Source organism: Molothrus ater, chromosome 8 (assembly GCF_012460135.2).
Source record: "Molothrus ater isolate BHLD 08-10-18 breed brown headed cowbird chromosome 8, BPBGC_Mater_1.1, whole genome shotgun sequence".
Taxonomy (NCBI): domain Eukaryota; kingdom Metazoa; phylum Chordata; class Aves; order Passeriformes; family Icteridae; genus Molothrus; species Molothrus ater.
This window is the reverse complement of record NC_050485.2, coordinates 19,438,224-19,510,312: the sequence shown is the minus strand read 5'-3', so window position 1 is coordinate 19,510,312 and position 72,089 is coordinate 19,438,224. Positions and strand designations below refer to the sequence as shown.

At 39.0% G+C, this 72,089-nt stretch overlaps 1 protein-coding gene across 2 annotated transcripts; it reads right to left on the bottom strand.

Moving 5' to 3' along the window:
• Positions 1-14,159: 14,159 nt before the first annotated feature.
• On the bottom strand, positions 14,160-47,432 carry HECTD2 (HECT domain E3 ubiquitin protein ligase 2). Of its 2 annotated transcripts, XM_036385482.2 has the most exons (21): positions 46,873-47,301; positions 42,581-42,710; positions 38,990-39,128; positions 37,447-37,549; positions 36,503-36,592; positions 35,890-35,954; positions 34,576-34,621; positions 33,394-33,503; positions 31,834-31,982; positions 30,323-30,446; positions 29,494-29,590; positions 28,512-28,619; positions 26,548-26,680; positions 23,595-23,683; positions 22,416-22,574; positions 22,054-22,128; positions 21,141-21,228; positions 20,783-20,889; positions 19,482-19,597; positions 18,719-18,862; positions 14,160-16,690 (listed from the first exon to the last, which is right to left on the bottom strand). In XM_036385482.2, exons 1-21 carry the CDS (start codon positions 47,134-47,136, stop codon positions 16,570-16,572), a joined length of 2,457 nt encoding a protein of 818 aa, XP_036241375.1. In that variant the 5' UTR covers positions 47,137-47,301; the 3' UTR covers positions 14,160-16,569. The 2 variants fall into 2 exon arrangements, with proteins under 2 accessions (XP_036241375.1, XP_036241376.1); XM_036385483.2 differs by lacking the exon at positions 14,160-16,690 and having other exon boundaries at positions 18,754-18,862; positions 20,783-20,852; positions 46,873-47,432.
• Between the last annotated feature and the right edge of the window lie 24,657 nt (positions 47,433-72,089).

The following is a 72,089-nucleotide window of genomic DNA, read 5'->3' as shown; positions in this document are numbered from 1 at the left end:
GCATCACTGGAGCTTTGGAAAGAGCTGTGGAGAGTGAGTGGAACATTGCTGTGGTTGAGCTGAGTTCCTGGGAAAGGGACAGAGCTAAAGGACCCCCATGCTCTACTGAAGCTGGGTGGGTGCTGCTGTGTGCAGGCTGCAGGTGGTGGAGGAGGTGACACCTGTGACACCTGCCCCAGGAGTTTGGGTCTGCTCACCAGGCAAACAGGGGCTGGGCAGGCCTGTGGGATGCTGGTGACTCTGCCTAAACCTGGGTGAGCATCAGCTGGGGTCACACCAGGAACAGCTTGGTGCTCCCAGGCTTGACCAGGACTGCTCCTGCACCTCCTGGCTGGCAGGGAGGGATAGTGTGGAGCCAGCAGCTCTGCCCAGAGCCAGGCTCCATGGCCAATGTGCCTTGTCTGCTCCCCATGCCCAGCTGCACCTGGGTGCCAGTTTCTGCCTGCCCTGGATCACACAAAAGCTCTGATACAGAGCCAGGTGTCCTGCACAGAAGCCCCTTCTAGATCTCTGGAGCTTCAGGCCAGTTCCTTCATCACAAAACCCCCTTAATTTTCCATCAAATCACTTGCACTTACTCTCCAAGGTGTATGACTGACTATGAGAAGAAAAAAGAACAGGAAAAATATCAAAAGAAACCTAAAAATTGTAATTACTTCATGGAAAAATCTCACAGAATACAAAAATGAAGCCTGAATTTTAGAGAAAGAGTCCCACAGAAATTATAATGTGAAGTCTAAAGAATTTTATCAAGAATTATTACTTGTTATTTTCATCTAAACCTTTATTCAGGCTAGAGATTTCTGTAGCAAGCCTTAAAAGTCCACTTATAAAGCAATGCATTATCATTTGGACTTTACATAATGATTTTCAGAGAAATCATTCCTTCTGCAAATCAGAAATTTCATATTTGAATGAGAGTTCACCTTGAACATTCATTATTGTTGTTTAACTGAACAGTTTTACAAAACATTCTTTTGTCACCTTGCAAATGCACTTCAGTGAAGTGCAAGATAGGAAAGATAATTACCTTTGGATCTTTATATGGCTGCCCATTAAAGACACTTGGAATGGGAATGAACATCGTCATCTAATTTCCCACAAACATATTTATACCTCATAGCAGGAAATGAGTTACATTCAGAACTAGATTTGTATCTTTATTCATAAAATGCCAGCTGTGATGAAAGTATTAGGGACATTAGTAACCAACTGCCAGTCCCAATATACCAGTGGATGTAACAGCCTACTATTCCTGGGTGGGAATTTAATGGCCACCATTTAATGTAGAGTGTCTGGAAAGAAGGACTTTGGTACCTCAGTGGTTCACAGGAGACTCATCTCTCAGAGAAGGTAGACACACAAAATGTATCAGAGCCTGAGCTTAAAATATGATATAATTTTGTAAATTGTATTATCCAGACTTACCATGCATGTATCAGCTTTGAGTTTAATCTTGGCATTAGCTGACGATTCCCCAGAGACGTACCTTGCCAAGAAGATGTACTTTCATTACCTTCCTATTTGATTTTTATAATACTAATCCTGAGGCAAGCTTGAAAAAGCAGAACAGTGATTAAATCCCCATCTGGCTTTGCAAAAAGTTTGTGGAGGTTGGAAAAGAGCTTAGGAAAGGATAATTTACAACAGATCAAATCAGATTTAGCAACATGACCAGCCTTAGGGAAACAGGACAGGCCTTGCTACTGAAATCCTTGCAGATTTGTTGCTGTATTCATGACCTTACAACTGGCATGAGATACTGCCTCTTGCCATCAGCTGCTCAAGATGCTGATGCTCTGCCCATAGCAGTAAACTGGCACCAGAGGGGTGAGCAGACTCCTCTCATGTGCTGTGGCTCATGTGGCAGATGAACCATTTCCATTTGGTAGTTTTGGTGGGGCTTTTTGTTTGTTTGTTTGGTTTGTTTTCTTGTGGTTTTTTTTGTTTGCTTGGCTTTGTTTTGTTTCCTGGCACCAGAGAGTGAGTTGGCTTTTGAAATCTTCTGCATCCTGTGATCACTCGCTGTCTTACTGAACTGGTAATAACCCAGGATTTGGGAATGCGTGGGGGAAGAAAGGGGTACTTTACCTTGTCTGCCATTTCCCTTTTCATCTGCCTGCTCATGTTCAGAAGTCTGACTACAGCAGAAAGAAGTGTGTGAGGAGTGGGCTCAGCCAAATACACTTTGCTCATGGAGGCTCAGAGGCAGTTGCTGTCACAGAAAAGGCCTAGTGCAAACTAAATTCACAAAATCAGGAATTTTAGGTAAAAAGAACATAAACTCTAGTTTCTTTTGCTTCATTCCCCATCTCTTTGCAAGCTGCTGTGCTCACCTTTAAGAGAAGTGTCTGCAATGAGACATGACAGTGAGAGTATTGGAAAGGTGCTCAAGAATAGTTTGAAATAGCATTTTTGCTTGCCTGAAGCATGCCTGTGATTGCCAAGTCATGCTAACACACTACTTCCAACAAAGCCCTTGTTACTGAGAGGGCAGGCTGATAGCCTTGGCACAAGAAGCTGTTCCTTCAGCTGCAAATCCAGTCCAGCTCACAAACAGGCTTTGGCTTCATCCTGGAGAAGCAATGTTGGGTTCCTCCTGTGTGGACTGTTACCAGAAGACTTGAAAGAGCATAAACAACGGAAATTATCTCCTTCTCAAAATCAGCAATTTCACCCTTGAAGAAGAGAGAGCTCATCTTTAACAAAGCTAAATTAAATAAAGGTAAATTAAACTACAGTTCCATTTGAACAGTTTTGTGACACTGTAGGACTGGGACTGAAGGCAGAGCCCTCTGCCAGGAGAAAGCTCTGGCTGATGAACCAGACCACTGGTGGGGCCAGAGCCCTCAAACCAGTAGAGAGAGCAAGTGCCAGACACCAGGTTACTCTGAGTAGTCTGATGTCCACAATGCACAAATCCCATGTGCAAATCCCAGCATTAAGTGAAAGCTCTACTGTGCTTCAAGAATGCATTATTATTTTTAAAAGGTAGAGGTAATTAGGTGGTGAATTGGAATTAAAAAAAGAAAACATTTAACAATGGTTAAAAAATTATAACACAAGACTGTGTATGTCCCTGCAGAGAAAATACTTTCAGCGTTTTTAAGAACATATTTTTTTTTAATTTTTTTTTTACATCCCAAAGTCTGAAGTGTCAGCACTCTTTTGGGCAAACACTCCATCACACTGAAGTGAGGATTTATGTGGAGATTAAACCTTAGGGGCATGTTCCTGCCTAGTGTGCTCTTGCACCTTTAGGATGGAGGATGGCTGTGCTTGTTTGAGTAGATGTCTTTCTGCTAATACTCTGAATCACAGCTCTTGGTGCTGACAATACACATGACTCCAGCAAGCTCTCCACATGAACTCTGTGCCAACCTATCAACAGTATTTCTTGCCTTGGACTGACTCAAAGTTCTTCAACAACTTTAGAGGACAACTGGCAAACACCTCATCTCCTGTTGAAACAGAGGGAAAAACAGCAACAGATCAAGTGAGTAGGGGACAAACACCCAACTATTTCAGAATAAATAAAAAAACCAGTTAGACTTGAAGAGTAGTCTTTTTTTGTTGTTGTCTTGGAAGTATTTCCAAAATGTGATTCCGATGAAGTTAAAGGTGATGAGTTACACAAACCCATGTTGAGACACCAACACAAACACCTACCTGCAGAAACTGCAAAGATTAAACATTCTGGACAATGATTTACTTTATTCATTCACCCTCATCATTCCAAACTAAACATTCAAAAATGGTCAACAGTTTTGCAAGAGAGTGTTTGTAAGGAAGGCACTGCGTGCAGATCAGTGCCAGGTCTGTACCCCCTGCAGCAGCCACATCCTCAGGGCAACTGCACCCAGTGAGGCAGAGTCCTGGAAGGGAATGGATGGTCAAACTCATCTCAGGCACAATTTCATCTAGACCAGGGGAGTTATACTGGAATGTGAGTAGGCACAGTTAAGCCCAAACACAGAATTTGAGCAGCTAATTTATGATACTATTAATTCTCAAATGAACAGGATACATGTAAAAATGTTTAAATGTATGCTGCATAAATACCCATGGGAAACAGACACAAAAATGCTCATGCTGTTTTTCTTTTTTCTTCATAGTCTATTCAGAACCAGAGTGTTCTTGCAGCTGACTATGGTCTCTCCCACAGATTGGAGAGTTATAAGCTCATTTCAATCTACTTTCCTCGTCTTGACAAAAATCTGTTCACTAAAGAATGAGAGGTGCCTTGAGAAATAGGCATAATATTCAGTGCAACAGTACTTCAAGGCAGAGGGGAAAACCTACAGGAATGCTATTTACCTGAAAACAAACACCACCTCGTCAATTAAAACTGAAAGTATTTGTGTTTCAAGGATTTATAAGAGGTAACTTAATAACAAGGTAATTTGGGAATATACAGAGGGGATAACAGCTTTCTGTGGTTTTGGTGTGCTCTGTGTTTTATATAAACACTTGCAAAACATGCAAGTTTGAGAAAGGGGAGAAGTATTAGAAAATAAAGATTGAAATATGCCTTTTCATTGTGTAGATTGCAATTCTATGCACAAAGTTATGATTTCCATAAATAAGGAAAGAATCATGAAGTTGTTAAGTTTGGGGAACATATTTTGTAAACCACTGAGTATATAAATAGTTGTATTAAAGTCTTTGCCAATCAAGTTGTCAAACTGAAATTCCTACAGTCAAAACTTGAGTTCTGTAATGACAGCATTTTTACAAGTTGGCAAGTATGGGATTCATCCAAAGCTTTCTGAAATCAGTGAACATTTTCATGGGCTTGAATAAGTACTTTAACAGGATATGCACCATAATGCAAATGACACAGCATTCTCAACACCTCTCTCTGCAGAACTGCTCAAAGCTTTATAATAAAAATGGATTATTTTCAGCTTAGAATGTTTCAGCATATTAAAAATTCAAAGTCTTATTGAGGCTCCAAATACATATTTTTCAAGATAGTATTTTTCAAAGCTTTCTGTATTTCATTTACCCAGATGAAAAAGGCCCCAGTTAATGAGTAGAACAGAGAACCAAAAGTCATTAAATCCAGGTTGGGTTCAAATCTAAACATGATTTTGTGCAAAACAGTCAAAACAGCTCAGTGATGGAGTTACAAAATGCCATAGTCATGCTCTCCTCCAGAACTTGAAATGCAAAGATTTTTCTACTAACAAAATCTGCAAAAAACAATTAAACTTATTTTTTCAATTATCTGCAACTCAATGGAGAGTTTTGCAGAAGAAAGGGCCTAGAAAGCAGTCATAAATTTTCACTAACTGGTATGGCTCTTGCAAATACCCACTAAAAATCATATATACAAATCCCCCCCATATGTTATCGAAGTGGAAATTTTAGGATGCCTTAAATCTTGCTTGTTCACACAGAATTACTATGCAGTGTGGGATGTGGACTTGAATATTAAAAAGTAACAGTAAGAACTGGTGATAAGGCCTCTTTCTCTCACACAAGAAAGCAAACTGGCATGAGGAAATAAATCCCACACCTGATGTGAAGGGCGAATGAGTGTGGGATGCAGAGGTTCCCTGCCTGCTCCACTTAGTGGCTATTGAGCTCCCAGCCTGATCCCACACCAGAGCTCCCCAGAGAGAAGGCAGTTACTCCAGAGAAAAGAACCCTTTCAGTGCTTCAGAATCCAGGCTTGGTCAGAGGTTTATGAAGGCTTGAAGGCTAAATGCAGCCTGGAGACTGTAATGCTGATACAAGGATAAAAACATGCAATTTTCAGAAAAAAAGAAGTTAGTTCTATGTAATAACTGGATAATTTTCCAGCATGGCTTTCACAGTATTCTCTGTATTTTCAGCCAATAAAGTATTTCTGGCTTGTTATTTTTGCACATTGCTCAGGCAACTTGCACACTGAGACACGAAGAATGGTAATTTAGTTTTTAGATGTACCAGACTTCTTAGAATACTTTCCCATTCTCAGCCCCTTTTGTCCATGGTTCACACCTGGCTTGTGAGTAGGAGGGAGGGTTTCAGGCATGACTGCTGAGCATGATTAATATTTGGTTCAGCTAACAAATCATAAGATTTACACAAAACAAAGATTATTATCAAATCACACAATCATAGAATGGCTTTGGTTGAAAAGGACCTTAAAAGTCATCTTGTTCCAAACTCATTGACATGAGCAGGGACACCTTCCACTAGACCAGGTTACTCATAGCCCCATTTAGCCCAGTCTTGGACATTTCCAGGGATGGGGAGCCCACAACTTCTCTGGGCATCCCATTCCAGTGTCTCACCACCTTCACAGTATCTAATCTAACCTTCCCTCCCTCAGCTTAAGGCCAATTCCTCTTGTCCTATCACCTCATACCTTTCTCAAAGGTCCCTCTCCAGCTGTCCTGTAGCCCCTCAGCCTGTCTTCAAAGGAAAGATGCTCCAGACCTGAGATCAACCTAGTGGCCCTTCTCTGGACTGGCTCCAACAGGTCAATGTCCTTCTTGTGTTGGGACCCTCATACCTCGACAAAGTACAGGTGGAGTCCCAAGATAAATCAAAATAAAAGTGCAGTGGGGGTTATTTTATTTTTCTGAGGTGAGGAAGTAGAAGGCCATGATTCCCACTGAAGCAGAAATGAAGCTCTTATTCCACTTGGAGATGTTTAACAAGAGCAACTGCTGAAGTTAAAAGCTCATGTAGCACTCATGATGGTGGGAGAACCCTGTTCTCTGTGAGTGACTCAGTATGCTCACCTGGAGGAGGAGAGGACCAGCCTCCTTCTGCTGATTCAAACCACAGATTTAGGATCTCAAGGGTTACCAACAACAAAAATTCAATTCCTGCCTTCAGAATGCCAATTCCCCCACTCACTGGTAAATGCTCTGACCACCTGAATGTTGAATGGGACAGATGGAAAAGCATGACACCTTCCTCACTTTTTAAATCAAATATTTCTCCCCACAAAACTCATCAGTTGAAATTAGCCATTAAATTTTATCAGCATTCCTGGATAAAATGAAAACCTCCAGTAGGGTCTGAATGCGTAAGAGATAATTACTACAGGTTTGAATAGCTGCAAGTATAAAAAAGCCTGTAGTTGTACTTTATGGATGGTCTATTTATAAAATGTAATTTCTGACGTACATTTTATATATATATATATATATATATGTATTTATCTTACTGCAAAAATCAGACACCTTTGCTAGAAAACTAAGTCGCTGGTGAAAAAAGCACTTACACTACTGGCCAGATGTAATTGGGAGGTCAGGAGCTCTTACAAAGTAGAACATTGCCCTAGAGTTACCCCGGTGTTATATTTCCTTCAGCCAAAGCCAGCCTTGCCCTGCTTATGGGCAGTCTGGGAACCCCACCAATTAATCCACTGAAACAAAATCCAAAAAGCTCCCCTTACATACATAAAAATGAACAAATCTTTTTCATTATATATAAGTTGCCAACATGTGGTTTGGTATTTTCTGTGTTCTGTCTTCACATTCTGCCTATGCTAAAATAGTGAGGGAGATGGGAAAGGCTGTTACCCAGTTTTACAAGTTATAATGGACATATAATGCCCAGCATGTTAAGATAATATGAGGCTACTTTATTTAACTGCTTTGTTCTGGTAATATTCAGTAGTTTTGATGAAACTCTGATCTTAACAATAAATTTCTACAATCTTTTTATATCACTGCTTTTAGGTTTGATAAGCTATCTGAAAAATTCTTTGCTATTACCAATAAAAAGCTCTAAGATGGTGTTTGGTGCAGATGTTTTGTCTTTTAATCTGCAATAATTGAGACAAATGAAGCAATGATATCAATGTTGGACATTTCCAGAACTGCCTTGATTTAAAAAACTCAAGAAAAGTCACCAACCAGATGGTTGACAACTTGGTAGTAGTACCTGATTCATCCAAAATACAAGCATCTCCTGCTTCCTGGTTTTCTCCTTTGACCCTTGACTTGAAAAGAAACTGGGGTTCAAACTGAATGAAGTAATAACAGTGATTCCTGTATGCATCTAATTAGGGAAGAATGATAATGGCAGAATTTTAGCACTCCAGGGTTTTGCATTTAGGGTATTTTACAGGACAGCTCTGTGGTCACATACTCCAATGCACGAGCAAATGAAACCTAAAAAAGGCAGATAGATGGTGGGTTTTTTTTAATAATTATTTTCTTCAAAATAAATGGCTAGTATTTGACCTACTAATCCTATCAATTTAGTAACAAGCCTACATTTCAAATTTATTTGCTCACCTCCACTTATCAATTTCTAGCAAAACCTGTTTGAAAAAGATTGAGAAATCATCAATGGAATGAAGAGCCAAGATACCCAGTGATCTAGCCTTCCTTGACTGAGTGACACAAACAAGTGGCAATGACTTCAAAGTGAAAAACTGTGAAGCATTCAGAGCTGAAGGGAAGGGCTGAAGCTGGCTTGCTGCGCTGCCAAACCCTGCTGCAGCCTCTCTGCTGGCTCAGCAAACAAGGTCTCCCACCAGCATTGATCAGGCTGGCTTAAAAACGGGTCCCTCTAGACAGACTTGAGACAGATACTGGTAAACTCTTCAGCTTTCTACATTTTGTTGAAAAGGCTGGGACGTCATATGGTCCAAGACAAGCCTTGGCTTCTTTCTCACCTCCTAAGTGGGGCTCATTTGCTCGATTTCTCCTGCTTTGAATGTCAGAAATGACATTCAAAGCAGGAGAAACCCACTACTAATAGAAATTAGGTAAGCATGGGCTATGACAAGGCCAGAAGATAAAAAAGCAAACATCGCCAAGGTAATTCAAATAATAAGCTAGTGGCAACAAAAAGGAAGAGCAGATTGAGTTATAATGACTGATCTGAAGCTTGCAGTGTTATCCCTCAGGGATTTTTGTTCCAGGATATCTTCAGTATGTAGTGTCTGTCTAGCTCCTCAAAAATGAGAGAACAGCACAGCAACTCTCTCCACTTCCCTCTGCCACCACTTTGAACCCATTGTTTTTAATCTGCCTTTCTTTTTCTTAAGAGGCAGAGACACATTTACAAGTTGCACCCTAGAGACAAAAGTCATTATCCTTTTGCAGCAGCTTTATCTATGTGTTCTTCCTCAATATTAGAATCACTTTGATTTATGAAGATGTGCTGCAAAGAGAGGATTGACATCACATCTAGTTAGGATAAGGACAGACAAGCCGAATAACTCATAAGCACAAGTGACAACTCTGTCCTAAAATGCCTGTTAAATTCCCCTAAGTTACCCAGTGTTTTGAGAAAATACAAAATAAAATCCAATACCTAGTGAAGAAAAAACCAAAACCTAGAAAAAATGTTCACAAATAGCCAGTGGGATGATTTTCTAATCTAGGAAAATTCAAAGTGAAAGCCTCTATTTCTTTATCATTCTACAATTACATATCTACTGTATCATGAATGACAGCAGATCTTGAACATGGTGAAAGGCAGCAGAACTATACAAAGAATGCAGATTGTTGCTATAAGTAATGACAGGAGAAATTAATCAAGGATTGGTTGTGCTGCATGAAAGTAGCAATTTCATCTTCCCAATACACCTACAAGTATGAAAATGCTAACTGAATGTATGATTAAGCATAGCAGCTGTGCTTATGTCACATAGAATTAATAAGCCCTACTAATAAAGCCAGCAACAAATAAATTGAGAAGAAATTCAAGGGCAAAAGATAAAGTGAGACTACCTTTGCACCATAAAGTAGAAAAGCCTTGATGTGTCACGGTGCACTGAAGAGGGAAGAGAAACACAGAAAGATAATTTTTTTTTGAACAATTATGTGAAAAATGATGCAAGCAATTAGACCTTCAGATCCCCATCTGTAGTGTACCCACTGCTAACAGTTACAGATGAAAACCATACCCAACTACAGCTACCACGAGAGGATGTAAGCAAAGAGATAAAAAAAATTCCAGTTCTATCACTTTCACGTAAAAACTTGAATTCACCAGAAGACAACCAAAACCAAGGTCCAATCTCCCATGTTTTTGTTACATGCCTACAGCAGTTTACAAAAAAACAACCAGGGAATGAAGAACAGAAGACACAGCTGTTGATGTTGCTTCAACACCTTTGATTATAAGATGGTGTTTGATGTTTAAAATCTGGTATAGGAAAATAAAACAGTTTCTAAACTAATTTAGTTGAGATTTTAGTTCTGTACCTAAGAGTTCTTGGCCAACATTATAGACTGCTGAAGAAACTGACTTCCATTTCTGAAATGAAGAATGAATGGGTATTTAATTGTCAGTATAAGAAATACATTAAAACACCCATTCAAACACCCTGGTTTGAAACCCATCACCAGCAGAAACCAGGCCAGCATGCTCTGGGAGATGATCAATAGAAGAAAGCAAACATTCCCGTGGTAATTCAAACACAGCTTGGTTGTAACATCCCAGGAAATTTCAGCCCCTATCTGGCAACTAACAAAGCAATTAACTTTTAACAAAAAACCATTATTAACTTGGAATCCTTTTCACATATTTGCCGTAACTTCCAGTAGCACAACCTTCCAGAATGTGCCATATGATGTACTTCAACCAATGTGCAGAAATATGGTATTGAATAGATTCTGGATCCTAAAGCAAAACCACCCAAACCAAAATGCAATGAGCTTGTTTATATGCAACAGGAACAAATGTCTGTTATTACTTCAAAACTTTCAGTTTGAATGAATACTGACTGCTTTCAATGTTTGGGAAAGCTTTTCTTTCACGATAAAAATTGCCAGAAATGTTGGAATTTCAAAAGAAAAATTATGAACACTTCATTAATATCAGTACAATCAGACAATGCAATAAGCAATACAGAGAGGTACATGTAGGAAAATGTGTACTTTATTCAAATTTTAGCTTTATCTAACACAGTTACTGAATTAAAGAAAATATTTTCAGCTCTTAAGCTCTCTAAGATATTCCACCCTAGAAAAATTTAACCTTACCAGCTAAGGAAATAAAATTAGATTTCTCCAACTAAAAAGCAATTCCATCAAAATCCTAAGGAAGTAAATTTCTTCTATTCTGCTACTGTGCTTATCTCTATTTTACACAGGCCACATTTATCTGCTACGGTTAAATAAATTTTCTATTAATAAAGGATAAAGAATTAATATGCATTTAATATACAAAACATGTCTTGTCAGAGTGTTCACGTATCTGAGCAAGGTACCTTCCATCTTGGAATCCAGAAAGAGCTGGGAAAAGATCCCTCTTTAAAGCAGTTGAGCAAGATGACAAAATTAAGTGCCTTCTCTGCTCAGTCTGGCACATTACCACTAATCAAGGCCAACTATTAAAATCCCAGGCAGTATAAAGTCTTTGGAAACCAAGAATGTGAGGTTCATAAATTCACCAGAAAACAACCAAAATCAAGATCCACGTGTTTGAGTTTAAATCCCGTGGCTTTCAAAAATGACTGTACTTTAGCGACTTTATATCCAGCTGGATTGATTTTTCCAGAGGACAAAACACAGCTCTTGACTTTCACAGTATTGCTACTGACACGAAACAAATAGCAAAAGAAATTCATGTTCTAGCTCTCTGCTAGAGCAGAGATTGAATGTACACTGAGTAAACTCACCCCTGGACAAGATGCTTGAATTACATAATGTAGCTACAAATAGTTCTGCTCTGGTAATGCCAGTGGAGGCTGGATTGTTATTATCTATTAGTATGGCAACAGCCAGAGATCCTGGTGAGAAGATAACTAGTGACTCTCTGAGAACAGATTCATCTCTCCTGGTTAATAGAAATCATGTTATAGAGTTAAAGCAGCAAATAAACAAGAAGCCCTTAAATTAAACCTGAACATCATGTATCTACAGAATCTAGAATGACTCTCATGGGAAGAAAATACTGCATCAAAAATTAAAAGTCTCACTCACTACAAGTACCAAATCATTAAACTGATGCCAAAAGGAAAAATAGTAAATGAAGCCTTCCTGTAGTAGAACACAAAACAGACAAGACATTCATTGATACATCCTTTCATTATGCATATAGGTATTACATAACTATTATTAACTCTAGTATTGCAGAAAAGTCCAGAACTGAACTTAGTTTGCCCAACTTATCTGAACTTCTCCCACCTTTCCAGAGTCTAATGAGCAAGTGCTTCACCAGATCATCAGAAAAAAATCTCTCCATCTTCCTTGACCTGTTGTGTTTTACATAAAGGTATTGGGGTTCAAAGAATTCAGTAAGAATTTAATTAACAATTTGAAAGGTGCAGATCACTGGGGGCCATTTTTGCTCATTAATTTAACAACAAAACCTATTTCACTATTAATTAGAACATTTCTAACACAAGAGAAACAGCTTTGGCAGTACAGGCCATCTCATTATTTTCTTATACACATGAATATTTTAAAGTGTGAGGAACTTCAACAACACATAGCCCAGTACAGACCCTCAAAAAACCCAACCAATCAACCAAAAAAAAACAACCACCAAACCCCAAAAAAACAAACCAAACAAAAAAACCATCAAAAAACCCCCCAAAACAACCACAAAAACCAAACCAAAAAACCCCAAAAACCAAACCAAACCAAAACCCCCAAAAAATCCCCCCACAAAAGACTCGAAAATTACTTGACCCAAATAAATTCATTGGAAGAAAATCAGGGGCTCTAGAAGAGAAAAAATATTATTATCTGACAGTCAGGACATGAAACAAGAGGCTTTGAGGGACCTTTCAGATATTTTCATTTTTTCACGAAGGAGCTCTGAAAGAATATTAAATACCAAAGCTATGAAGATTAACAATGGGTGTAACATTTGCTTCTGGAGCAAGTCAACCAGTACCGGCACCAACTACTACTACAGAGAAGGAATCTCACCACTTTTGGCCAAAAAATCAAAAAGAAATACAGCATTTCAATTTTAAGCCCCAGTGGCAGCCTTCTGATCCCTAGCTGAAACAGGACAAGGCAAGCCAGGCTTTCCAACATCTTTCCAAATATCAGTCTTGAGGCTATTGACTGGTCAGAGATCAGGTATAACCAATCTCCTGTCTGAGGTTTTGGCAGAGTCTTTCATTGGTCCCAAAACCACATTAGGAACTCTTACTGAAAAGAGAGGACACTCAAAATCCAGCCCTAGATACAAGAAGCTGCTTCTCCTTTCTCCATATTTGTTCGCTATAAGTCAATTTATATTCGTTGAGTTTGCCAATTTGCAATTAATTGTGGTATAATTTTTTTAAACATTACTTTTTTCTTCATTATGTGCATTTATAATATCTACTGTTAGCTAAGAGGGAAGTCTGACCTCTAATTAAATTGTTTCAATCTTCATCTTTGCTGCCATCTGTAGGTAACTGGAGTGGTACAAAGGTAACAGTTCTGTGACCAGGGCCTGCGTCCGTGAGAAAGCACCATGTTCTTGTTACCTGTCCGTCCTGACCTGTGTTCAAATTAGGCAGAAAAACATACAACAGCTTGTGAATTTGCACCTCCAAGTAATCTTGCAACTGAGGTAGTTTATAAAAAAGGAAAATTAAGTTAGAATCACAGAATCATAGAATGCTTTGGGTAGGAGGGGGCCTTAGAGATGACATAGTTCCAACCCTCCCAGCCATTCACCAGATCAGGTTCCGCAGGGCTCCATTCAGCCTGGCCTTGAATACTTCCAGAGATGGGGCATCCACAACATCTCTGGACAACCTGCTCCACTGCCTCACCATCCTCTGAATAAAGAACTTCATTCTAACATCTCAACCTGCCCTCTTTCAGTTTACAACCATTTCTCCTTGTCCTGCTGCTATCTCCCCATATAATAAGTCCCTCTCTCTCATTTTCATGAGCCCCCTTCAGGTACTGGAAGGCTGCAACTGCATGTTCCCAAAGCCTTCTCTTCTCCACATGGAACAACCCCAGTTGTTGGATCCATTATGAGATCCATGCTGTTTTACAGCATTATTACACCATGCTCCAGAACACCTGTAATTTTGACTGTAAATACAAAATTTAAGTCTTGATGTATGTCTGGTTGTTTTAATTTAGCTTCTTCTCAGTGAGCTATGCAATATTTTAGGAGAACTGTCATGATAAAGAAAACTTCTCAAGAGAAAAATAAACCAAAACCAGAGAGGTTGATCATAATTTTATACCCATTATGACCAATTTTGGAAATCTGAAATTATACAAGTGAGGTCAGCATTTGAAATATTTGATTTAATGACTGGACAATTTTGATACATAAAAATAGATACTTAGTAGTGAACAAGTTTATACAAACAAGATTTCTTTTGTACAGTACAAAACAATGATGGAGATAAAAAAAGATTTGCTGGGTTACAGGGCAAGACACAAGAACAACAAAACACCGTTGAATAATTTTTTTAAAATTATCAGAGGCTTATTTCATAAATACAGTGTAATGCTTTCATTTAACAAATACAAAATTTACTATTTAATTTATCAACATCAGGAAATATATAAAATGTCTTCGAATGACAATCTGATTTAAAAACTGATGCAAATACAATAGCATTTTTAGAATTCTGAGGTAATATTACACATTATCTCAAAAAAAGCTTCAATAAATAAAACTGAACAGAAGGCAAAGTGCAATTCAGTGAAAACGAGAAAAGATAAAGCTCTTATTTTAACAATAGTAGAGAAATAGTTATTAAAAGCAGGTTTAAGCATTAAAAAAATATTTTGGCTAATTTGCCATGTTTTCAGATAATCTGTATAGCTATTTATTCATAAGCCAACCTTTGATGAATCCAATTCCATAAAGAGAGGAAAGGTTGTAGGTCTTTGTTTCCAGGTTTCCTACTTACATCCACATTCAGGTGTTAGAAATTTAACATTGCTTGCAGCTATCTAGTTCATTCAGTGCAACAGTGAAAGCTTAATTTATTTCTCAACATCTGAAGTCCTTCAAGTTAAAATTAATTTTAAATTCTCCACTTGGGAGATACAATGAAAAAATGCAGAATTTTTCAGTGCTGCTTTTAGCATGCTTTGTGCTAACCTAGCACAGTTCCAGGCAAAAGCCAATGGAAATTTTATTACTGGTTTCAATGACAGCACTATGGATACAGTGTCAAATATTCTAAAATATCCTAATATTTATCTCTGTCTTAATAAAACAGTAAAATCACCAGTAACTCTTTAGAAGAAATAAAAAAATAAAATGTACACTTAGCTATTGAAGAATATCCAGAACAGCTTTGAAAGCATGAATTAGACAGATTAATTTGTTAATCTTTCATAAATCTGTTGATTTTATGTAAATAATACAGAGAAAGAAAGAAGACTAATATAGTATTTGAGTACAGACACTACAAGATAGATATGCATCCATGCCCCAGCAGAAGTCAATGGGGAAAGCTGACAAATTAGATGCCAAAGTGTCTCAAATGATCTGGGCCTTATTCAGCTGAAAGAAAAATCTACAGAACACACAGTAGCTGTTCAAATTTAAAACTATACTGCATGCTGACAAAGTGTTTCAATTTAATGAATAAAACCCAGATTTACATTTATTTCAGTATTTTAGAACCATTTCTTCCCCAGCTGCTAATTTACTAATTCAGAGCAGACATACCAAGAATTCTTTTCACAAAGTTTGTGCAGTGAAAAACACAAAACATTTTTAAATGCTGGTCTCCAAGTTAATGAAAGTTTCAACATTCTTCAGAAATGTTATTGTGTTCACTTTTGTCACAGCTTATTTAAACTTTCAACAAAGTTGCTGCAAAAAAAATGATACCATAATACACTATATCAGTTTTCCACCAGTTGTGGATATAATTCTCTTCCTAAAGCATTTCACCAGATGTGGTATTTATTTTAAATATCTAGTTTTATTTACTATAATGCTACAGTAGATCTGGCTAGTTTGCTGTTAAGAATGGACATACAAATTCCTTAATACTTGTAGCTTGAACTTGAATCCCCTCAAGCTGAAAAAATACCTTTTAACACTCTTGTACAGTCAAGTGTAAAAGCTGAATATACAACATCTAAAACCTCTTATTCATAAAAATAATTTTTTAGCAGTAAATGGCACTATCAAAACCCTATTTCTTCACAGGCAGTTATTTACATACTTCTTAGACAGCTGGTTTCCCCAAGCAGGAAAACCAGAATAATAAAACTACATACATTTTATAAAGACTAAAATTCCTATTTGCCTTTGTGGGAAAAAAAAAAGGCTACATGCTGATGTTATATTTTTTCTGTCACCGGGATTAACCAATAGAGAAATATTCTGTATATTTTCTCCCAGTAGGATACCTTGATGTAAAGGAATTATGATTAATCATAAAGTGCTATTAAGAAAAACTTAACATTTGGGAATTGTCTTAGTTGGGTTTTGTTTATCAAACAGATGAGCTTTTTGTACAAAGAAAGCTACTTCTGAGACAAAGCAAGCAGCAAATCTATTGCCATTCAGGAAAAAAACATACACTTCATATTTAATTTAAAAAAATTATCTAAATGTGATAAAACTGGCACAGTATCAAGAGACATAACAATGAAAAGCTTAAAGGCACAATCAGAAGAGAGTGAATGCTACATAAAAATGCTGTTCTTGGAGTATTTTATCTTATTCCAGACCAAACCCCTCTGCATTTGAAATTCCAATTATTAACTTTTGCCTCAGTTCCTTCTTGTTCTTGTAAGGAGGGAGACAAAGCTGGTTGAAGCAGGTATGTGCCACAGGTAACCTAAAATAATTTAAAAAACACCCAGCAAAACACATTTAAGAATAATGCCATAGAACCAGAACACTGCCTCTACACTTTCAGTTAAACATTTCTTAAATAAGAAATCCTATAAAAGGAACATTTATCCCAATGTTGGTTCAAGTTTTGTTGAATGCAAGTAACACCACTGCTGGTCAAAAGTACTTCAGATGAGTTTGTTTGCCTGCAACTCCCTCCTCCCTCTTTATTTATTTTTTTTCAAGTTGGAAACATCTCCTTCCACACTCTGGAAACTCCAGGTACCGCACGACTTTCTAAACACAAAATCTGGGTACAGTAAGAATCCACACCATGGAAAAGGAAGGTGGGTCCTGCAGTAGGTACAGTAGCACAGTTCTGTGTCTGTAAGGATACAGAACTCAGGGTTCAGCCTGGTAAAACAGGTCCTTACAGACTTCAGTGGGGAGCTCTAAAGAACTGACTGAAATGCTGGAAAAACAACAGTTCACAAATTCTGGTCTCAGCTATACCAACACTTCCAAGTTACTTCTGAGAGAGAGCTTGAATATATGTATTGCAGATATGGCTAAGGAATGCCTGACTGAAACACTGGAAACTTTGTTTCTCACTAGAATGGATTAACTCGATGAGCCACCGGTAATAAAAAGCTACAGGAACTTCTTGCCATTTAAATTGTCAAGTGACATGGAGGACACCTGAGGATATATACTTGTCCTACAGCTGATAACTTGGGGGGGAGACAGGAGAGAAAGGCAATGAGCTGAAACTCAACCTGCCATTTGGAAAACACACTGAAAAATGTGTTACAGCTGGACACACATATTTTATTATGTGACTCAAAAGCCCTCTAGGTCTCTCTTAATGTCGTCCCTCAGTCTTTTGAATGGCACCAACTTGGCCTTTTATCATTGGCAAACATGCTCAAAAGGGGATGGAACCCCCAGATCTGGAAATCCAAGTTACTTTTCCCTTCCCTGCCCTTTAAATGATCACTGAAGATCTGTTAATTGGACTGGAGTTATGGCTTCAGAATTTGGAAAGTTGAAAAGCTTTTATTAAAATTGCCAATTTATATTGCTATTACATTCTTTGATATGATTGTGTGAGCAATATGATGATGGTGTCTACATTTATCCCTGTGCAGGCAGTCTGACAGTAACAATTATCTTGCAAAACATGGACCTACAGCAGTTTAAAATGCACACTTATTTCAAAACACATTTTCTCATTTTTAAGAAAGAAAACAATTTAAAGAAGGTACATAAAGAGTGATTCAATGTTGACTGATTTATCTTCATTTGTCATCTGATCTTCATGTTCCTTTACATGTTGCTGGAACCAGTTATTACCTCATTGAGAAAAGCATTAGAAATATCACAATAATGAGATAAATTAAATTTAAAACAACCTCAAAATTTATTATGTTTATGCCTTTAGATCAGCTCTTCACAGAAAACCCAGCAAAACTCAGACTTTGAAAAATATAGTTCCATTTAAATATTTTGATTACTCTAAGTGTTTGAGAAATCTAGGTAAAGCCAGTAATTACTGCTTTGCAGAGAGCTTCAGAGCAGCAAGTTTTTCTATACAGCTTTAAAATTATTTAAACTGACTTTCCCCAGTCTTAAAAACTAAAAAAAATACTAACTGGCTTGCTATAAATAATGCCATCAAACTCAAAAAATTCAGAAAAATTCATGGTAGTTCAGGGTGTATTTTCACTAGATCAGCTGTCATGTTAGGAATGATAAAAATAAATAATTTATTTGAATTTAAAACATGTAAATAATCCCTATAAATAATTACCAGTCTCAAATGTAAACACCAACTGGAAAAAAAAATTCCTTCTTTTTAAAATTCATGCAATCAATAAATGGGTATAACATTCTGAAGGCAAATTAAAGGAGTTCATGCAGTTTCTTCCTTGCACAATCATTTGCTCTTCTGTAAAAAGACATTCAAGAGCAATAAGGGCTCTTGGGAAAAAAATTAATGAAAAAAGTTTTAAAAATCCAAAACATTACTTACCAATTAGTGGATGTTTCACTCCTTGAAATCTTGAAATTCAGATCAGCCATTCCTCCCACAGGTACTCTATCACTTCCTGTAGCAAAATGTAGCAGCTTCTTTTGAAGATCCAGAGAAAATCCAAGTACTACATCCCAGAAGTATCTATGCTCGGGGCAGAGGGAGAAGAAAAAGTTGCAAGATGCAATATCATAAAAAAGTAGTATGAAGATGATAATAAAACTGCAAGTACTACATGGTGAATATCACTTACTGAGAGTTTAACTAATATAATCTATAGGACATCAGCAGTACTCCAATATACAAGGTTAAATTCGCAAGGAATTGACAAGTACAATATTCTATTAATTTTGGAATGATGTCTTGCCAAATGATACCCCAACCCACTTATCTATACAAATAAAAATGCCTTCTACTCACTAATATACATGTCCTTGGTATCAAAGAGAATTGAGTAAAAAAAGAACTTTTGGAAGACTGGATAATAAAAATACTGACATTTCATATGCAGGATTTGGAGCTTTTCTTTTCAAAGTATTCCACTTCAATGTGGTCCTAATCTTTTAAGGACATTCAGTAAACACATACTATTAGGGTTCTAATTCTTCCTACTTATGACAATTTAGTAGTGTCTTTGTCTTATTGAGAAATAGGTTTCTAAAACTTCAGTCATTCTCAGGTTATCCTTGAAGAGATTACTGCTGGAAGACTCACATTCCATGACATTTTAAACTCAGTAATTAGAATAAAAACCCAGGCCTACCGTATAGTCAGATCAGTTTTTTGGTAGCCCTCATATTGGGTACTTCTCTGTAAAGCAGACATGTCCAGTTCAGGACTGCCACAGACAAGAATTTCAACCTCCTCTGGACGAAGTAGCTGCCAAAAATCAAAGACAAAATATTTAATTTTTTAAAGAAGATGAGAAATTATGCTACTAGATTAATTTTTTATTTTGTCATTACAGAAAAATTAACAGAATATCATTCAATGTAAGTCTCTAACTTGGATACATGATGATTATAGAAAAATTAATTGCTCAGCACTTTGAAGAATCTCTTACTGCCAGACATAGTAGAAAGGTAATTACAGGATAACACAATATTTCAGCATATTATGTTCTTCATTTCTTCATCATTCTTACACTTATTACACTGACTTGCCTATGATGTGATCAGACTACAAATGAGTCAGGAAGTTTGTACATATGGAAATCTGAGGGAGGGTCTTAATGTCAATTTTGATTTCAACTTCCATTTCATTTGCACTGCCAGTCCCAGCATGGGTAGCTGAGCAGCAGAGGCTGACAGAACTCGACTCTCAGTTGTACACACTGTTGTGCAAAGCAAATACTTCTAACAATAAGCCATGTTTCATATCCACTAAACTTACACCTACAGAACCCAGTTATTCATTGCCTACAACATCATCAAGTTGCGTGGACGTATGCCATGGCATTTCAATGGATTCTCATTGTCCTTCCAGAACCTTCCCTGTGGTTGGGCACACCTCACTTTGCTGCAAGGTGTCACAGCTCACCAATTTCACTGGAATTTAGAAAATCCCTGACAAATTGAAACTTTCTCTTCTTTCTCAGTGCAGAAGGGATACTGTAAATTTAAAAAGTCATTCCAACAGCCAAACAGGACGGAAAATAGAAGAATGTTTAATCTCAACCTCACTGAGTGCTCTTCCTGCAAAAAGCAATATATGTTTTCAGAGGAGTCACTCAGGAGCACTCAGACACAGTTGTTCTGCAGTTCCTAAATGTGGGGAATACATAGAAACCTTGTAAACATTCACTGGAGAGCCTGTGATGTGTCTGTGAATACACAGTGATAAATCTGTCTTCTGGAGCTTTATTTATGGCTTTTCAATGAAACACTACAGAGAATAGTTGATTAATTTCTGATTAATTTATTCTACTTATGTTGGATTAATCAAGTCTATCAATCAGTCAAGATTCTTTCCAAATCTTAAAATCATCCAGTACAATTTAATTTAGATAACTCATTGTCAAATACTTGAAATAGAAGTGAAGAGTTATGTTTCACTTATTCTTACCAGTAATGCATATGAAGCACAGACACTATGAAATCCATAATAGAAAGCTGCAAATTGTTTGTAGATCGATCTATTGAGAAGAAAATCAACATAGAGCTGCACATATTCTAAAAAAAAAAAATTGTTTTGTTACATTATAATAATTTTAATCAGTAACTTGTTCTGCCCTCTAAAATTGTAGTGAATATGAAAAATGAAAGCATTTAGTTTTAGATACCATTAAATTGGTAGGCATACCAGAAAGAACTACAGCCATTTCATTTTCACAATCTGTTTATAAAAGCATAGGTTTATAGAAAGGAGAAAAAGGACAAACTTAAATCTACAAAGTATGTGTGGTTAATACATGTCAAATTACCTTTCCTATTCCTATTTGTGACTGGAATTTTATCTCCATTTGGCTTTAAGTTGTAAGATTTTATGACACCAAATTCTTCCTGAAAAACCTACAGAAAAAGAGGAGTCAAGGTGAGCACTGGAAAATAAATTAATATACTTACAAATGCAAGATTATGTCATGTATTCCCTTCCTTTCTTCAGCACATGCTATAATTCTGAGGGTTGTGAGGCTTTTACAAGTTAAATATTACAGTTTTCAACAAATTGCTCAGAAAATTAGTATTCCAAGAACAAAATTTGACCCTGTTACATAGTGGCATGTCAAACCGAGCTGCAGGCTCTGAAGCCATAGAGCTTTTCTACAAAAGAATAGCACAGGAGCAGCAAATGCAATTAAGAAGGTATTCGCTCTGCTGTAGCTCACCTAGGAACTAAGTACCACCAATATGAAATTTCATTAACTCATATGTGTGTTCTGAAACAATGAGTAATTGAAAAAGACTTTCCTGACTGAAATAGCAGTTACAACACACAGGTCAGGCAAAACTGTAAAAACCTGAACAGGCTATTGCTAAAGAGAGATTTCTTGGACAAAGTGAATAAAAAAAACCAAGTGAACTTTGACTATCTTCTGGGTTAGACAGAAAAGCAAAGAGCTGGAAATGTACCAGCAGCTGGCCAAGTGACCCTGGTGGTGAGCACTGGGCTCACCTACACTGTCAGGAGCAACAGCCTGGAGCGTCACCACGGAGCCAACTGCGGAACATGCAGCAGTGCCGGGCAGCGCGGCTCCTGGAGCCAGCTCTGATCCCGTGCAGTTATATTCCAAACAATTAGCAGTCACACTGCAATAAGCCACTCCATTGCCATTCTAGCACTGGGAAAAATCACTGAACGAGTTGAGAACCACTTAGAATTGTGCATTTAATGACCTGAAAGGTTGAGTAGAAATCCTCTTCAACATTGCCTTCATAGGATAGAAGTTCACTTAGTCCATGAGCCAATTCCTACAATATGAGTGAAAAACTATTTAGTAAATCTACAAAATTAAGTGATGCACTTTGCAAGGATACGCCAGAAGCATTGTTTTACACAGAAAGCATCTTGGAAAAAGCTGTATTTTTAAAATGCATGCTATGCTAGAAAACACAGAGCTTTTCTGTTTCCATCAGAAGACGTTATCAGCCTGTGCTGAAAAAAAGCTGTTTTCAAACAGTTCATAACTCTAGCATTAAATATGAATAAATCAGGTTTTATATCAGTAATTTTGCCTCTTAGAAAATGTAATACTTACAGGCATAATCTGAAACAGATCATCTAATGTGACACCACAGATGCCTACAAGTGCGTTATGATCACAGGGAACAATGGGAGGACTCAATAATTTCTTGTAACAGCAAGGTGGGAAACGAATATCCAAGGTGATACTGTTATATACAGCAAGTCCCATAAGCTATATATGTCAAAAGTTAAGGGCAAATCTGACACATCCATATTATAGATAGTATCTTTGTAGCTTGGAAAAAATATTTTAAGATTCATGCTCAACAAACAGAAGGAATGTGAATTATTTCATTGTTTCTGGACTGACAATTTTAAATACAGTTTTTCATTACAATTAAGCAGTGGTTAGCATGATCAAATGATGCACATTGACAGAATGCTTGAGAATCTTCTCTATAATATTCTATACAAGCATTTCTACAATAAATTTTCCAAAGTATTGTTAGGAAAAATAGAAAGATAAATATGTATTTTCTAGTGAGAGATCAATAAAGCAATGTTTCTTTTAAATAAATCTAAAAGCATTAAGACATACCTGCACTGGTACTACAGCTCATCCATTAGCATATTTAAGTGCATCCCATGAAACAAATTGAAACGATCCCAATTCAGCTTCTCACAAGAATAAAACAGATCTGTTAGAAAAGACCTACAACCACCATCTGATCCAACTGCAATCAGTTAATGGACACTATTACATCATCTCAGTGGAGTTATGAGCATATACTATCATAAATTGTTTGTCTGAGGTCTTCATTTATAACCACAACAGAAAACCTAGAAAATAAACTAGGGCTCAAAATAGCATGTGGCTTCCATTGTGTAATAAAAAAGGCAAAAAGCCACATAGTGCTCAATGGGGACTTGAATGAACTATTAATGAACACAGACACATTGATGTTTACTGAAAGAAACTCCAAGGTTTAAAGTTACAACTTATAAACAAAAAAGTTGCATGTTTAATATTGACTTAGCATTTTCTGGCTGTAAAATGTACCACATACCCACACACCACCATTTTCTTCCTATTTTTAGTTCACTTGCTTGAACAATATTGAAAAAAAATACACTTAAAATGGAACATAGATGTATACACAATCTTTGAAGGAGCTTGAGCCAGTGCCTTATTTCATCCCCACACCATTCCCAGAATGTCATTTGGAACATTCTAGTAGACATAAAAGGATACAGCTCCAACCAGTCGGAATTCTGAGTAGTTGTCACATTTAAAGCTGCTGAACCAATGGCACTGTGAGTCCTTGTGGTAGGTGAACATGCCTGCAGAATGGCAATGTGATACTTAAAAAGGCACTGAGCTTTTTAAGAACTCGTACAAAGCCTCCTCTTTCTTACCCATGCACCCCTGGAATGCTCCTGGGGTGCCCACATCCCATGCTTGTTCTCAGGACCCTGTTCCCACCCATGGCAGGAGCCTGCAGGCTGGTGCTTGGGAAGGAGCACCAAGGGCAGTGCCAAGCCTGAAGCAGGCTCAAGCCCACTAGCCCTGTTTGGTGCTGGTGCAACAGGTCCTTCAGGGCGTCCAGTTGTGGATATTCCACATTTTCCCTATGCAATCTGTTTCTTCATTGCACTCCAGCATCGGTACTGCCATAAGTATTAACTGTCTAACTAAAAATTTTCTTACTGCAATGTAAACTCACTTCCTCCTCTCTTTCTAGGTCAATAGCAGATGACAATCCCAAAAAATGCTGGCATGAATCCCATGATACAAATACCATAAGTTTACCTTCTTAGAATAGAAAACCGTAAATGGTTTATGTTATACACACACTACCAGCAAAGGGATATGTTTCATATTTTCTGTCAAAAAATTATACCAGAAAAGTTAAAAAAGCCCCAAACCACACGTACCCTAAAAAAGCCACTCATGGGTCTAAATGACAAGGTAGATCCTGCTGAAATCATGAGTATAGATGCGTTTGACTGCTATTTGAGTCAGATACAGAACATTCTGTTTTAAAGAGAGACAGAAAGTAAAAACCTACATAATGAAAGCAGATTGTTATCTGTTAGCTCTCAAATGCCTAGGAAGTATTGCTCAGAGAAGTAAGACACACTCGCATAAAGGTGCTCTAATGCAGAAGTAAACTGGACAAAATGTGATGGCCCTTTTGAATTTGTTGGAATTGAATGGGCCAAGCTTATTATTGTTGCCAAGGTCTGTACAAACCAAAGCACTGACTAGTTCTAAGCATATCTCGTATGCAATAGCTCACTGTATCTTTCTTTGAAAATAAATTTGGTGAAAAATAATATTTAATTAAAAAAAAAAAACAAACCAAAGTCCTTTTCATTAAAAAAAAAAAGAAAATCCAACTTTTCTCAGGGACATCCAGTTCTTATGATAAATTACAGGCAAAAAGCTGCCTTCACATTTTTTCCCCCACTCTCCTGCACAATTTATCTTTTGAAGCCCTTTTTGAACTTATCACAAAAGATGACAGACACTGCCATTAGACATTGCCAGAAGCAACAGAACAGCTGCATGTAAGGCAGAGCAGAGCTCACATGCTAAAAGATGATAAGGATGTTGGAACAAAATAGGTTTCGAATCCCATTTGTTAATTGTCCACACCAAGATAAAGAAAGCATTGCAAAACACACAGCTGACTTAATTAAGAGTTTTTAAATTCCAGGAGTTAAACCTGAAGAATCAGTTTACCTGGAAAGGGTAATAACAGTGATATTTTCCCTTCCAAGCTTCTGACGTGTTATTTGCATCTTAAACATTACAGACAGTAGAGGATACAGTCCCTTTCCAAGGGACAAGTATATTTCTGAACTCCTCCCACACTTGGCTGATAGTCGTAACAATGAAAGAATTTGCACTTTAACGTAAGGAAGTCTGCCAGAAATAGTGAAAAAATAAATTACTCTGACTGTTTCCAAACTCATCAGTTACCAAGCTCTGCTGACAGCTTTTTTACTAATGGAACTGTCAAACTTACAGAATGCTTTCTGCAGGATAAATTGTTTCCTATTAAGGTTGCTATCACCAATGTCATGTCTTCACACAGACCCGTTTTAGTGGAAAAAGGGCTACAGGCAAATTATCTCAGCAGATATGACGACATGTTAATGACTTAAAATTCTGTACCTTTAGAAGTAGTCCTAATAACAATAAAGGACCATGATTTTAAGGGACATGAACACTTCCAGGCAAAGACAGGCAAGCTCAATATCAGGTGTTATGCTCAAGTCCCTGGAAATCAATTTAAAAGCCATCCTGTCAACACTTTGCACTACTGATGCACTAAGTCATCAGTAATGTATCCATGCACAGAGGAAAGCTCATTAGAGTGGTGAATAAAACACACCCAGATCCATCTACATCACTATAAAGTAAGAGGATAGAACTGCTTGTTTATGACCGCTCACTCACGTCTTACAATGTCCTGTTTAATCAAAAAGCCTTACTTTTTTGTCCCCTTGGGCATGAAATGCCCTTACAGGCTCACAAGTCCTGGTAACAGCAGAGTCAGGCTTTTTCATTCAGGCTCACAACTGCTATACTGTCTCTGCTCCTGACTGAAGGACCTTTCTTTTCTGAGATTACCCCAGACCCCTTTAAGAATACTGACTACACAGATATCACAAACAGAACGTACGACAACAAAGGTTCAAGTAAAAACTAACCTCTACCTATCCTAGTCACAGAAACAGTACTAGAATGCGCAGGCACTCTAAATGCAACTACCAGCACCAAAAAAATCCCCATTGATACATGGGAGACCAAGGCTGGCAGTTTGCCAGAACTGAGCATAGTAACAGCACCCAACTATAGTCGCTGACAAAACCCAGCAAAGCTCCCTCCCTAAACTAGCAAAAAGAAGACAACTGAGGGCAGAAAGAGAAAATGCAGCATGTGAAGAAATAGGGAAGGATGTTAAATGATAAACCAATGGCCTTATCTCCACTGGAATATTTGCTAAACCACTGAGCTGTTTTAGGCTGAGATAATTTCCTTCATAACTAATAGCTAAGTTATTAAAAAGTTTATGCTTTGGATTTGTGCTAAAAAAAGTGTTTATAATACAAAGACTTTTCCATTATTGCTGAGTAGTGCTTACACAGAATCTGAACAAATTCTCACAATCTACTTAAAAATTATGAGGACTCACCATAATCTGGGTGAAAAATCTGCCGAATCAAAAGCAGAAACCATTCCTTTGTCAGGCCACCCATATCAAGACCAGCTTCTCCTACAAATGTGACTTTCAACTTCTTTTTCAGATCTGCCTTCTTCCTTGCTAGCTATTGTGAAATAGGTAAGGCAGAAGAAAAAGGACATTTAACATATTATCACTACCACTAGCCATAGAGAACACATCTCAGCCTCTGCTCTACTGCTCTCTCTTCGATGAAACCATTAATTTGCATAATTTTCTACTAATAGGTCAAAACTATATTAAAACAATGACTGAATTGCAGAAGCAAGACAATTATGACTACTTGACATCATCAACTTTGCACATGGTGTCACTCTCTGGGCTTGAAAAGAAGTTAGGTGGTGTACAAACAGGCTTAAAAAGCAATTAGATATAATGAATTGAGTTTGTCTGGAATATTTCAGACCTACATAATTTTTTACCTTTTACTGTGCTACCAGAAGGAAATGACAAATTATAAAAATACTTTGACGTAATTTGGAAATATTTAGAAACAGGGAAGTAAGCTAACACTTTCAATATTTGGACACCATTTGGTTCTGTGTAAGATGCCTGCCAGCAAGTATCACTGCTTTTTAGAACTGTTTCTTAGACAATGGTAACAAGCACTTTTCATTGCGTTGCTCTAAGAGATAGCTTTTCATGCAGGTACACAAAAAATCTGCAAAGAACTATTTTACAGCCTTTTACAATTAACAGTGATCTTTCAGACTGAGTCTCTAGGCATGCTTCCTTTAAACCATTAATTACTGTCCAGCTCCAGAGAAAGTGTTTAAACCAGCCAAGAATATGCATGTGCTAAAATAATCTCCATGTTGTTAGTTGCTCAAGTAAATTCATATTACATAGATTTTATAACTATAAGTATTTGTGTTATTTGAAACAAGTTATTTATTAGCTGAAGTGATTCTCCTTTGCAAATTTTTTAAACTTGAAATACAAGTAAGACATCTTCACTCTCCACCTGCTGTTCCCCATAAATTTGAAAATATGAATATAATGCATTTATACTCATCTCTGAGATGGGTAGAAGAAAACACTGGAAATAAACAGGAGAATATTTCAACTATAAAAACTTTTGAATTTGCTCTTGGTTATTTTAGTGTGGTTAATAAAATGACAATGCCTGAGGGAAAGCAATATTACCAATTATATTTCTTTTGTCTTAGGAGAAAAGGCCAAAAATAGACAGGTTTTAAGATAGAAAAATACAGTTTAAACTTACATTTTATGACATGAGTAATCAGAATTTGTTTGATGCTGTTTTCACTACCTGGACTTATTTTTCAGTATCATCAGGCTCAATGTTGAGAAATCTCAAAGTTGAGAAAGAGAGGGAACTAAATTTCACTAAATAATGTTAATTAGCAAGTGGATACTGAAGAATTGTCTACTTTACTGGACACATCTGTTTCATTTCTAAAAAAGGAAAACTTACATTGAAGAATGTGAAGAATTAGTTAAAAGAATTTAAGACTAGAAAGCCCAAAATTATTCTTATAGGACAGAGAAGGAAAATAATAAAAATATTCAAAGAATTAGAACAGAACAACCTCATTAGTGATTAGTCACATACTATTCATGCTGCTATCATGGAATCAAGTCCTATAGAAATCGATAATTGTGCACGCTATTTTTAACAGAAAAAATACAAATACAGACCATGTGCAAGCATGTATGTTTGTTATGGGTTTAGCTACAGAGCACTATGAGCACAGGAAATGAATTTCAAAATGTCTAACCCAATCTGTTCTGTGGGACTACAATTTTGACAGTAATTAAATTATCTTTATTTAGCATTATGTAGTTATATTCCCAATCTCTTAGTGCAAAAGATTTAAATATGACTTATCAAATTGAAATCTAACAATAGCTACTCTACAGCAACACACAATTTAATTTTATGTTTTTGTTACCTCATCAAGTGAATCACTAACAAGGTGTGTCCTCCTCACTTTGACATTTAGGAATAACATATTCATGTCAGGCTTCTGTCTGCGAGAGACTTTATCCACAAGGCTTTGCTATTTGAATGAAAAAGAAACATCACACATGCAGTATCTTCATTTGAAAAAAGGTGTCACACTTGTTAACTGTAAAAAGGTCTCAGTATCGTGTATTGAAGACATTTCCCTGACACTGTAACTGCTTCAAGTCTCTTCCAGGAGATGAAGAGAAATTTCTTTTCTACTGCAGATACCTTCTACACTACATTTGAATTAATGTCTTGAGAGGTTTAACAAGAAGGTGGCACTTCCCAAATTGTTAGAAATAAACCCATAAGATTCTGGAAACTGGCTTATGCTTTAATTAGTTATTCACAAGGTATATCCTGCAAGACAGGAGTGGATAGGTGGTGGTGCTGCCACACAGGGCACTGAGGAGAAGAGTATCACTTATCACCTGTACAAAACTACTACTGAAGGAGGCAGACAATGCCTTTTTCCACCCAGAAGAGGCTGCTCAGAAGCTGTACCTCTTCCACGACCTGAAAGGATACAGTTGAATCTTGGTCTTCCATGACAACACACCTCCATAGAATAAAATACAGAACAGTTCAAGATTCTCATAGAATTTTTCTTCCTTAATCATTGTGTTAATTTAACATGCTAGCATGTTATGCTGGTTTCTCAAAAGAGGAAGAAAAGTAAGTCAATACTAGAAGCTATTCTCTAAAACACTGCCCTCTATAAGGATCCTGAAAATAAGTATACAAAAAAAAATACTCAGAGAGCCCAGCATGGACATCTGTAGACTATTCATAGTAAAATGGTTTAAGTTCTTTTGCAGGGTAGTCAGAAATACTAGAAGTTGTAACAACAGGTGTAATATCAGTCCAACAAATACTCATAAAGTACCAATGGATGAGACATAAACATTCATCATTGAGGGACTTACCCGTGCAATACTTATCATTTGTTGTTCTGAGTCCCTTTGAATAATAACTTTTTTTGCTGTTATAGAAATAATAAATGGGTATTGACAGAAAGAAAACCTAACAAGAGAAAAGAAGATTAAATATTTTCTTTCTAGAATACTATTTTCATTTTAAGAATATGGAAGCGAATTATCATTCAGTAAGTAATTCCTCCACAATAATTTGCAAATAGCTGCTGTTTTTTCACTTTGTAAATAGTGATACTTGACTCACTAGAACAAACTGTTATTTGAAAATACTGCTAGAAACTGAATTTAGTAATACTTATCTTTTTAAATTTGGGTTTTTTTGTGGTTTGTTTTGTTTAGTTGTTTTTTTCCCTTCTCAAGTAGAATATCAGGTATCAGACAGAAGAGCAGCCTGAAATACCTGATTCAGTGGAGCAAATTATGGTCTCCAAGTTTTCCCCAACTACTGCTGAAGGCAAGGAAAATGCCTATGAATGTACTGGAGGCTAAAATATGTCTGTAGTAAGACACAGTCAGAAGTCTATGCCAATAATTAATAAAATTACTTTATTATCATCCATATTTTACATATTTACTCTAGTTTGCAAAGGCAGAACGAGATTTATTTCAGACAATCTCACATCCATGCAGTAGCAAGTAGTAGCTATAATATATTTTTAAATAAAATAATACAGTATTTAACGTGGATCTGTACAGACATAAATGGTGTGCATATCATATACAGACCCTACACATCCACTACATTTAATATAGATTTACATAGCATAGACACAATGCTTTGAAGTACTACTCAACAAGAAACAACCAGTAATTCTCTTACCTGTGAGAATTGCCATAGCATTGCCAGTTATGATATTCTTCCATAAGATCAATATGATCAAGTGTAGAATTATAGAAATCCGTATATGAAATAATAGGAGGGCTAATCAGACTATTTGCAGCATCTGCAAAGAAAACACAAAAGTCTTTTAATATAATGCCTAGGTTCAGCACATCTCATTTCTTGGCATCATGAGCACCAATGATCTCAAAAACTTTAGGCCAAGTCTAAAATAATACAAAAAAATTATAACTTTATTACAGAACTTAGCTCAGTCTTAGCTACAGAACTATAACTACAACATAACACTATACAACATCACATTAATTGCTGTAGAAAACAGTAAATCCCTAGTCCAGCCCATTTATGATAAGGGAACCTCAGTTTGACTCTGGTTTCCTTAGTGACACACACTAAATTAAGGTTTAATGGATAAAGGGTACTATGTTCTGCTGAAATTGATGAAAAAGCAGTTTGATAAACGAAAGTGTTTAAGAAATCCATGTAATTTCAAGCAGCTATGGCTAGAAAATCTACTTTTTTTTCCATTATACCACCTAGACCTGCACAAAAATTAAGTACTTGACAAAAGGAAGAAAGCTTAAATGTGAATTCTATCTCATTATATAATGGTATTCATAAAGTGTCAAACAGTTAGTAAGTTTTCTCCATTTAGCATAATATAATTTTGGACAGTCAGACACAAAGTAGTGTCTTCTGATTGACCAAATAGCTCTTTTCCTAGAATTAAAGAACAAGCAACTCTTTCATAGATGACTATAAACACATCTTGGGTTTAGATACAGGTGTGCTAACGTGCCTGACTCTGGACAGGCAGGACTGTGCAGAAGAGTTTTAAGTAGAAGTTTTAGGTTAACAGTGAAAATATCTTAATCCCAATTTTAATTTTTATTTGGTGGTTTAGTCTTCTCCTAAAACAGAGGAAGTAAATACTCTAATCACCACTTGGCAGCAGTTAAGAAGGTTTACATTTGCAGTAGTCAAATTTGCTGTGCTCTATGTTGAACTGAGCAGGAATTCATTTTTTAAGCTGTAGTTTTGGATGTAAGAGGCACATGCATTGCCTAACGTCCTTTAGAAGCTAAATATTCTGTGGGGGTAGGTGAGTTGCAGAAGAAATTCTGGCAGCTACAAGTTTAAGACAGTTTATTTTATAAATCTAAGGGAAACCTTAACCATTGGTTACTTCTGTGAATTTCTGTTTGAACAATCTTCAGTTGTTGTCACAGGAAAACTCTGTATAACAATTATCCTCTACTGGAAAGCAAGTAGGAGACTTACCAACAGAGGACTCTTGCTTACTACATTTTAGCATTTTATTGTAGTTTGTACTGCGCCACCATCATTATCAGTCTTCCCCAGAAGAGGAGCAGTAAAAACTATCCTCACCCAATATGTGTGTGCATGTGTGCAAAACAAACCCCATATACACACACAAATATACATATAAAAACATATACATGCCCACACAGCTCAAGAAAAATACCTACTAAATAAAGCCAGGACTTTTGTTGCTGATGGAATCCACCAGGTACATTTCACCATAGGTGGAAACTCTTCAGGTTTTGCAGGAAACAGCCGTAAAGAAATAAATTGCAGTAACCTGTCCACCACCTGCTTGAACCTCTTCTGTGAAATCCTAAAACAAACATGCTGCACTTACTCTCACGTGATCACTGTCTACACTAGAGTTTGTTATCAAATTTCAATGCTTTTAAAGAAACTCCCTCATTAAAATTTTTAAATTCAATTTGAATTGTTTAAATTATTTTTTTAAATATTTTTGTCCTGTACATAAAAACAAAATTCTACATGTAAAGTTTGAAAAAGAATGCTTTTAAATATTGACACATGGTAATTCTCTTCAGTGTGTCCCTAACTATGCTCTTTAAGTCTGTGGGAAAACAAAACCAAGAGCAATAGAATAATTATCTGTTCTTGACTTTTAGTGAACAAAACAAAAATCCTTATCAATTTCACTCCACACTCTGAATACTGAGGAATTCTGATTAATTTTAAAATACATGGTCCTTTTAAATAAAAAGTGGTATACGCTTCACATAGTGCCATGTGCATATTTTAAATTACGTGTTACACCACTTCAATAATAGCACAACAATACACATACATGTGTAGACATGTTAAAATAGCCTTTTCTAAACAAGAACTCTCCTATTTTAATGGTTTCCATTTCTAATACATGCTTTAAAGACTAAAAACATTGATATGTTTATTGCATCCTTAACTAAAAGTGGAAACCTCATTTGTAAATGCAGTTCCAATGAAGTAATATTTTACCACAATTTTAAGCAAATCTGGACATAGGGAGGGGAGGGAAATTGAATTACCATCCTTGCAGAGAAGAAAATCCTTAATTAGATTTCCTAGGAGATTGGAAATTGCAAATGTGGCCAAACTTTGTTTTTACCTCAAACAGAATTTTTGCTTAGTCAGTACATGGAAGGCAATCTGCATACAAACTTAGGAGCTGCTCTTTGGGCAGTTACCCCCATATGACTTTTTTTGTGAGGTGCTCTTAGAGTTCTTTCAATTAATTACAAATCTAATGCCCTAACCACACTCTCTCACCACCTCTATTGCACTAGGAAGCCAGGCCACTAGTTTGGCTGTGGTTTCTGTATACTACAGCAACATTACAATATCTTTTGCAATTTACGTGAGATTAAACTTTATTTAAACAAAGATCATAAAGATGTTTATTTTAATAGTACCGTTTAAATATATAAATAAAAATTTACACACAAGTTATTTTGCATATGTTATCAAAAATAACTCTGATAAGTTATTTGATTAAAGCTTCTCTGCAGAAGTATAATAATTTTTATACATTATGTACATTTTGCATCTATAAATCAGTATCACTCAGTGGACTATGTCCACATGTATTTGAAAGTAACAAAACCAATCTCTTTAGTCAATTAAATTAATTTTCATATAATTTATAAAACAGTCAACATCAATGGAAATACAGAACAATTGTAATCCTAGAAATGGAATTTGTAATGTGGGGTTTTGGTTTTTTGTTTTACTTTTTAGACCAGTGCACTAGGAAATGATGGTCAGCTTCTGTTAAGGCTGCTATCTGTCTTAGCAAGTGAGCATAGATGACATAAGTAGAAGTGTTACTAAATTGAGGATTCTGAAAAAGATTAAAAAAAGTGTTAGGTTAATAAATTGCATAAAGGGAAAAAAGTCATTAGGATTTTTTTCTTATGTTTGTTGTTGCCAGTACAATTACACAAGAAAGTAGTTCACCAAACAGCTGTGACAGAGGTAAATCTATGGGAAAAAACAACTCACAACTTCTGTATTGTAAAAATATGATTTTTTTTTCCCCTAAAAGAAAGCCCACAGGTAGCCCAAAACCAGTACTCAAAATTCTGGATCATTCTTTACATTGTAACACAAACTACACTCCTCTAAGTGATGTGGTTTTCATATCAGTAATACAAATTCTTATAGCTCCTGTCTATCCCATATCAATCCAAACTAATTTTCCCTCTATTCCATGTGTTCACATATTCCCTTATTTTAGCAGGAGACATTATTTTTAATTCACAGCTAGTATATACCACCCCAGAGAAGAAAAGGATTGTCTCAATAAATTAAATTGCCATTTGATATTTTCAAATAGCAGCAGAAACTGCTCTTTGTGTGCAGAGGTGTTAGGTACACTAGCAAAATACAAAGGGGAAATCTGCTATAAATGCAAGCCAACTATAGCAGCAAAGGCAAGAGGTGACCACAGACAGAAATCAGACATTGTAACCAGTCAGATAGACTGGAAAAAGTCAGCCAGACAGAATGGATAAAATGCAACACTGGAAAAAGTCACAGCAATATCAGAAAGTGCATATACTGAAACTTTCAGAGTTACAGCACCCTAATACAGCAAGTCTGGGAATAAGGACAATATAAGAACAAATAAAAAGGTAAAATATTTATTCTTCCAACCCAGAAAAGAAAAGCAAACAATTACTTGTCTATCAGTGCATTGTTTTAGTCCATTCAACCTTTCCCCATCAACTGTCTTCCATTAAGCTCCCACTCCCATCATGCATTACACTTTTTTACATATTTTAACGCATTCTTACAACAGGAAATTGGATGTGAAGTATCTCAGCTATATAAACTATCTTGCTTACACAGTATACTGGTTTATAGATTGTAAGTTGACACATACTTACATAAAAATACTGTATTTTCCTTACCTGTAAAAGTATACAATATGCTCTAAGATCATCCTTTGTTCGTGGCCTATGAAGGAATGAAATTATAAACAGAACCATATGGATCCAAAATTTACAGACATTAAGAGTCATGAAATCATGAATGATTTTGTTTTGCTTTGCTAATATGTATAAAATACCATATTAAAGAATCTTCACTGCTCTCAAAAAACTGAAAAGGTCATTTAGAGATTCTGACAATTCTCTGAAAGTAGCAGGCCGTTTATCATCTGTCTTTTTAAAATGTGACAGAAGGCAAAAAAGGGTCAGAATTGAAGAGTTAGAGGTGTTCTAAAGAGGGAATTCAGCATTATTGTCTATTTCAAGTGACACCCTAAAGGAGTTTATTTGCTCCTCTTTGATATTTCCTGCAAGAATTCTCCATACACTTCTACCACTGCAGCCTCTGTACTCCTTCATTTTATCAAGGCTTTTACATAACCGCAATTAAATAAACACAATTAAAGTCTTAAAACTATCTACCCTAATAACTGCATGAACCAAAATCCCATCCTTAAACGCAATACTGCTCCTAACCCTGCTTTCCCTTGCAGGCCTCCCTCCTCTGACAGGATTCTTGCCCAAATGACTCATCATTCAAGAACTAACTAAACAAGACATAGCCCCAGCAGCTACACTTATCTCCCTCCTCTCCCTACTAAGCCTATTCTTCTATCTTTGACAAATACACGCAGCAACAGCACAAAAAGCAGTGTGAGATGGAGAAAGGGGTTGCCAAGACCTGGGTCATGTGAGCTACAACAAGCCACTGTCTCTTGCTATACCTGTTTATAAATTACACTATGCATTCTAACTTCTATTACTTCATGCTAAGATGCTGTCAACTCCAAAAACCCTCCTGCTTGTTGGCTATCCCCTTCTGCATCTTGTACTGCTCTTTCTCTGGTGCTACCTCACACAAACAGTATTGTGAAGCAAACTGTGGATCAAGGAATTGTCCTGGTTGCTGTTGGGGGACAGACAATGAGAACAAGTTTTAACCTCGTTGAATTCTTAAATTCATCTCACAATTAAGAAGTCCAAAGAAATGCCCTGGCAACAAGCAGCTGAGATTTGGTGACAGAATGCATGGCTGTGTATGGATCTGTCTCTCAGAGGTTCAAGGCCAGCTTACAGAGTTCAAGACTATTTCAGCAGACTTGCAAAAAGAATTAAGTTCTTATGTATCAAATTAGTTGCATCACATTTTCTTTCTTTGCCTAAAACAATAAATATAAAACATATAGCAGATTTAAGTGCTGGTGCAGCACTGATGCAAATATTTATTATAATTACCCTGTCCATTCTTGCAGTAGACCATTAATTATTCCTTTTAGGACTGACTTCTGCACATCTTGAGGCTATGAAGAAAGGAGAGGAAAAATAATATCTGAAGTAATTACACATATTCAATACAAGGCATTGTACAAACAAGCAACTTTGCTATGCTTATATTTCAAGACAGCTAAGAAATCTTTTGTGTTATGATGCTGATCTCCTAAATATCTTCCTCACAGATGTACTAGGTGAATGTGGGGTTGGGCCAATGGTGCCTTTCAACACTTATACCCTGTAAATATAATTTCTAAACCACTCCTGTCCTTTGTATACTAGGCCTACATTTTACTATTCCCATCCTCACATTTTTTTAATTTCTCACCATGCAGTCCCATCACTACCATGTAATATCTCTAAGATATGCAGTCTTTAAGAACTACCACAATATAAACTATGCTTTACTAGAAGGAAAATTTTCCTCCTCTTTTACTGGAGCAGCTGTCAGGATTCTATAACAATTCTCATGGGATCATCTGAAGTATGTTTTGAGAGATTCTTCAGAAATCATGCCTATCTGGGAAAAACTTTGGTATAAAATGGTATAAAACATGAATTCTTTTTCTCTACTTACAGTATTTAATAAGGCATCATAGACAACATTCACAAATTTTGCATCGATTCCAGAGTCCTCAATGGTATTAAATGGAGAATTGGTATCTTTCTGTAAGTTAGATAATACATGAAGCATTTTGAATATTTTATAGCTATCTTTAATATGTAAGTTTAACAGCAAGCTTAGGAAAACATGTTCAGATATAAGTATTTCCTTAATCAAGATATAAGAATATAAGTTTCCTTAATTAGTATGCTAAAGATAGAACAAAACAATAGTAATCCTACACATATTTATGTTGGCATTCTATTTTCAAAATGTAAGAGGGTTTCAAATAATGAATTACATTGAACTTTCATCATCTTTGTTGTTGATCCATTATCAGACAAAGGCAAGAAAATTTTAAGCATTCAATATTTATTAAATAACTAAAGGTCACAGGTTATTTTATCCAGGCTAAGATCCTACCATCCATTTTAAATATCATAAGCATATTTTGCTCTATAATAGGCAGGAAATAATAATTTAGCATGAATTCAGAAAGACAAATATAACAGCTCCCAGGAAAACCAAGTATGCCATCATAACACATGAACAGCTACAATAGAGCCCATATCACATCTTTTTTTTAGGGGTAGGGAATTTCTGTTTCCAGATTTGCCTGGGCCTCTGCATTAGCATGGATGTTTTAAAACTGTGTAGAAAGTACCTACACAGTCACAGTGTCACAAACAAACTACATACTGGAATTTTAAAGGTCCACAAACTTGAAATAAAATTGCTTAACTGGAATCAATAAATCAATGCAATAACAGATTGTCTACAAAAGGCAGGTGAGATCATGACAAAATTATCTGAGTGGCCTTGAATACCTGGCTGAAAGCCTTTAACAGGTATTTTTGAAACATTTTGAAGATAAAAAGCACTGTAATTACTAAATAGTATTAGGAATTATCTTCTACCTTAAATGCAGCATTTATCTCCAAGAAAGAATCAAAAGTTGTAGAATAAAAATTATGTACAGCTTTCCAATCTCCCGATGCCTTCGACTTTTCCATATCATCCCTAGAGAAAATATATTCAAATACTGGTAATGGTTTGATCTTGCCAGCCACTTAGACCTTAAAATGCACTGTAACTTTAAGCTTTTCTCACTAAGCACACTTACAAGACAGACGAGTATAATATCTGTATCTTTCTAACCTCTTCCTTGTCATTTAAAGATCATGGTATTATAAGAGAACAAAAGCATAGTTTGTGTTTGATACACCTGAGCAATGTCTTTTATTCAAAATGTTAATTCACAATGTCATAGTTCAGCGTGTTAGGACAAATAATTAGCAGAACAGAATTAAGCTGCAGCTACACTGACATGATAAAGTCTCTCAGAGTAAGTATGATGGCTCTTAAACTACTCAAATTCACTAGAATTTCTCAAAGTTTCCTGTCTTCTAAATTTTTTCAAATAGAACTTAATCTTAGGCACAGGTGGTCAATCTAAGGTGGTTAATCTTAGACAAGGTGGTCAATGGTGACAGTCAACGTGGTTTCACTAAGGGCAAATTGTGCCTGACAAATTTGGTGGCCTTCTACAGTAGGGTTACAGTGCTGGTGGATGATGGAAGAATGATGTCATCTACCTGGACCTGTGCAAGGCCTTCCTCTGGAAGCTGCTTTCCCCGACTCTGCTGCAGGCTGTGCAAGAAATCCTCAGCATAAGGAAATCCAAACCCAGCTCAGTGCTGGGAGCAGCTGCCAGAACCAACTAAGAAGGACCTAGCCCTGCCTGGATGATGGCAACCATGGGAGAAGGGAAATGGAGAGGTGGTGGGAGCTCACAGCTGGGAATTCAAATGGACAGGACAAGGGCTAATGGCTTTAACCTGCAGGAGGACTGATTTAGATCAGATGTAAGGAAGAAGCCTTTTACAAACACTGCCACAGGTTGTCTAGAGGCAATAGTCAATAGATACAAAAATCTAAATGTGGAAAAAAATTCAGCTCTTTGGATCACCTGAATACCAGGAAAGGATCACCTCTTTGCAAATTTTCATTACAGCTCTTTTTCTTTCCAACCAAATACACACCAAATTATCAAAAAGGGTCCCTTTTCCTCCCTGGAAGCACAAAATTTCAAACATGGAAGAGAGAAATAATTGCCAGTATAACCAAAACACTTAAGACTGCACGGACTTTGCCAGCCTACAATAAACCATACATATTCTTTTCCAAAACTAAACACTCCCTGCATTTCTAATTCTGAAGTGTATGTTTTGCCATTTTCTGTGTGGTACAACACTTCAACCTAGAAAAAATATTTTGATGGTTTTCACAGCAACAGAGCTATCAATCCCACCACCACAACCAGACTAATTCCTTGCCAGTCTTACTGAAACTGTTTCCTCATCTGAGATTAACAAAATCAAATGTATGAATTAGGTCAAAATGAAAAGAATTCCAAAGAAAGGAGGAAAGCACATTTCTAGGAACAGCAGTATAACTTACTGAAAATCTTTCACAGTTTTGGTTCGAATTGGAAGGGAAGGTTCAGGAGGAATTGGTGCTTTCAGTTCCTGGGGTAATGTATCCATTGACATGCGCTTCTTTTGCCGTACATCCAGGCAAAGAGCTGGTAGGTCCCGCCCTTAAAAGAAAGGTAAAGAAGAGCAAATACAATGCATCTAACACAAATAAACTGGTGCTAGGAAAAAAATAAAACTCCAAGTGTTTGATTCTAACTCTTTAAAAAAGTATTTTTCTTACTATGTGCATATGCAGACACGATGGAAAATTTGGCTAACTAACAAAAACAGCAGTGATGCCAATTACTGTATTTCCAATATAGATTGTAAATTTTCAATATACAAACTGCAACACTGGTGCTCCTTACAGCTAAAAAAAATCTCATGCACAACCACACCAAAGTCCAACTATCATATAAGGACAAGACTTCGGTCCATTTTTCAACACTGTGATATAGAATTTTAGCTACAGATGACTGTGAAACATCTACAGCTTCCATAGAGAATCTCTCCAGAAAACTAAATGGAAAAGGCAAATTTTTTTGTCTTACACAGAATTAGTGCTGAAACAGAAGCATCTTTGAACACTTCTTTTTAATACATTTGGCTACCTATTCTAGTACAATTGGCCGTGTTTTGCCAAGGCCTTTCTATTCTACTCCTTCCTTTCTATTTGATCTGAGAATAGTTGATCAGATTAGCATGGCAAGACTTGGCAACAGCTACAGTGAGAGGAGAGACGAGGCTGCCTGTATGTCCAACACAGTTCCAAAACACACCCACCACAGGCCAAAGCTGAGCCCAGCAGTGACAATGGCATAGGACCCCTGTGACAATATATTTAGGAAAGCATAAAAAAAAACTGCACAGCAGCTGAGAGAGAGGAAGGATTTAAAAAAAAAAGGAAGAAAAAAAAGAAACTACCCTACAGACACCCACATGAGTGGAAAAGAAGGAGAAGGAGGAGGTGAGTCAGGGTCTAGAGCAGAGAATCCCTTGCTGCCAGTGGAGAGCCAATGCCTGATCAGGCTGCTGGCAGAATTGGAGAGAAGTTGAGAACAAGGGAAGGTGTGGTAAGCAGGGAAGGGGAAGGTGTTTTGAGTTTTGTTTCTGTTTAGTTTAAATGGCAATAAATTAATACCCTCAAGTCTGTTCCGCCTATGATGAAAATGGGAAAGTGTACTCCCAGCCTTTATCTCAATCCATGAGCTTTTTCATCTTATTTTTCCCCCATGTCCTGTTGAGGAGGGGAAGCCACAGAGCAGCTTGGTGGATGTCTGGCAGTCAGCCAAGGTAAGCCCACCCAAAACATGAAAAAATATTTCCACTGCATTTCCAACACTCATTTTGACAGTGTCTTCACAAACATCCTCAAACACTCTTACAGTCTGATTTATGCTGCTCATTTTTAAAAGCATTTACATGAATTGTGACATATGTTTGGGATAAAAGACACTATATAAAATAAAAGTGTCCTCAAAAGTCATACATATTTAATGAAAATCCTCTATGAATTGTATAAGACCCCTCTAAGCCTTTTTAAAGATTTGGGTTTTTTTAATTAACTAAACATCAAAGTAGTATCACTACACTGCTGCCTACTCCATTTATCACAGCAGGGAAACAGATGCTATAAAAGTCCCATGAATCCAAAAGAAGATTATTTTCTCTCAGGCTCATGACAGGGTGATTGTCCTCTCATGCTCATGACAGAGTCATGAGTGTGACTTAACTCAGCCACCATTCATGAGAAAACAGATCAGAGCTGCCCTCAATCACCTGAGGATGCATCAGTTACTGATATGGAACCTTGTCCATTCTCACAGATGGAATTTTAACCATTTTAAGAAAAGAGTAGTAATTGAAAAAAACAGAGCAGACATATAGATAATAAATTAATCCAAGCCAAGGTGCCAAACCATCCAACCATGCATATGTTCTGCTATTGAACACCATTCTCTGAAAGCAGGATGGACTGATTTTAAAGAATCTAAGAATTTGTCTTATTTTTATACTCTGAGAATAACAAGTTTTTTGATTTAACTTTCATTCTGTCTTCTCAATTTTAAATGGATTAAACATTGAGTTATAACCAGCTGAACACGCTGAATGAGGAAAAGATTCCTTCTACATCTGTAGAAGAGACATCTGCTGGCAGACACTGCTTCTCAATTCAGTAAATTGAGGCTGCAGGTGCTAAGCTGGTAACTTGTACCCTGTCAGCAATGTCATCTTCTTGGAAATACATGCAGTTTAATTTACATATACTAAAATTGATTTTTAATAGTATCTTTAACACATATGGTCAACTTCAGTATGTTTTGTCATCATTCAAGTTTATTTGTACATAGATTTATTTGCTCTTCTGCCAGCAAAGAATACTAATTAAGATCCATCACTGGAGTTTCATTGAGCAGAAATGGGAAATTTTATGTATTGAGTTGATAAACAGCAATAACACAATATTACAAGACAAGAAAAAACAGTAATTTCTGGCTTCTTGCCCAGTTACATCAAGTAAAGATTCAGCTGTGCATGAGAAATGAAATCTCTGCTTAAGAAATGATCAAAAACTTTGGTGAAGAAAATCTCCTTGATACAAAGCGGAAAGTTTTGCAGTATAGCTAATAGGACTAATAAAATATTATTTTAGTAAGAATCTAATGCTGCAAGTTATAAACCACCTTTTTCTGTACAACTTTGAAACTGACAATACTTGTCAACAGTTTTGTTTCCAAGCTGCACTACTGAGATCTCTCAGTGCAGTCTCTTTCTTGCCTCAATTTCACTGAGTGCGATAAAGACTTAATGAACCACAGCACAATAAGCCTGAAGGGGACTTGCTCAGAGACAAGATCAATACAAACCTGACAAATGTTTGTACAGTCTTTTACGAAAAGTCCCAAATTACTGAAATCCTAGCCCAAAAGTCAAATAAAAATTCCAGGTCTAACCACAACATCATCCCATCTAGGCTTCATTATTCTAGCCTACCATACTTAATACAGAGCTACACTTTCTATCTTTTCATCAAGTATTGTTACTTCATCACAGCACAACAACATTCCTTTTCACTTATAAAGCTATTCAGAACTCACTGTTTCCTGTGCATTTTACTTTTTGCCATCACTGGCCTTCATCTTCACTGAAAAAAACCATCTTTCAGCAACTGCCTCCCTTATAAAAGTCTTATGCTTGCCTCATTCCCACCATCCTTCAGATGGCAATAAAATAATTATCTCCAAAGTTCTGAAAATTTCTAGAGACACTGCCTGATTGCAGCTTGACAAATATCTGCAGATAAACTGCTGAATCAGTACCTTTCTTTAAAATTTCAGATAGTTATTCCATCCTCCAGATCTATTTGTTTTTTCTTACCCAACTTGTCTCTATGACACAACCTCCACTGAGGATCGGCTATCATATATCTCACTGCCTCTACAATGTACAACACAGCATAATTTAATGAAATCTAGATTTCCAGATTTTCTGACACTACCAAAATACAAATACTGGCAGAAAACTGAGCACCTTCTAAACTTGGTAACTAAGTAACAGGTCTCTTTTCTCTTACCGTTTTTGATGTTGGGTATAACAAGTTGCGTAGGCGAATTTCTGTTTCCGATGCCTTCTTTCTTTTGGTTGATAGTTGTGATGAAATTGCTGAAAGTGGAAAACTGATTTTTGGCTCCTTCCTCCAACCCCTGTAATTAAGATGACAGTATGCTCTAAAGGGCTAATACATTACTGCTGTAGTAATCTTCCGAGTGAGGTTTTTACACAGAATTCTTTTAAATCAGACTGGTAATAACTGAATAAAACATAAATAATGATTCTGCAAGTTTGTTTCAAATTGATTCAGGAGAGGTACCATAAAATTCCTTTCAATTACATTAAAAAACTCAAGTATTAACTTGCAGGATATGAAGATGTCCTTGGATTTCTGTGAGGAAAACACAATACAATTAGGATGTTGTCAAAAATATTCTAACTTTCTGCATCCTAATGTCTACTTTTATACTTCTCACTACATCCAGCTCAGTTTAAACAGAAGAAAGTGTCACATATTCCTTTTTCCAAATAGCCCTAATATAGTCAAGTAGTTTAGACAAATTTCCCTAGACTTAAAATGTGGGGCCAAAAATTCTAACCTCTAAAAAAAGTTCAATACTGACTACCTGGCTAAAACTCCCTAATGATTCAAAATGGTCAGCATCTGCTGCCACTGAAGAAAGGCTTACTAACAAAACTTGGTTAACAAAGTGCTAAAAGACTCCCTGCTTGAGCACCTGTACATGCTGTCACCAAGGAGCCTGCACAAGTCTCTGCTGGGAAGTGTTGAGAACTAATGTGTTTAACAGCAGACAGAAGTGAAATCACACATCAGACTTCCAAAGGATTGTGCCAATTAGTCTGTTGGCTAATCAGCACGGGGTGCTATTAGATATAGTTATTCACTACAGAATTTGCAAAGCATAGGTGGGGTTAAGAGGCTTGCCCAAGATGACAGAAATCTCATGATGAATATTTTAATTTTCTTCTCAATTCCAAGTCATCAATTGATATCAGGAGAAGGTAGATCAACTGAAAAAAATATACATACACTTCCTGCACATCATGATTTTCAACCTCACAGTAACCTAAAGACTCATTTTCCTGATATCTGGCATCTGTGCTCTCAGTTAGGAAAATGTTTCCACACAAACCAAAACTTTAATTCTGCAAATGAGAATATATGTTCTCATATAATATCCTATCAACATTTTTGAACCAGTACATTTCCCTTTTCCCTTAACAGAAATACATTTAGACTAAGACATGCAGTCAGAGTTCTAAGAAAAGCATTTCACTTCCACCACAACATCCTGAAAAAACACCAAGGGTAATAATCCAGCCCTTAAACCTACCACACCACAGTGTACGCAAGCTGGTACACTGCCAGAAATTTTAAATAACTCTGCCACATACAGCTATTTTTCCATGGCTCATAACTCACTAAATTGTAAATTTGAGCAGTCATCAGGACTTCTGGCTTTAAAAATATCAGATTTCAATTTATAAAATTTCTATTTTTACCAACTTTCAATCTATAGTTTTAAATTCATTACATGCAACAAACATTCCAAAATAAAATATAATTACCAGTGTAATTTTCAGATTAGCATTTCTTTTTAGGCTATAAATTTTAAAATATCATTAAGATGATTCTTAAAAATCATCTGGCACATGACTGGAGTAAAACAGACCCTGGACAAACATTAGTGACTGAAAAAGAACTTTTAAACAACTCCAGATCTGAGGTTAATCTGCTCGATCACAAAATGTGTGCTCCAGGCAAAAAAGCTCTGAAGCACAGACTAGTCTAATTATGATTAATAAGGAATAGATAGCAGAGATAATGGAAAAAAGGAGTTTTTGTTAAATAAATTATTGTGACAGACTTTTTGACTGACTTAGCTTTCTAGGTTTTACTCCAGACACATCACTGAAATACTACAGGTGAAGAGTTTCTTAAAAACTTTCTCCTTACTGCCACCTCCTTCAGCAGTGATCACATAGAACAAACTCTGCATCCCCTCTTCACCTCCATCATCCTGTTTCAAGAATATTAGATAAACATATGGATTAAGGCTTCATTGGGAGGCCCTAGAAAGAAACTTCACACTCATTAATGAGAAACTCTGACAACCCCTGAGGGAGTAATCTAGGGCACAGCACCATGTCATACTTAAAAATTTTGGAGGAGGTCACAGCTTTTAGAGCCTAAGACTCTATAAGCACACTGCCACCAGAAAACTGAACATCCACCATTCCCCTCCCACCCACCAAAAGGAATGAATATGCTAGGAGGGAGTGAGAGGACCAAAGTAATCTTTAGTCCTGTTTTAAGACCATATTAATAACCAACAACTCTGCTGGCTTCTTAGTGGAAGTTTTCCAAGCACTAAGCCCTCCATAAGACCGGAGAGTTACTAACATCATAATTTATAAAACAGTATTTTCATTATTGAAGTTAAATGAAATGTTGAAAACAAATCAAAATGTTTCAAAGAGCACATACAGACTGATTTCTCAGAAGAGACAAAGATCATCAGAGGAGCTTCTGGAAAATCCTGTGTTAGCCCTAACATTGCTTACTCAAGACCCTTATGTATATGGCTTGCAAAGACTAGTGAGGATGAAAAGATTTTCTTCCCTGTGCAAGATGTGGAGGACACTCGGATTTCCCAAAGGCATCTGAGAGTACAACAGGCTGCACTAGAAGCAGGATTCTCCCTTCCATTCATAGCTTGAAAGATGCAACTTCAGACTGTTTTTCCTTTACAGGAGTCTCTAATTGTTCCTTTTATTAGGGAGCAAATCACTTAGCTTTCCACAAGTTTCTTTCCAGAATGTGAATGCTGACACCCAAACTATCACCTCTTTGGTGATAGTCTATTGCATCTCTCCACAAAACTCTCTCTCTATCCCCCCTGTAACACGCTACTGAACCCCAAGTAAGGCTCTTGGTAAATTCAAACCCTGCCCTGCACCTGACACACAACCACCCCCAGCCAGCTCAGAGCTCCTCTACAGATCCCACAGCTCCTGCCTGCGGCCAACACTCCAGAGGTACCTGACCGATGTCCGGCTACAAAGTTCTCCTGGTTCTTTAAGGTAGCTGGAATTCTACATGGCCATCCAAGGGCACACATTTTTCATTAGTTGAGCTAAGCCTGACACATTTTAGGCCAGCACTTTTATCTTTATTCTAAGGGACTGGCTTTTGCTATTCAAAGTCTAAGGTGGAGATATTCAAAGGTAGAAAAAACTCCTGTGCACTTGTCCATTACAGATTTCTCCCACCAAATTGGTATTTGAATCACAAGAATAAACATATTCTTGCACATTCTGACAGATTTACAAAGCTGAACGTCTTTCAGAAGATTGGAACATTTAGGCAAAACACAAAATTGGCAGAATTGCTCCAAGGAGTTTACAGTTTGCATACAATTACTCAGTTTAACATCACGATTATTTCCTGACAGTCATAAATATTATATGTGCAATCTTTTAAATTCAAATTATGAATTTAAATAAATGAGAATTTAAATGATAATAAGTCCAATGCCTATCAGAACTGCTGAACTAAAATCTCCTAAGTGTATTACTACAGGATTAGTAACATTTTTGTTCTGTTGTTGGACTGAAGTAACTTGCCACAAGTTCTAATGTTAAGCTATGTAAGATATCCAGCTCACATTGGGAATGGGAATTTTTGGGAAAATTTATGTTCTGTAATATTGTATAGACAGCAGAAAGAAAAGCCCAACTCTGGTATAATTAAAAACCTGAAAAAAGGTTTCTGAAAGGAAGTTATTCTGGCAAATATCCTTCCTCCATTTTTTTCTCTGCATTAATTCATTCATCGTTTCATCAAAATGTTCTGTGATCTTTGCTTCAACACACAAAAACTGGAAAGATATTTAAAGAAAAAGTTAAAAATACAGAAGTATTCCCCAGCTACCTCTCTCTCCATCAAGTGTATTAGAGCTGAAACCCTCCACCCCCGAGAACCCTTAATGAACATTCACAATGCTGCAAACCCTCAGTCATGACTAACCCGACAGAGCAGACCGTTGTAAAATGTTAACTATAAGTGGATGGAGAATTTATAGCTTCATTATGTCATTGCTTACAGATGCACTTGTTATTTTTAAGAAACTTGAATGAAAGCCTCTCAACGGAAAGGAACATGAAAGAAAACGAAGACGATAATTCCCCCCCTTCCCTTTCTCCTCCCAAATGAAGCGGCAAACACAGCAAACGAACACGGATGGCACAGGCGGGCCCGCGGGCGGCTGCCCGGGAGCCGACGGGACTTACCCCGGCAGCCGCGGTGGACGCCGACGGGATGGGCGGCAATTTCTCTCCCTCCTTTTCCTTTTCTTTTTCCTTTTCTTTTTCCTTTTCTTTTTCCTTTTCTTTTTCCTTTTCCTTCTCCCCTTCTCCCTCTTCTTCCTCCTCCTCGCCACCCTCCTCGGCTGACGGGGCCGCGGCGCTGCCCTGGCTCAGCTCCGCTCCCGGCGGATGCCCCTCGCCGGGGCCGGGGGGCAGCTCGGCGGCAGCCGGCGGGCTCTGCAGCGCCATCGTCCCGGTCCCGGCAGCCTCTCGGTGCCGTTGGCACCCGCGACCCCGCGCCCTCCTCTTCTCCTCCCTCCGCGGAGCCCCCGCGGGCACCCTCAGCTCCGCCGCTCCGCTCGGCCGCCGCGGCACTGCAGCAGCCGTGCTGCTCCCGGGCGCCCAGACACCCCCGCACGGCGGGGCGGAGCGCAGCGCAGCGCAGCCCGGCCGCCCCCGCCGCGGCCCCGGCGAGCAGGGGGAGCGCGGGACGCGGCGCAGCGGAGGCACCGCCGGAGCCGCTGCCCGGGAGCGCCCTCGGCCGCCGCGCCACCTACAGACCGCGGGCAGCAGGAGAGGCCGCCGCCGCTGCCGCCATGCTGCTCATGGGCGGCTCGTGGAAACGCGCCTGGCGGCCGGGGACGCGGCGCGCGGGGGGAGCGGAGGACACGGCGGCGGAAACTCCGCGGCGCAGGAACCGGCGCGGGGCTGCGGCTTGCCCCGGCGCAGCCGCTCTGGCAAGGGGTGCCGGGCCGGGTGTGGGGCACTGACGAGACCCGGGAGTGGCGACGAGGAAATAGACGAGTAATAAACAAATATGAACATAAATATAAAAATATATATAAATATACAGCTGGGTGAAGGACTTTCGGGGCGGATACCGCTAGGCACGGCCGCGAGTCCGTCACGCCGGGTGATGCCGGGTGCTGGTCTGCCGGCACAGGCCGTGCTGGCAGTGGCACTTCTCACACCCCCCTGGGGTCGTGCCACCTCTCACACAGTGCTGGGGCCGTGCTGACAGTGGTACCTCTCACACCCCCCTTGGGGCCGTGCTGGCAGTGCCACCTCTCACACCGTGCTGGGGCCGTGCTGGCAGTGGCACCTCTCACACCGTGCTGGGGCCGTGCTGGCAGTGGCACCTCTCACAGCGTGCTGGGGCCGTGCTGGCAGTGGCACCCTCTCCACACCCCCCTGAGGCCGTGCTGGCAGTGGCGCCTCTCACACCCCGCTGAGGCCGTGCTGGCAGTGGCACCTCTCACACCCCCCTGAGGCCGTGCTGGCAGTGGCACCTCTCACACCGTGCCGGGGCCGTGCTGGCAGTGGCACCTCTCACACCCCCCTGAGGCCGTGCTGGCCGTGGCACCTCTCACACCGTGCTGGGGCCGTGCTGGCAGTGGCACCTCTCACACCCCCCTGAGGCCGTGCTGGCAGTGGCGCCTCTCACACCCCCCTGGTGCCGTGCTGGCAGTGCCACCTCTCACACCCCCCTGAGGCCGGGCTGGCAGTGGTACCTCTCACAAACCGTGCCGGGGCCGTGCTGGCAGTGCCACCTCTCACAACCCCCTTGGGGGCCGTGCTGGCAGTGGCACCTCTCACACCGTGCTGGGGCCGTGCTGGCAGTGGCACCTCTCACACCGTGGCCGGGGCCGTGCTGGCAATGCCACCTCTCACACGGCGCTGTCGCCCCACGGCACGTTCCTCGCCGCTTCGGGTCACGCTCCAGCGAGAAAATGCACAAATCGTCCAATCATTAAAGTTGAAAAAGCCCTATGAGATGATCAAGTCCAACCTTCGACCAAATAACACCGTGCCCACTCTGCCGTACCGTGGAGTCGAAGCCTTATTGCAAAGGACTGCACCGTATCATGAGGAATGAACGTGTAACCGATCCTATCCCTGCTGGCAAAGCCAGAGCGGCGCCAGGGCTGTGCAGTGCTGGGTCCTGAGCAGGACCCGGGCAGCTGGAGGCGGTACCGCTGTCAGAGCCCCAGGGCAGCTCCCTGGCTGTGCGGAGCCTTGCTGTAAGTGTGTGAAGAAATGCCATCTTCAGAAGAGGTGCTATGTTGAACTGGTTGCAAGACAACCTCTAGACCAGATGTCACACGCACTGGCTTGGTACTGACCTGCCACTTGGCTTGGTCTGTGAAGCTGCAGGAGCCCTGCTGCGTGAGAGGTGGACAATGTTTTGTACACCAACCTGCATCCAGTTTAAGCTCTTCAAACTACTAGCTGCCAGACGAAAGAAGTTTCCTTCAGATCACTCTAATTTTGTGTCTGAAGAAGAGTTATTCTCCCAGCTTCAGGAACAGTGTGAATAGCATTACAGACCATGTGAAACAAATCTTCAAAATTGTTTTTCAGGTGGAGGAAAACCACGTGATGGTTTTTCTGAGCATTGGCACTACATAAGCAGCTCCTGCAGGAGCTGTGGGAAATATTTCTGTGAGAGTCATAAAAGCAAAGGCACAATAGGTACTGCAGTGTTAATTTAACACATTGAAAAAGGCTTTTCCTTTCTGAAGGAACTGGCAGACCTGGAGTTTTTTTTTAGGTTTCATTAAGAAATGGCTTTGTCTCCTTACCAAGTTAAATATGAGATCTAGTTTTCCAAGAATTTCGCTCTCCTCACTGTGTTTACTTCCCAGTGGCTTTCAGCAGTTTGCGTGAATAAGTGGCCTCTTGCACTTAAAACAAAGGCCCCAAACACTCACTCATCTTTTTCCTGTCCGTGCCAGGAAACAACATAATGATAGTAATTTCAGCAGCTTCAGTATAAGCAGCTTTGCACCCAGTGGCAGTCCCCAGCTAGAAATAAATGGCACAACTGTTTTGTGGAGCTGTGCCAGCTTGAAACATGGAAGGATTTGCTCCATTGAGCCTACAAAGAGAGTGAAATAAAGAAAAAAAATATGTAGAAAGGCAAGTATAGAAACAAATTAATATTTTTTTCAGTTCCATTGAGCTATAAAGGCCTGATTTTTGACAGTGTCAAAACCACTGAAATAGTTTTCTACCAAGATTATCTCACAAAAAAGCTAATGCAACATCAAAGACATCAACTTCTGTTGTCCATGCTCTCCTGTGCTATTTGAAGCTCAAGTGCTCTATTGAACTCAACTAATTCAGATGAATATTTTGACTCATGACAATTATGAAAATAGGCACAAAAATTTTTCCTATTTTTGTAAGAGAGCAAAATGACCATATACTGAACTAGCAAAAACATTTTCTTACTTTTAACTAATGTAGCATACATCTGGTGCCCAGAGTTTGAAACTAAAAGTATTTCAATATCATTCATAGATCCACAAGGGAGTCAAAGATATAACCACAGCTGGGAAAGACATATCTATATATAGGCTTTCAGTTTTCTAGCATGAATGGATGCTGGCTGGGAGCAGCAGTGCTGCATGTAATGAGGTGATGCATGTAGACCCTGCAGTAATTTGTTGGCAAAGTGATGAACTGGGGTAGTGGGCAATGGATCAGTAAGAAAACATGATAAAGACATTCTAGCAGTAAGATTTGTGGGATATACCACATACACAATTTTCAAAACTAAACAGAAGTATGCAACTGCCATTCTACAGACTCCATGAATTTGTTGGCCAAGCGGCCTGGGAGCCTTGACAAAGGGCCAAACACACTCAATGCCTATATTTCAAAGGACACTTTCCTTGATTTTTTACATCTCTTGTAAGCTGCTTAAAAATCTTAAATCACATGGTGTCAGCTACTTCACTGAATTTTTGGTGAAAGGGGCCAAGGGTAAGTTCAACTGAAAACTGTTGCTCATGCCCAAGTACATGTTGGCTGTGTCTACAGTTCTTTCTGTTCCTGGAGGAGTTTGCAGCCTCACTCGACCCCATGCTGGCACACCATGCTGCTGGCTCAGATAAACACATGCACACTGCAGTATCACCCCTGAGTAACTGTGGGGGGACACCGGCAGCGTGTGACCCTGAAGAGATTTTCTTGTACTTAGGGAAGAACAGTCCTGCCTTAGCAGGGTGTTGACCTTTTAAACTGGAATAATACCTTCTTGACAACTTATTTTAAAATACTTCACAAATATATCTCTTCTATCCAATGAATTTGAGTTGTCAGGAGGGGGGAAAAGCCACTGGCACATCTCTGTGCAATGACGTGGCCAGGCAGACCGCCACTAGGAATGACAGATGGAACCAGACCAAATGCTAACATTTGTTCACAAATGATTACTAAATGCTTACAAGTAATAGATACACTCACAGAGACTGGCATTTGGGAGTGAGACACAAATATAAAAAATAAAAAGGCCTAAATTCCCTAAATTGCCTAGTATCGTCATGACAAATACTGATGGGATCTCATATTTTTCTCTGCAGTCAGAAGTCAAATTCAGCTATAGCCAAAATCACCCCGGGTTTAATTCAGGAGTATTAGGGGATAGGTTTGGGCTGTTACAGGATTTTCCCTGTTCCTCAAATGGTTTACTAGTGTTTGCCATCAAATGGTGTCAAACATCTCTTTGCAAACTGGTATTTCAGGAATTGAAATGACACGTGTCCTTCAGAAAAGGCTGGATTTTCCTATTCAGTTGCTGATGTATTCCCATCACACATCTGTACTGTGTCTCTCTTCTGGAGTAATACTGTTTCCTTCTCTTTATACCTTTTGAAGATCTCATACACTTCCCAGTACAAAATATTTAGGCTATTTAAGAGATGTGTCCTTTGTGAGATGGACCCTGAGTGGGCACAAGAGGAAGCACAGGATGGCTGAAACATCAAAAGAGGAAGCAAAGGCTGGAGACAGCACATTTCCTCTCCATGGGAGTAGGAGAGAAAGACATGGCTGGGAGTTTTCCAACACAACAGGTTTTCAGCAAAACATTCTGTTTCAACAGAAAGATCTGATTCATTGAAATGGAAATGTTTTACAAAGAAGCATCTTTCTCAGTGACCTGTTGGCAGAACTCAGGCAAGATGCCACTGAAATCCACCTGTTACTCTGCCAACTACAGTTAGAGAGCTCACCACACTTGCCATGTGAATCACAAAAATTAGAGACACTGTAGCTTCTGGACTCCCTGGCCTGCTAACTCCCAAGCTGTGGTACCCTCCTGTGCCATGTGTCCATATCATCCTTTAGGGGAGATGGAAGTGCACGTCTGCTCACAAATCATGACTGTTCTGAGACTGCACAACCTCAGAGCTTGTAAGGGTTGGCCCCAGTCTTGTCCAGCCTCCCCTTTTTGCAGCCACTTGTTTCTCTTGAAGTTGGACTTCTAGAGAAATTTGAAGAATTTGAAGAAATTTAAGAAATTTGCCCAAAAGAGTCCAAATGATTGTGAATCCACCTGCCATTGCTAACAAGCTAGTCCATTTATATTTGCTATTCTTGCTGCAAATTTGAAAATATGTCAACCTTGAGCTTGGCTTACTGTTTTAGTCCCTGTATCACATGTCTTCATTTGCAAGAGAGAAAAGCTCCTTTTATTCCAGAAGCACATATGCAAGGTGCACTCAAACCCTCCTAAACTAAGCCCATGTTATTTTCCTTATGACTAACATTAGATGAATCTATGGCTCTCACTTACCCTTTGGCTATTCCCCAGTACTTGAAAGGTCTCATTTAAAAAAATAAAATGTTATTTATAAATGTTTATTAAAAAAATGGTGCAAAGAACTTGGATAATCATCTGAAGCACTTATGTGCAAGTGGGGTTGTCTTGGCAGACAATTATATCTCTTTGGCAAATGGTAAACGTTTGATTGAAGGTACCCCACCAGCTGGGATGCATCCAGCTTGGGCATTCCTAGTACAGTGAAGGAAGAGGTAATCAGAAATTCTGTCTTATTGGCATCATTACATTTTCACTTTGAGTTCCTTGTCATCACTGACTGGTGGAGTATAACAGCTGTTCCAGCCAAATGCAAAAGGCTTATGGACTCTGGTGCCTAAGCTATATATTCTATGTAAGTGATTAACTCACTTTTGTCTGCCTGAATAAGGTGAATATTACATTACCTCTTGCCATGGGACAGGGCCTTTGGGTTGAAAGAAATCATTAGCCTCTCTTTTAGAAATGCAATGGCTTTTTCAGAGGGAGCTTATCTGTGACAATTCAGTTTATGCAAACATTGGAAGAAAGATATGGCAAGAGAAAAACTCACCAAGTGAAGAGCATTCATTTAGCGACCTCTCAGCTTTACTAAGGTTTCCATTTCTTCTCTCCAGAAAGCTGGTGTTGGTTATTCAATCTAAATTTCAGTTAATTTCACTTGTACAGAATGTAGCAGTAGCATGGTCCTCTCCAAGGTATAGCAAGGGACAGCTGTTAAGGCTGGGAGGTAGCCCACTACTTTTGTCACATCTGATCTGGAATTTATTTCTAAATGAGATAGAGGCAGATGCTAGGCACAGAATTTTATCCAATTTCTATTCAAACTGGAAATAAGAAACAAATATGCCATGCTAAAGAAGGTTCAAATGAGGTGGCAGTAATAATGTTTAATTCACAAAGTAGCTTCTGTACTTTTGTCATGTGACCTATAAAATTGTAAACCACTGTTAGAATTAACGTTTGTTTAGCATGGCTTTGTAAATCTCCTCTTACTTAGTGGTTAACAAACGAGTCTGATTTCTGTAAACAGACAGCGTTCTTGAACTGAAGTGACAGCGATAGATACAATTTAAATAATTCCAATTTGCTCGTCCTCAAAGCCTGGGAGGAGCCGTAGGAGCAGAGGGTGCTGGGGAGCGAGCGGAGGCTGCCGGCAGAGGCGGCGGTAGCCGGGGCTGCAGCTCCCTCCAGCGCCCGCTCAGCGGCTTCTCCGGGGCAGGGGCCTCGCTGAGAGCATCGCACTCGGGGTTCCTGGGGTTTGGAAATTACTTATTAGCTCGCAGACGTGTCTGACAGGATGGAAGTACCTAGATTTCGAGCTTTAAAGGTAATAAATATGGGATAAGATCATGCATACAGTGATTTGCATGAGTGTCCTTGAAATTGTTAGGGCAGATGGCATAGACAGTGTTAACCCCATATGTTGGTTTGGGCAGGATTGAGAGCTGCATGCTTGCAGACTGTCAAGACTTTCACATTTTTAATGCAACCTGTGGTATTTCCTTTGCAATCTCTAAATGGGATGGGTACAGTGCCTGCTTCTTCCAGTGTCTTGGTTAGCTAACTCTAATTGCCTTTCCTATTAATGGCTAACTTCTACAAATAGGAAGGATGTCTGAATTTGTGGAAGTCTTGAGTCTCTCAAGGAAGAAAGGCCTCTGGCATACATATGATGATGGTAGCTGGAATCAGAGGGCTGGAATCAGAGGGCTGGGAAGATGCTGCCCTACCACTGAATGGTGCAGTCCTTGCTGATGAATCTACAACCTTCCTGCCACACTTCTCAGGCTGGTCTGTAAGAGAAATCACCTCTGCTTTTCATCTGGGGCTACAACCTCATGGGAATCCAAAGCAGAGGGTGAGCCTCTACAAGTGTTAGCGGTGCTGTTCCTGCAGCAGAGCAAGCCCTGAGGACAGCTGTCCCAAAATCTGGTTCCTCATGTGCAGCAGGAATCTGGTTTGGATCCAGCTGCAGAACTGTAGCACAGGTACTGATGTGCCCCAGCTCAGGACCTGGCCAAGCAGAGCCTGTTGGGTGCTGTGCCAGCCTGGCTTTCCTAGGCTCAGCCTTTCCTCTTCCAGGACTGCTTCACTTTCCCATCTTCCCTGCTCAGGGCAAGTTGCTTGAGAAAGCCAGTTTTCTTCTAAGTGTGAGAGGGCTTTCTCCCCTGTCTCCTGTAAACACCATCAGTTTCAAACCCTACTTCTTCACCTTCCCAAGATTTTCTTAACTTTCCTCCACTGCTATTAGTTGCAAATTTCCCATTAGGCACCACCATAGACGCAGTGGCTGCTTTCCAGAAATTTGCCTGGAGTAGAGAGTAGAGACAAGGAACACCCTGCAGTGCTTTGCCACAGCCACAGACCAAAATCACAGAAGGGAGAGAAAAACTCCCAACAAGACCCCTGACTGTTCTGTAGTGTCACTACAGGCCCATCACACATACAAACTGAAATGTTCATACCTCTGACGAGCACACCTGAGGTTTCACAGCAGGTTTGGGCAGAAGCTGCAGCTTTAGGACATTTCTTCAGGCAGTGTGGGCTCAGACACCAGAAGCTCCCGTGTGCCAGCAAGAGGCAGCAAGTGACACAACTCATGATTTTCCAGAAGCACCAGAAGTGCTCACAGGTGGGTGCCAAGGGCATCCCTGTGCTGTGCGATGTGGATGCCACTCAAACACCCTGCTCCACTGGCACAAGGCTACAGGCAGTGCTCAGTGCATGTTGCATGAGTGCATTCACCAAGGGCCTTTAAAAAACCCCCACAAATGTAAGTAAATAAGATCAAGATGTGTTTTATAGCTTATTTTATATAAACACCTGTACTCACTCAAAACTTGTTCCTTCTTAAACAGCATCTATTCTAGTAAAACCTCCTTGTCTGCCAAAAAGCACAAAAAAATCTCCATGGTTTGTGTGGGATAAAAGGAGCAATGCAAACACTACTAATGTAATGGTGACTAAATTTACCTAATGAATGAACAAATGCTAATGCTAATTTGCTTCTCTCACCTTTAGAGGAAATGTGCACCAAGTGGTTCATAATCCATCCTCTGTCCTTGCCCCACAAAGTATCCCTGTATTAAGAAAACTCCACCACAGTGCTTAACTGTAGGGGCAGAAACATTATAAAAGCAAAGAATTGGTCTAGATAATGGGGTTAATATATCTGACTTTCTCCTTGAATCTTTCAAGAAATCTTTTCCCTTAAAAATTTTCCTGAACTTATTCTCCTTAAAGCATAAATATTTTGATATTTCTTGCAAAAGCCTTCACCTTCAGTGGAGTTCCTGAGCACAAACAGAAAGGCAGTAGAGAATCCTGGAGTTACAAAATAAAATATATAAACAAGAGATAATTAACAGCTGTACCAGTTCCCTATATAAATTATAATACTTGTTGAAAATACACTGGAGCAGGAGAAGGACTCCTCTCTCTGAGAAGCAGCAGAAGCAATGTGTGATGAACTGACCATAACTCCCATACCCTGACTCCCCTGCTTCACTGCTGGGGAGGGGGTGGAGCTGGGAAGGAGGGAGGGGTTGGGGGGGGTTGTTTGGAAGGTCTTATTTTATTTCTCATTATCCTGCTCATTATTCTGTTAGTAATAAATTCAGTTAATATCTCTAATTTGCATCTGTTTTGCCCATGATGGCATCTGATGAGTGATCTCTCTCTGTCCTTATCCTCAAGCCATGAACCCTTTCTTTTATTTTCTGTCCCCTGTCCAGCTGTGGAGGGGAGTGATAGAGAGGCTTTGGTGGGTGTCTGGCATCCAGCCAGGTTCAATTCAATACACACAGTCTCCCACATTTTCAGCTGATATTGCAGGATTTACTGAGTATAAAGGTGCCTGATTTGCTGGAGAGCATTGCAGGAGTACAGGCTCCTTCCCAAGACAGTGATACCAAATTATAATGTCATTTGTATTTATCCAAGTAGTTCTATTTATAATAACCTTTCAGGTGACCCAATTGTACACTTGGTAAAGCATGTCTAAAGAAGATTAGTTTCTATCTTTCAGAGTATGAAGTAGTCTACTATATAAATACTGCAGCTTAGCTACTGTCTGTTTTGAACGTCAGTTAGGATCAGGTAGTGTTTATGTGCTCTTGAGATTTAGCAGTTTTTATTCAGGATTTCTCAAATTTGCATCAAGCTGAAACTTGGCATGTAAGCTGTCAGCACAGATGCTAGTTTTATTCCAAAAATAGAGTAAGTTGAAGCTTTTAAAGGTGTCAAGTGGCTTATTTATGCAGTGGTTGCAGATCCTTTAGTTTTCTGTCTCTTTCAACTATAGAGAAGCTTACTCTGTAACCTTCCTCCAGCATTACTGCATTCTCCAGCATTACAGTCCTGAGCAGTGAGGAATAAGTGATCACACTAGAAGGATAATCCAAGGATGGCATGCCCTGGAAACAGGTGCAAATAATGGTAATCTTTGGTGAAACAGAACTACCTTCACAAAGTCACCATAAACAAAAGTAACTGAGAAAACATCTGAAATGCTGCCCAAAATGCTGACATACTGCTTGATGGCACAGTGAAAGGACAGGCAAAATCCCCAGCACTGTGAAGGTTTCCTAACACTCCCATTTAGACAAGGAAGGACCTTCTTTCAGGGATCACTGAAACCTCCTCCTCCAGGAATCATTGCTGGGTACAGCTCCACCTCCACCATGGTATTTATTGAGTGTGTGTATTAAGGTCTAAGGCAAAATTACTCAGAAAATTTGTTGTAGTATGGATCACTTATGTTCAGTGATCTACAGCACAGTTTGAGGGTAACAAACAGCCCCTCGTAGAATAAATCAACCTAAATATATATATAACCACAAGTGGGTTCCTTTGCTCTATTTTGTGCAGCCAAAGAAATGCTCTCTGCCATAACCTAAGCTCTGATAGATTAGAAAACAAAACTAGGAGATTGTAAAAGACATGAGCTTCATTGCAGAGTGTCCTGCCAAGACAGCTGCAGGAGAGGGCAGTCAATGTAAACATGACATACACCCTGTCCTCTTTCCTTTCTAAGGACCCTGAAAGACAGGAGGAGGAAGGTAAAGCCAGGGAGGGCCTGCCTAGTCAGAGATCTGTCTGCAGCTTGAGTTCCCGTCTGGAAGAAGTGGAGGTAATATCCAATTATTTGCAATAATGTTGATATATAAATAAATATGTAGGGTTTTGTTAATTTTGTCAGTTTTAAGAATACTTACAGGTTGCAAGGACTGGGATCAGGTTTCAACTGAACTCAGTCATTTAACACAATCTTTAAATTCATAGCTGTAATTTTTTCCAGTGAGAAATTGACTCCTTATAAAAGCACTTGTGCCAGTACAAGTCAGCGTGCATGACTTCTTTATTGTACTCTTTTTGGGGAGGCATTCCCCATCTGTTTAAGAAACAAAGAGAAGTTGTCACAATGGTAGCAGAAAATTATTTTTAAGTTAAGACCCTTTCATTCTACTGTACCAAACTAGATCCAAATACAAATAAAGACCAATAACAAGATTATAAACTTGAAGCATTGCTCACATATAATACATATTCAATGCTCAATAATTTTATATTCTCTGAGGAATGGTAGAATTTCAACACTCACTGGCTATACCTCCTTTTGGGGTCTTTAGCAGTAATTTCTCTTCTATAATCTACTCCACAAAATGTTCAGCTGTATCAAAACGATAGATGAGACCATATCAAGCTCTATTTAGTGGCCAAGATTTGCCCATCTACAATGCTCATAGGCATGCAAACATTTTAGTCTTTCCTATCAGAATGAAGCAATGGGAAACACCTGAGCTAATTTATTTGGGCTTTGGACAGCTGTGGATGAGAATTAATTTCTGGTCAGGATTTGAAATCATGCCAGCAGGAGCTTACTGTTAAACAGATGTCCCAGAATTTTATAAGGAGGGTCACATACCTCATGTCATCATTTGATGGGTACCTGGTCAGAAGTCTCTTCCCTTCCTGCTACAACTGTCCCTGTGAAGTAGCAAACATGTTTTCTCGTCATTGTGTGCTCTGTGAATCATTTCTCTAAAAGGTTATTTACAGAAACGTCAGGGTTCATTTTCTTAACTTTAAAAACATGGAGGTCGAACCAAATCTTGTTTGTTAAAAATCCTATAACTCTCAGTGTGGTACAATTCTGAATTTGTAAAATAATTTCAAGATGTTAAAATAATTTTACAGATGAAAAAATAAAAATCCCCAAACCCACAAGGGATTCTTCTTTCTCAATCCTTTGGTTTTGAAAAAATATATATAAAAGTTCAAAGATTGTATTTTCCCTAGTGAGTATAAAAATGAGACAGCCCAGAAATATACATGGAATACACCTTGTCTAGATGCTTTTTGTGTCTCTTAAGCCTCCATGAACACCAGGTCTCATTGCAATGTTTCCCCTCAGGAAACATCATGGTTTATGCCAGAGATTTCTCTCTCCCAAGAGTTTCATCTGTACCTGTCTTCAAGCAAGACAAGTACAAGGTGGATATTTTTGGTAGGTTGCTCATGCTGTTGATAGTCAGCAGTGCCTGTAGTTTTATGAATGCTTTCAGTTCTGGTGTGTTCAGTTCTCTTTTTGTAAGAAAGAATCTGTCCACCCTCTCCCACCCTACAGCTATGTGCTATCATCCTCCCTTCCGCTGTGTTTGCAGGAACATTTTGTGTGGTCATGTGGAGCTCTGGTTGTGCTTAAGCCAGGGAAAAACTCAGAAAGGTTGGTACATCATCCTTGAAAAGATGGTGAGGGCCAGGAGCAGGGGCTGGACTCAGCCGTGGCTCAGTGCAGTACCTGAAGGTCAGGCACCAGCTCCAAGGCTGGAACTCACCACACTGATGTAGGTGCTGTGCAGGAAAGGGTGGCTAAATCAAACCCTGGGAGAGACTCAAACAGGGCACCCCTGGGATTCAGAGCCCAAGCTCACTTCTGGTGCCTGTCTGCCTACACATGCACAGAAGGGGAAGGTGCATGCAGGTTATATTTTGCAAGAACTGCCCAAAAAAGGTACAGTGAATATTTTTTGCTTGTGGTGTGATTTGACACATGACATGCCACAGTAACCTTCCAGGGCACAGAATGTGATCCCACTCTGTATCTGATATAATTAAGGATGTATGACTTAAGCACCAGCTGTAGCCTGAAGTGATACCATTGGACTGAGATACAACATTGTGGTTTTGCTTTCCATCTAGGGAATTGTAATATGTGCTAAAAATACTGTTTGGCACATGGAAATGCAGACTGTTATCTCGTGCAGAGTGGGACATGGAATGTCGATCCCAGTAGAAGTCACCACAGAAGAGGGAAAATGGACATTTTAAGGAAGCCTTCATGTGTTGCCAGCAAAATAAGCTGGGGCTGGGTTGATATTCTTTATCCCTCTCTCCACTCTGTCCCTTGCAGGATGAGGAATGATCTGTTTAGAAGTGAGTCATAGCTAAATAAAACCAGCATAGGTAATCATTTGCACCATATTAGGCATCAATTTTCCATCACACATTGTATCTATGTAGCTACTGGAGACGTTGTTTTCTTCCCTGTGTTTTTTCATGGGAAGATACATTTATTTTTAAGTTGTATTTAAAGTCACTCATCTCTAGGGAAACATGGAGGGGGATACTTGACAGGAAAGGACCTCATACTCTCTCCAAAGCCATTTTGTGCCCAGGCTTTACTATCCCAACTCTGGGTGGCACACCATGACTGTGGTTTAAGAGAGCATCCAGGAGAGAAGAATTGTTCTGACAATCTTTTCAGAAAAAGTATCCAAGATCCTGTCTGAAATTATGGTTACAGACAGCAGCATCTGCTGAATTATTTAAATTGATACCTTCAGGTTCTAGAACCAGAGAATCAGAAAGGTGGGGAGGAGAGAAATTGATACACTAATTTACTTGTGAAGGACAAGAAGATAATAAACAAAACATTCTGAATATATAACAAATTAACCAAAGTGATTGAATTTCAGCCTTAGAGAGCTGTAGAGACAAGTCCTGCCCATTTTGCCCATATGAATAGTTTCATTAGCATCAGTCTGCTTCTTAGTAAATTGCCAGTTATAATAAAAACAAATAACTTGTTCTTTTGTTTCTCTGCTGCTATGCATTTTAATAATTCCAGAAGTACTCATTAAAACTGGTGCTTTTATACTCAAATGTTGTCAAACACTCTTGCATTACTGTTAAACCACTCCATCTCCCTTTTGTGTCGGAGCATCCATATAGCTACAGAAGAGGCAGAGGAAAATAAAAACCTCCAGAACAGGTGCAAGAGCAGGATGATGCAACTGTCTGCTCCCTCTGCCCACAGGAGCAATGTGGCACCTCAGGGCCATGAGCATGGAGCCAGAAAGTGGCACTAAGTGAATTCCATGCCAAAATGTTGACAACATCTGATATGTGCAAGAGGGCCACTGAGTGCACAGAACTGCCTGTCCAGCGGAACATAACACCATGCAAACACCACTGAGGTTAGATTTGCACACAGTAATCATTTATTCTCTATAAAAACAGATGTGCCCTATAATTGCATCTAAAAGGTGCACTACCAAAATTAACAATCCAAAACCTGTTTGAAGGTAAAGGTTTCATCACCTTTATAATTTATTTGAAAAAGTTGTTCTTCATTTTCTTATTATAAGTACCAATTTTAATAACATCTAGGTCACGGGTTTTAAAATATTTTTTACTTTGTCACATTTTAATGTTTATAATGACTGTATACTATGAGGAAAAAGGGGAGATAGAGCACCAAGATTGCTTTAAAAGCATTGTTTGTTCTTTTATGTTATTCAGAAAGTACTTAAAGCTATTCAGGAGAATCATGATGTTTAATATGCACGTGTACAATACTTAGTCTGCAAAAACAAGTTGGCAGCCTTTTGCAAGGAGCTGTTGCTAACATCTCCTTCCTGAGCAATGGTACATTTAGGCATCTGTTGGCAGTTTTTTATTCTGCCCATGAGAAGTGACACTGCAAGAGGCTCCCTGTGCCCATTCTTCTCAGGAGCACTACTGAGAGGGCAACTGGCTCAGCACTGTGACAACTCTGGAGGGACAGATCTCACTCCACTGCCCCCGTGAATGCGGAAAACAGAAGTAAAATAATATGAATTTGTATTTTTGTCCACACTTTCAAGAGCTACACTTCAGAAGCTAGTGGAGCTCTGTACAGGCATTATTCATCCTTGTTTCTGAAGGCCCTGAATCTGTCATGCTCAGTGCTGCTCAGAACTGGAATAGAAAGACAGGCCCAAAGACAGCTGGCAATCTATGTGTGATACAGCAGATCAATGAGTGCTAATAGATGGAAATAGGGAAATACCTCTGTTACAGGCTGCTCAGCCTTTTGAAGAATTGGCATACAGGGAAGGTGAGAGAGGGTAAAAATTCACTGTTTTCTAGAAAAAAAAAAATTATTTCCAAATAGAAGGACTGCTCAGTGTCTTTTTCCAGTCTATTTGAAGATTCATCTTAACATTGATGGGTATATAGTGAGTTTGAAGTATTTCCTCTTAAACTTTTAGTGGTTTTGATGAATGATTGTGGAACCCTGTTGGATGGCTACAAAGTTGTGAACTCTGGGTTAAGGAGAGTCCCCTTAACCTTAGGCAATCTGTCCTATGGTCGAAAGTGGTCCCACCAGAGTTCAGCATTTCAGTGATGCTCTGCAGACAGAAATCCAGCACCTCTGGCTCTTGTGTAGATTTATCAAGAGAATAAAATGGAGACCAGGATGCTGTCAGTGTCCACATGTCATGGCAAACACATTTCAAGCGGAAAAAAAATCACGTGACTCTTTGTACTGCACCAAGGATAAGACAGTCCCAACCCAAACAAGAATTATTAATGGTAACAGACAGCTGGAAACACAGGTCAAGGACAGAAGATGTCCCTGCCTCAGTAGTTTTCCATTTGCTTATGATGCAGGGTGGCCACCTGACTGCTCTCCTGGCTAGCTGTAGTCTCGTGGGCAAAGCACTAACTGCGATGCACTCGGGGTTCATGTGAGCTCAGCTCACATGGTAAGTCAGACTCCAGACTCCCAGTCTGTGGGTGGAGTTCCTCTGATGGCATTTCCTTTAAAGCTGTAGCACTGTGCCCTTTATTCTCTGCTGCATAAGCTTGGGCCCATTCAATCAAAGGCATCGTGCTTAAAACTGGTTGGCAGTGGAGTTTCTGCCTAAAGATGATTGAAAAAAGAGAGAACTGAGTGGTAGGAAGTGAAGCCAAACTGTAAGTGGTGTGAACCTTGTTTTCATTTTCAAAGTAGAACTAAATGTATGTGATTTAATTTAAAATGATACATATATATAATGTTTCATTTTAGTAAGAAGAAATGCTGGAAATCTTTTTGCTACCAAGCAAATGTGGATGACATTGGCTGGCAACGGAGTAGTACAATGGGAATTTTTTCAAACATTGCCTCAGTATATGCTTTCTTTTCTATTGAGATCTCCCTACTATAATGCCAGCCAACTGAGAAGAATTTTTCATGTTTTGGATAGTAATAAATCTTCAACAAAGTGTTAACCAACACCTTGGGCAGCTTTTCTGGTTGATACTACTCTAGATCCCTCATTACAAATTGCTGAAGCAGGAGAAGGGCCTTAGGTACACATTTCAAACATTTCCTTCCTAGTTTTGGTCAGCATCATGTGACTACATGAGTGAAATAGCAAGGGATTCATCAATAATAGTGGTGAACTACAGCTCAGGCTTTGAGTTGAAAAAGAAAACAAAACCAAAACCACTTTTCCTTCCCCACTCCCGCTCCTTATTCCCATCTAACAGTTCAACAGATTGTGAGAAGTCTCGGAATGATTTCTCTCTTCAATGCTTCTAATTTAAATGACTTACTAGAAATGAATATTTAATGACATTACAGGACTTCCCAATGCTTCATTTCTTTAGTGCTAATTACTTCAACAGGACCTATACGAAAGGCAAAGGCCACTTTTCTATATTGTCTGCATTAACACCATAAAACTATCTTCACTTGACAGTTAAAGTTCTCATTCCTGTATTTCCTCATTTTTACTTTTTAGTGTCTCCCACAGAAAGTGACACAGTTTGAAGTGTCATGGGGTTAACCCTGCAGTCAACCAATTATGCCCTCATTAGTAAAAAGATGCAAGACTGCTAGCACTTAATCCTTAGTTTTTCTTTCTCTTCAAGCTAAAGCCACCTTTCATTTCCATACTGGAAATTCTCATAGCAGTACCCCTAAACAAAGTACTGTTTAATCCTCCAGGCCAGTTTGATATAGTATCCATTGCCTGAGCAAGGAAGCAAGGTCTACTTAGGCACCTGCATGTTTGGAGCCAAGGAAATTTCCACTTTGGAGTAAGTAGTTTCCACTAGACCTCACTCCTCTTGTGGGAAAAAAACCCCAAAACCAAAACCCAGAATAAATCAACCTTCTATCTGCATTCCTTTCACATTCGGATGGACACAAACGAAACAAAATAACCTCCAAAACCACAAACATGTCATGTGATCAAATGGGAGGACATGCAGTACAAGGCTGGAAATCTTTTCCATGTACCTTAGCCAAGGTCAGGACAAGTCTGTGTACAACCTGTTGCCTGGGGTGTCAGCATTTCAGATGTACTTTCAGAGGCTCTTACTGCAGTTCTTTTCATCCACACTAAGGAAAACAACCTGCAAGTCCAGGCTCTTCACCCTTTGAAGTTCCCTCCTGTTCTTTAACTCATACTCAGCCTTCAGCAGCCCATCTCTCATAAGGTGCAATTTGCAATGGTGGTCTCTCTGTTCTGGTTTTCGCCTGACTCTTGTAGTCTGGCTGAGCATCCAGGTGGACCTTCACACTGGAGCTGAAATAACAAAAGCCATGGGAATGGACTACAAGAGATCAGCACAGGGGCTCATGGTTGGCTTCTGTCGGCCCCTCGCTGGTGAAATCTCCCAGGTGAGGGCACCGAGAGCTGCTCTGTGATGCCAGAGGAACAGAAAGCAAGACCAGTGCAGCCAAAAAGAGTGAATATTTTTGAGCAAGTGGCAATAATTTCTCCAGCCTACTCTGTGTCTTTGAGCAGCCCAAAGGAGGAAAGAACCGAAGTCTCAGACTTCCACTTCTCATCCTCCAACTTCCGAACTGAATGACCTAGAAAATTTGACTTTCTAAAATTGGTATTCACAAGTGTGGCACTTCACTGCTCTAAATACTCTGGGCAGCTTTTCCCTCAACACCTCCATATGGCCTTTTGTCAGCCACACTAAGTTTTCTGATGGAGGGCTGGGTGGCTTTGCATGCCCTTACCCATTCCCACTGCCAGTCCCCTGAGTACCCAACATCCTCGTTCACAGTAATCAGATGCATGAATCTAACAAAGCAATTCCAGTTTTATGAAGTGCAGATTTCTATAAAGGAGTTATTAGCATAAAAGAACCTGATGTTTATTGTCAGATCCTACAGGGTTTGACAAGTTCATTCATTTTAGATGTGGGTCTTAACTATCTTCCATTCTTTGGGTATTACAAGACTTTGGCCTCTTAAACATTTAATAAACGTCATGAAACAATAAACTAGATGAAATGAAATGTTGTGGAATTAGCTCTGCATTTGAATTGCACTTTTATTGTATAATTTAGCAACCAAAAGGATAAGTTTGTAAAGTGTTCCTTTGAAACAGCCAAAATAAGTAAGATGATTTGGGGACACATGGTGTAAGTAGGATGAAGTCTTATAAAGAAAAATCCTTCATGACATTGTAGCTGAATTAAGCCAAGGCATAATAATTTCCATTTGTCCAGACAAGCTACTGGCACAATTTCTGCAATAGAGCTGAAATGGTATCTGCAGATGGTGATTGGGGTGCAAAGTTAATGTTTTTATGCATGAAGCATCCTGGCATGCACAGGTGATCTTCAAATGCCAAGGATTTCCTCTCTCTTTTGCATCACAAAACATCTGCAACAGTCCTACAGCATTCAACAACACTGTTTATGATCAAGAGCCAGATTGTGATATTTGTGTTCACAGCTATTTAGCTTTTACCCTAGATTCCCTTCCCAAATTTTCCTTCATTTGATCCTGCTTCTGTTGGGCTTGTAAGCATATAAATTAAAGGAACAATTGTATTTCTGTCAGGCTAGTCGCCATGTTGGAACTGCCAGAATCTCACTGGGCTGGTAAATCACAGTTTTGTAGCTGCTGCCAGACAAAACAAGGACATTCACTGATGTCCAGGAAGCTATTTGGGAAGCAAGACTGCTCAGAGGGAATATGGGTATCTCACAGTTGATCTGTTTGCTAGCAATAAGAAGGTAAGGGGAGCAAAACCAGGCAGAAATATTAAAAAGCCCTTTTGTATGGTTTAATACTTGTTTCGGGATTGCAAAATACAGGAAAATAGAGAACATAAATATTTTAATCCAACAAAAACTAGAGCAATGAAAAAGGTTCTGCACATAAAAGCTGAAGCACAATGATGAAAAAGTATATATTCCATCAAAAACTCCATCACTATTTACTTCTCTCTATTAAAACAATCATAGCTTAGTCAAGATCTGATGTAAAACTGAACTGGGAATGTGAATAGTTGGTTCTGCAACTGTTAAAAACAAATGAATTGTGATGTTAAGTTCACCACAGTTTTTTTCAGGAAGTCCTTGCTCCTTTAAACTCCTATGTACAGGCTTTCTACTCTTTTGGAGTGGGGAATTAAAGAAGTCATTAACTTGGCTTAGTTTGCCTGGGTATTATGCAATCTGGACAATATGGAGAGCAGCATTTGAAAGACATTGTTTGCAAAGTTGTGCTGGTGACAGCAGCATTTCCATCTGGCAAATGCCTAAAATGTGTGTTCAGTGTAGGAAAGACTGGAATAAAAGAGGAAAATAAGGTGATATTGGCCTAAGCTGGCATGTGGCAGAGGTTTTGGGCAGGCTGAGAGTATACAACAACATATATAGAGTTGCAGGCTCAGAGTATATTGTACAACAACAGACAACGCAGAAATAATTCTCATTTTGTCTGCAGTGCTTAGCAAACAAGTTTCACTAATTTTTCTTTAATCAGATTTGTAATTAAAATGTTCCTTGCTTTAGTGCAACTGGAATAAAGACTATTCTAAAAGCATGACCAACTGATAAGACATGAATAAAATTACTTCCATGTGTATGAGATTATTATAAATGGGACTTCTCTTTTCAACAAAGAACACTGTAAACAAATACACGATACAGTTTATTAACTGAGATTGGCTGGATTACATTTTGAAAATAAGATACACATGTTGGCAATTATCACACTTCACTATAGTTATGCCTTTGAAAGACATACATAATGTGTTTTTTCCTGTGGAAATTGTAGCTTTTTTAGCTTGCCTTACTAGAACATTTTGAGAAGTATCTTTTCAAAATGCATATACCAGCCTGATTTCTGAATCCATGCTCAGACATGAGAGGGCAGATCCAGATTTCTCAGTTACATGGGCTGAGGTGGAAGTAAGAAAGGTCTTCCAGCCAGCTGGGACACACCACAGAGGGGGACTAAGGGTAAATGTTTCAGTGGCTGCTGTGTTTGCCTGTAGCCTGTGTCACTCAGGGTATGAGACCAAGAGAGGCATTGCCTGGTTCAACAACTAGGAGAACAACTGTGTCAGTGCTCTGTTTTGTTGGGGTTATTTTACATTGCAGGATGGTTGCCTAATTTGTAAAATGTGGCAAAACAGACCTTCTCTACTTCATATAGACATTATTAGGGGGACTTAAGCTGCTAGACTCTTAGGTAGTAGTTGCCAAAGAAAGGTAGATATTTTTTGTTGTTTTTTAGGTTGTGGTTTTTTTGTTTGTTTTTTTTTTTTTTTTTTTTGGTAGCTTTGAAAGAAAAAGCTTCTCTGTTTGATAAAAATAAAGATAGAAACCTCTTGAATAACAGCAGCCTGGCATTCAAGGCACTCATGGCATGTCCAGGCCAAGTCCTTGTTCCCTATCAGGTAGAGTCCTTGTTTTGCCCTGCTCTGCTGCCTGGCTGGTGCATTAAGCCCTGAGCACTGGGCTGCTGCCCATTCTGTAGCAAGTCTCTCAGAGTGAGAGACTTCTCTGACACACCACAAAACATGATTTAAGCACTGCACATGTTTTGAGAGAGCTCTGTGCTGGGATGCACTGGTTACAGTGGAGAGGGGCAAGTTAGATCACATGGAAAGTGATACAGATCTTACCAGAGCACCATACTCAGTCTAAATGTTGCACAGTTTGGACAGATGCTGGCAGGGACATTTCAAAGGTAATATTCATGTGCTGTCCCACTTCTCCATGTTAAGGAAATGCATGTTAATGTTATCCCTGGCACTAATCCAATGCTGGGCTCTGACCTAAGAACATACACAGCAAGTAGGAACATGTCTGCAGAGATTAGAGATGAATCTTCACTCTCACAATACAAGAGCTCTGTGCAACAGCTGTGGGGAAAAGAAGAGGAAACCCAGGCCCAAAATCTTTGCTTCAAGCCCATTATAATTTCCAACATGTCCAAGAAATGATGACAAAGTATTTTGCAGACATTATTAGACTTGGGTGCTATTAGTCCCATCCTGGCATAGATAACACATAAGCCTGAAAAAGACAGGCCTAACCTCTCCTTCCTGTCATGCAGCCTAGAAAACCCATGAAGTATTGCAACAGATATGAACAACAGCAAAAGTAATCTCCTTATCTAATTGACTCTAGTATTGGTAGCTCACAGTAATATGACTTAGAAAGATGTGAACTTGAAATGTCAAGTGTAGAAGATAAAGGAACCCTGGCCTCAGCTAAGATTCTCAGACAGCTAAGATTCTCAGACAACTCCCCTGGCACAGAAGTGCCACAGTTCAAACTTTATTTACTTCAACCAAAACTTTGCACCTTTACAGTATGAAGGATTCCCCCAGTGAGGGAGCTATGTCAGCCCTGTCCCTCCTTCCAGCACATCAGAGACAAAGATGGCCAGGTGATGGGTTAACTTCATGTACTGCACTTCAGGCTTCATTGAGGGTGTTGCAAGATCTCATTTTTCAAACAAAGCCTGGGAAAAGATTACATCAGAATGTCACACAAATCTTCAGCTGCATTAAGAAGGCCAGTAACATGGGAAACCTTTTATCCCTATCCTATGTTACAGAAAACCTCAGATTATTTTTGGGTTTGGTGCTGATTCTAATGTCACTTTTAAAAACCATGCAAAAAGGTAGTTAAAACTATGAACTTCATAAATCTTATTAGGAAAAAATTCTGTTTGAATTACATGAAATGAAAGTACTGAACTCAAAGTATTTTCAGTTTCTGAAAACTCTCCAAAGGGTCTTCAAAATGCAGTAGGGGGAGAAAGATACCATCCAATTAGTCCTCTAGTCCTACCCGCACCAAAATGACCACACTAAATAGCAAAACAATCAGTTAAGGAGGGATCTTCAGCAAAGCTGGCATTCCCATCTCTCTCAGTGTTTCATTTCATTCTACAAGGTCAAAGATTGTTTTCTTGAAATTATAAAATGAAAGCCAGCCCTGCCCTGTTTTGTTAGACAGCATTGATCTTTTTATACGAGCTACCTGTTCAGAGAAGCAGAAAATTTCAGATAAATCCTTTTAACGGGTTCTTTTTTTTTTTTTTTTTTTTTTTTTACTGTAAGGCCAAATAAATGGATGAGGCATTTATTTTTTTAAAATAATGATAGAAGCATTTCTGCTCTGCCTCTGTGTTTGTGGCCCCTAACTGGTGACAGCAATTAGAAATTACTGCCTTGTAAATTTTCTTCCATTCCCAGCCCAGCTCCCGTGTTGGAGGCAGTCAGAGATGAGCAGAGCCTCAGTCAGTGGGTTCCTGGTGCTGGCAGCCAGCAGTAGCACTATTGCTGCCATGCCTTTATTCCTGCAGTAGCACTATTGCTGCCATGCCTGTATTCCTGCACTAGCACTATTGCTGCCATGCCTTTATTCCTGCAGTAGCACTATTGCTGCCATGCCTGTATTCCTGCACTAGCACTATTGCTGCCATGCCTGTATTCCTGCCCAGGACCTGTGCTGGAGCAGAGATCCATCAGCCTTGCAGCCCCAAAGGGCTGACCTGGCTGTCTTTGCTTTCGTGTTCCCATCTTTGCTGCATGCCAAGCTAAGCCACAAGCCAGCTCAGGGCTTTACCAGCCACCTGCAGAGGATTAGGTGGACAGCCCTGGACTAAGGTTTCAGGGCAAGCCCAGGCAGCAGCTCTGGCACATGGGAGCTGAAGCACGGTGTCCCATGGTCCCAGCAGAGATCAGAGATCAGCATTTGCAGACCCAGGCCTTGCAGAGCAGCCATCTGTCACTGTGCAGCCATGGGGACTTCGAGGGGCTTTGGCAGCTGGATCGAGTCCCCATGTGCTGCACAGTCCAGATGGGACCAGACAGTAACCAAAGTGTTACAAGTCAGTGATGGAGTCCTGGGGAGCTGCTCCTGAGACAGACCCTCCATCGCAGCAATGCCCATCCCAAGAGCTACAGCAATGGAAGGACAGAAACATTTATCTCACTACCTAGAAGGTATTAAGTCTGTGCTTCATACAGTAAGAAAGTTATTATCACCAGCAAATCTGTCCCTTTCTCTAAGACATAAAATCTGCAAAGCTATGAAGCCAGGTGTTTGATAATGTGGAAATCACATCAGGGATGAACAACCACCAAAACTGTTTTGACTGCCATTCTGGAGGTGCTTTTAAAGTGATTGTTTAGTGAAAACAGCAAAGTTTTCAGGTGACAATAAGGTTACCTAAAATAAAATCTAGAGTTTGGATATTTAGTACAAAAATGGATCATAAATCTATCTTATGCTGTAATATTATTCAGGCACCCTTAGATTTTAATTTTTATATTTTCTAATCTTGACTCCCATTCTGGCAGGAATTATACTACTGTAATTTGATCAGCTAGCAGCCATTACTTTGGATAAACCCAATGGAAACAAGATTAGATGCAAACCCATTTACAGCAAAGTCCACTAACCCAAACAAACCTCAAAACTTGTAACTTATAAAGCACGCTCATGCCCAGCTCTATGGGAACCAAAAGGGAGTATATTAATTCCTCTGTGAGGCCAAAGAAGGCAAGTATCAGATGGAAACTCTTTATAGTGGATCTGCTCTAAGTCATTCAAACTTCAGCAGCTGTTTGAGAGATCTTCTGGTTCTCTGACTATAGTCTGTTCTTTACAGAGCAAACATGAGAATTCTCAAGTCAAAATGTTTAAAATGTTTTTCTAATCAACATTGAAAAGGATTTTAAAAAACCTCAAAGCTCTTTCTCCCCTACAGAGTTAAGGGAAAGCTCACAACAAGTTACTGGAAGCCAATATGTTGCTTTTATACAGAATTTCCAAGAAAACAGGAGAGGGGAAGCAAGTATAATGAATTGCCAAGGAATGGTCTTTAAGAAGGATGAAATATTAGAGAGTTTTCAAGCTTATCCTAAGCAGGTATCATTGTAAAAGCAGCAATTAAGAGCTTTTGTTGGTGTTACAAGTGTAACTAGAAGTAGAATTTTGTTATGGTAATAAAGCTGCTACTGCAAATATTCTACAATGGAGAAATAAGCTTTTTGTGGCTAATAAAAACATATATATTTAAAGAAATGGTCAGCATAATATTTCACCTCTGATTTCCTTTTTTTCATACCCCCTGCATGATTCTTCCTCACCAAAAACGATAATCCTTGAAGAGGAGGCAATCATGCTCTGCACAAGTGTAATAGTCTAAACACGTCGCTTTTTTTCTGCAGATTGAGACCTGAGAATTTAATGATTTACAGAACACCTCGGCTTGAGGCCTTCTTTCAGCTTTTATTAATTAAGAGTATGTGTCTTTGATACAAAGTAGAATCTCTGAGAGGCCAGAGGCATTGCACTCTCAGGTATATTTAACACAGAGCAATGTGATGGATGCAGTTCAGGGTTCTACACCGCTCATGCCTTTGCTAGCATAAATTTAGAAAGTGTTAAAAGGTCTAGTGCCTACAAAAGTTAAGCATGTTACAGCAAGCCAAGAAAAGGGAGATGATGCATTCTCTCAGGAATCTGTCTAAGGAAGTTATGGGTGTAGCTGCTGCGCTCTTTGGCTTTGGTGAAAGTCTAGAGCAGGAAGTGTTGTGGGATGGCCCTGGCAAAACTTACAGAAACAACAGCTCTAAAGTAACTGGGAAATTTAGATAAGGGAACTGGTAGAAATCCTTAGGACAAATGAATCTCCTATTGGACTGAGAGTCTAGAAGAGTAATATCTTCCTCCTGCAATTCACAGTTTATTGCAGAAAAATGAATGAAATGCTATAGCAAAAAGACATTCCCCCAGGGTGGTCACTGGAACTTCTCACTTGGAGAAGAAATGAGAGGAATTTTCTTTTTTTATTCTGCTATTTTGTTAGTTATGGCTGTAACAGGAATTTAGACAACAGAAAAGGATTCCAAACCACTTGGGGAACTTGTTAACATTTTGTGATTCATACAAAATAAGTGGGACTCAGTGCAGTGGGACTCCAAATCTTGTCCTCTTCACCACTGAGCTCAGAGCTGCTCTGAGGTGGTGGTGCTGTAGAAGCCTACACTTACTA

Coding starts and splice junctions, on each gene's coding strand:
- HECTD2 (XM_036385482.2), bottom strand. CDS start 47,136: ATGGCGCTGCAGAGCCCGCCGGCTGCCGCCGAGCTGCCCCCCGGCCCC. Junction 23,684..26,547: donor GATTTTTCACCCAGATTATG/GTGAGTCCTCAT, acceptor GCCATTCTGCAG/GCATGTTCACCTACCACAAG. Junction 19,598..20,782: donor GTGCTTCATATGCATTACTG/GTAAGAATAAGT, acceptor GATTTTTGGCAG/CTACTTCGTCCAGAGGAGGT.